Source organism: Stegastes partitus, unplaced genomic scaffold, assembly GCF_000690725.1.
Source record: "Stegastes partitus isolate 25-593 unplaced genomic scaffold, Stegastes_partitus-1.0.2 Scaffold1194, whole genome shotgun sequence".
Taxonomy (NCBI): domain Eukaryota; kingdom Metazoa; phylum Chordata; class Actinopteri; family Pomacentridae; genus Stegastes; species Stegastes partitus.
Genome location: NW_007578925.1, coordinates 135,644 through 197,752, shown reverse-complemented (window position 1 = coordinate 197,752; position 62,109 = coordinate 135,644). Strand labels below are relative to the sequence as shown.

Sequence of the window (62,109 nt, the reverse complement as noted above, 5' to 3'; positions counted from 1 at the left end):
GTGGAATTGATCAAAAATAGATTCTCTTGCTTCATGTTTCATTGGCAACAAACCAAAGTCACAAGCTGGATTCTGCACAAAGTGTGAATGCATGTATATTTATAGAAACTGCTTAAGAGTAACTTCAAGCTTCTCGTTCAGTACCCACGAGCGCCTCTGGAAAAATTAGAACATCCAGTGTGCTCGACGACTGTTGGACTCTCCGTCATCTCTTCTCGGTCTTTTGCAGGTTCCTGGTGTCCCGCTGTGACACGCAGAGTGGCTCTGGTGACCGGAGCCTCGGTCGGGATCTGTTCTGTTGTGGTGTGAAAGTGGTGGGCTGCGCCAGGAAGGTGGACAAAATCCAGGTGTGAACTAAAGTGAAAGCTTTATTTCAGCAGTTTTCAGATAGATAGACGTGTAATAAATGTGCAAATTGTGCTGGTTGAAGAAATAAGGTGCCAAAATGTTTGATATTTACAACAAATTTACACCAAAGGCACAAAATCACTGGTACAGCACTCTCTGTGACCTGTTTGTCAGGAAGTCTATGATCACGGTATTAGCTGGTTCTGCAGGTGGAAGCTGGTGGAGAGTTTTGAATGCAGAGGAGAAGTCTGCACACAGGAGTCTGTCTGTGGTGTTGGGTTGTTCCAGATGCTTGCGTACAGGGTCAGTGATGCATATTTTGACATCATCAACCCCTCTGCTCGCACTGGAGAGGGTCCATCAATGGGTTAATGACCTTGGTGATGTGTGTCTCTGTGACTCTCTAAATAGCTTTCATAACAGGAGAGGTGAGAGCTATAGGCCTGAGGTCGTTCAAAGCCTGATCAGAGTTCTTCTTTGGGATGGGGACCACTGTGGAGTGTTTCCATAGCTGGGAAACTATCCTGCTGTCAGTAAATCTTTGAATCTTATCTATGAAACAGGAGCTGAAACCCGCCTCCAAGCTGCTCTGCACAGCACGGCATGACACAACCACTGATGTTCTGAACTGGGTGCTGTGCCCTCCTTCGTCCTCTTGAGGGCTCTCACCACCTCCTTCATGTTGAAGTTGAGTTCTGCCCCTCCAGGCATGAGGGAGGAGATGATTACATCTTTTTGAGTGGCGTTGTCTGTCTCAAATCTGGAGAAGTAGGAGTTGAGGTTGTTGGGGAGGGATGCTGGGCTGCTGCCTGCCAGCTGGACGGTCCTGTGCGTTGTGGGAGTGGGTGTTCACAGCACCCATGTTTTTAATGCCCTGCCAAGGTGAGCCAACCGAGTCTCCCTTGAGTGAATTTTTCCTCAAGCATGCAAAAAGAAATTAGGGGCTGAAATTGTTGATATTTACAAAAAAGAGGGCAAACTCACTGGTATTTACAGGAGAAAAGAGTAGTTAAAAAGTCTAAGTACAGTGTAAAAACAGAGCTAACTCGAGGGCCCTCAGTAGAGGGATATAGTTGCCCTGCCGGCCATGATATGACATTTTTGAAAAAGCGACCGTTAACCTCTAGTGGAGCTATTTTTGTCACGATTGACCCCAAAATCTAATCATTCCAAGGAGAAGCCATTCCTAGCTCACTGTAAAATATCAACTTGTTCAACCTCAGCACTCGAGGTAGAGACTGTTCACAGACACACGGACACATAGATGGGACCGATTAGTCAATACTTGACCCCTGGTCAGGGCCAACTATAAGAATAAGCATGAAGAGACTTGCTTGGTCATGGACGACCAGAATTTTTGGTTTTATTACACAGTTGAGTAACTGGAGTGTGGCAGCCAACAGTCCAGGGCATGAGCCACTGCTCTTGACCAAAGTGTTATCGTGCCTGATAGCTGTGGGGACAAAGAGACCGTTCAGTCCTGCAGCGTAGTGAGATGAGCCGCTCACTGTAGCTGCTCCAGCCAGGATGCTGTGAAGAAGGTTAGTGGCATTGTTAAGGATGGACTGTACTGGACTGTGTGTGTCTCAAGCACAGTCCTCAGTGAGTATTTAGAGGGTTGCACCACTTCAGCGTCCTCCCCTTTGACATTGACAGGCTGTAGCAGGGACTTAGACCTGCAAAAGTCCATCACCTTCTCCTTGGTCTTGGAGAGAAGAAGTGCAGAAGGCTGTTTTTAGTGATTCAGTCAGTGAAGGCCTTCATCAGGTTCTTGTATTCACCTTCCTGCATATTCTTCATACACACCACAACAGCTGTATCACCAGAGTATTCCTGAATGTGGCAGGACTCCAATCTGTATTTGCTCACCACTGTTCTGGATCCCACAGTTTCCCAGCCTGATGAACTGTGTTCGACCTGTAAGATAGATGGTGAGGCAGAAATCAACCCCCTTTGCTTAGAGCTTGTTTTAAAGAATTAAGGGTTGAAAAGTGCTAAATGTGCTTGAGGAGTCAAAGAACATGATCCTCACATATTCCCCCAGTTCATTCAAGTGAGAATAAACCCGGTGGAGCATGTAGAGAACTGCTTCATCCACTCCGACATTCTCCTGGTACGCGAGCTGCAGGGGGTCAGGTGAATGTGCAATGTGAGGTGGCGAAGAACCAGCTTCTCCAGTGGCTTCACGACAAGTGAAGTGAGGGTCCACCAGCCTGTAGTCATTGTTCTCGACCGGACACCCTGTTTTGAACACAGTACTTTCCACTGTACGAGAACCTAAGTGTGGAACCTCTTTTTAGGAGTTTTTTGGAAATATCTTACACACAAAATCTTTAGTTGCACCCAAACACTTGAAGTTTTGACACATATTGCTGAGTTGTAAGTGAACAAAACTATTTAAAAACTAGTTATTAAAAAATGTCACTCTACAGACATTATTAAGTTTTGCCCACTAGAGGTCACAACACTACAGTTTCCAGAAAATAATACAGGACAACTTGGAATTGTTGCTTAAATGTGGACATAAATTCTGTTTATTCACATGGCATTGATCAAGGTACGTACATGAGTAAAAGCAGTGTTAAATACTGTGAGAAAGAAAGGAGCACATCTGAGTCATAACAGCTTTATTTTATTCAGTTATTGTCAGATAATGGGGCTTTGATCGTGTTATTGTCATGTCCTTTGTTTGCACTCACAACATTTAACATTGTTCATGTTGACAATTTTCTTTTGAAATCCCGGGGTTTCTTCATTTGGCTTTTCATATTAATTTTGCTCTTGTTACCTGGTTTGATGCTGCATAGACATGAGACTAAAGTTTATCACTTGACCTTCAGAAAGTCAGAAGTCTTTTAACGAGAAGGAAGTTTTATAACTTTGTCTGTAAGACGGAGGTGGAGAGACGCCACAGAAACATGACAGACAGCTTAATTTGCATTGTAATGATTAGAAATGTTTATTGCCTAAAAAAATTCTGCACTGAGGAAACAGGAAGCCGTTTACATGTATGTGAACATTTACATGAATCATGTTTTCTTCTAAGTCTGCTAAAAAGTCGAGACAGAAATGAGCTGTTAAATGTGTTTATGCTTGAGAGGTTGTAGCAAACAGGACAACAAATCACAACAATGAGAAATAAGCCAGGTTTAAATAAACCAGAATTATCCTTAAACTTTCTAAAAGGTTGCACCATCATACTTTGATTTATAACTAAATACCTGACAAACTAATTACACAATTCCCATCAGCCCCATTTTGATTTTGTATTTAGTGCTAATTAGCAAATGCTAGCATGCTAACACACCAAATGAACATGGTATAAACTGTGCATGTCTGCAGACTCACCTCAGTCAGCAGGAAGCGAATAATATACATATACTGACAATATGGAGATTTTGTAGGGTTGTTAAAAAAGCTAATTCATAGATGATATGTCAAATATTGTGCACTGCCTGTCATGGTGAGTGTAAAGGCTGCAGAGATCTTGTGTTTAACCCAAACATACTGTCCCTGTAAAACCATCAGAGTCTGTTTTAGTGAACAAACGAACTTCAGAGGTTCTAATGAAAGAGAAATCTACTTTCGAGCTGCCAGGAAAATTTCCAGTCCAAAGGACAGCCGGGGTTAGCTGGGGACTGCCAATCGCAATCTAACGTCTCTCCCATGGTAATGAGCATCCGTTCACGCACAACCTACATTTGTAAGATGCACAAATGTTGGCAAAGCCCCTGACTCAGCGTTTTTCAGCGATACGCACCGGACACAAAGAATCTCCTCCAGCACCAAGCTGCAGCTCCTCACACCCAAACACAGAATGTGAGTCAGAGAAATGGGGGCAGTCTTGGCCATGTTCTTCTGCTTCCTCAGTGAGTATTTGTGAAGTACATAGAGAGAGACACAAAACCACCACAAAGGGACACAAAATGACCACAAAGAGATGCAAAATAACTACAAGGACATCCAAAATTACCAAAAAATCAACACAAAATGATCACATGTATAGACCCAGAACGACAACAAAGACACTAAATGACCATAAATGGACACAAACCCTCACAAAGAGACCCAAAATAACCACAAAAAGATGCAAAATGATAACAAAACAACACAAATGATCACAATGAGATGAAAACTGCAAAGAGATGCAAACTGAACAAAAGAAACAATATAGAATGTCCACACATGTACACAACGGACCGCAGAGATGCAAAATAACCACAGCAATACATGAAATGACCACAAATTAATGTGAAATTTATCACAAAACAATACAAAATTAGCATAAATAGATGCAAAATGACCTCAGAACAACACAACTGGCTACGTATGGATGGAAAATTACCAGAAAGAGGTGGCGAATTACCACAAAACACAATATGATTGCAAAGAAATGCGAAAGGATCCCGAAGAGACCAGAAAATGACTGCAAAACAAAACATTTTAGTAAGAAATTGACTGCAGAATGTCTACAAATGAGCACAAATGATCACAGAGAGACCCTACATTAACATAAACAGATTCATAATAGCTACAAAACAATGCAATATGGCCGCAAATGGATGCAAAATGATCACAAAGATATGCAACACGAACACAAAGAGACAAGAAAATGGCCGCAAAACAAAATAGATGTCCTCAAAACAGCACAAGAAGACCATGAAGAGAAGCAAAGTGACCATAGAGACACTGACAATGACCACAAACGGATGCAAAATAACCACAAAACAATGCAGAAGGTCCACAAAGAAACACAAGCAGTGTGTTTTTCAGAGCCATCTGGTCTCTTATTTCAGTAGCGGGTTGCTTTAAGCAGAGCATGCACTTCCTCTACCATCAGTCAATTTAACCACTACAGGTCACAGTTTCTTCCAATCAATAAATCCTCCACTGTGTTGGTGAACATAATGGATTATTGGATTCTTCACCTAATAGGACGTCACAGAGCGTGATGTCCGCTCATTACTACATTCTGCCCTGTACACAGATTGTGTATTCCTTTGTGTGTTTCTGCCTGAGCAGAGCAGGCCTCGTCCTCTCAGATGTTCAAAGCCGCCACCGCAGTAGCAGGCCGAGGTCAGAACCCTAACGCGACCCCTGCACAGTGGGCATCCAGCCAGTGCACTGGGGACGAGGCGCCAGCTGCACATATAGGTTCAGGAAATGCCGTTGAGCTCAATGAATTCATTTTTGAAATTTTTAGTTTTTTTTTTTTTTATGACTTTACGAGGAACAACAGGAGCTTTATAGTGAGTTTCAGCTCATTGTTTAGCTGTTGGAAATTTCACTCTCGCCACTCTGCTCAGCTGTTTTGTGGGAAAAACTTTGGCGCACAGATGGACACCGTTTGCAACTAGCCAGTGGAACAGTGTAGCATTTAGCAGCTGAACAGACAGATACTTTGTCATGAAAGTGTGCGTCCACACACCTTTGGATATATAACATGCGATCCCAAGTTATAGGCTGCTTTTATGTGTCTATTCCTTCCCAGACTGTCTTATCTGAGTTACATTTAGAGGTCTATTATCCAGTAATGCACGAGAGAGGAAGAACATCTGCAAACAAAGATAGTTTGTGCAGCGAAAACGGTTCCTTTCTTCTTTCTGATCCTGTTTAATTGTCTCACGACCCTTTAAAGTTATCTCACGACCCCACATGAGTTCAATCAAAGTGAATACAAAGCATCGGCTTACCGAAAAAGCTCTTAGACATCAGCAAAAGAACAACTTTGTAAAAAATAAATTGTGGGTAGAATTGTTTTTATCCTCGTATAGTTTATATTAGACTTGTAATGTCTTATTTAAAATTGTTTATTTGTAAAAATTGTGGTTTAAATGAGAGTATTTTCTGCATCACAACCAACAGTTTTCTATGTTTGCAGATGTTGTGTACAAGAATGTAAAGCCAAAATGCATTTCCAACAGTCATAAACGTGAAATGGAAAATTCCCGCCACTCTTTCTTCTCTCGCTGTGAGAAATGGCTTTATCACACATCCGACTGCGTTAGCCGCTCTGCCATTTCGGTTAATGATCACGCATGAATGCCAAGCTCCTTTGAATATTTGGGAGTCTTCCAAAAAAATATCTGGGAACTTGAGCTGTGGCACGAAAGTCTGCATTCTGACGTCGCTCCCGCTGTTTGCAAGATTTACTGACGCGGTGTCGCGTTTCTGAAAATCTTCCCAAAGTGCATTTTATATGTGTCACATGCGACGGAGGTCTAAATTAGACACACTGCACTTTCAGACCCATCTAGATAAATTCCTCTAATGCAAGCTTGTGAGAGTCAGCTGACCCGGAGGATTTCAGCCTCTGCGCTGGGTGTTACAAACCTCGTCGGTAAGAGGTGAAAGTAATGAGCACCTAATCGGTGTGGGGAATGTGACCCTGCCTTAAACCACACACACAGGGGAGGCGGCCGTAAACCAAAGTCCTCGGTCCCATCGAACAAAAGAGCACAGTGCATAAACTCAGCGTTTTCCTGGCACGCTTCCTGTGCCTGCAGTATGGAAAGAACGGTCACAAAAACGCAAAATCCGGTTAAGCAGGTTAGCACGAAGCTGCTGCGTTTTCTAATTCTAGCTTCCGACTTTTGATTAAATATTTCCAGCTGAGATCATGTGCATTATTTACACTTTTATTTGCCAGCTACAAGCTACCCAGTGAGAGACCTGCAATGTGCTTGCTGGCAAACACTCTTTCCCTTGTCATGATGCTGCGATATCTTAACTGAATTCATATTATTTCACATATATACAAACCTTTGAAGGAATAGTTTGACATTGTGAGATATGCAAATTCACTTTCTCGCCAAGAGTTACACGAGAAGATTGCTATCACTTTCCATTTACTAAAAATAAAGCTACTACTAGCAGCCAAGTAGCTTAACATAGCTTTTTAAAGACCTCCTGCTAGCAGCACCTCTAAATCTGATTAATTAACATGCTACAGTTATACTACTAGTAATCCTGAAGAGCTAGCTTCTCAGGCAGGTATTTTGCTGTGCTCATGAACACTTTACTTGTGCTAAAGATGAAGCTACCACTAACAGCTAGTTAGATAACAGCTTTCCAACAAAATCCTTCTAGCAGCACCTCTAAATCTCACTCATCAACACGTCAGATTTCAATTGCTAACTAGCAAGCTAGCCAACAGTTATCTAGTTAGCTAGAGAGCTAGCTTCTTAGTTAGCCATCTTCTAGTGATATTTATGTTTTTGAAAATGTATATTATTTTGGATTGTTTCACATATCTAAAATTTGTGAATATAGTTTGACAATATGGGACATACATATTCACTTTCTCAACAAGCGTAATTTGAGGTAATTGCTACCACACTAGATATGAAGCTAACTGTAGCAGCTAATTAGTGTAGCTTTGGTGAAGACAGGTAAACAGCTGACCTGGTGCTGTCCAAAGGTAAGAAAACTCTGCTAGCAGCACCTCTAAATGTATTTATTATTATTAGTTTATAGTAAATATATAACTGTGAATATCTACAAAGATTGAAGGAAACAAATTAAATCTCACCAATTCATAGCTAACTAACTGGCTAGCTAAATAGCTACAGGATGAGGCAATTAGTTAAAGAACAGTCTTCTTTATTAGCACTCTTTCTCCTCTCATAACATTGTCATTTTTTATCTCTATTTATCTACAAATTTTGAAGGAATAGTTTAATAATGTGGGACATACACTTTTACTTTCTCCTCAAGAATATTGTTAGCACTCTGTATGCTAAATATGATGCCACCACTAGCAACTAGTTAGCTTAGCTTAGCTTAGCATAGCTTATTGAAGACTCATTAAATTAAAGGCTGTCAATGCTAATAAAAATCTCCTAGCAGCACCACTGACTCTCAAAAATTAGCATGTCAAATTTCAGCAAATTTGCTTAATTTGGGCAAAAACCCAAAATATAAGAAACGATACTGTTTATTTCAGTTTTGAGCTAAAAGCAGCAAATTGTAGCTCCGCTTTTAGCACAAGGGTATCAATCTTCTCGTTAACTCCAAGCAGTAAAACAAATAAGCCCTTTCCCCCCCAAAAAATGTAAAGCTATTCTTTTATAGAAAATTAATGATAGTTTAATTTATCAAAACATACAAACTGAGGCACTGTGACATACATTCGGAATCATTCCCAAATTTTATTATTGACATGCACAATAAAGTAATACAAAACATGATTCTCACATGACAACCAAATAATTTCCGTAACTTAAATGCAGAACCAGAGAAGATTATGCTGTAAATATTTTAATGTAATCGTATAAAGCACTTTTATCTGATCACCACGAAGCAGTCTAGTCAACTTAGGTTGTGTTTTTTTTTTTTTGCTTTTGCTGCCACGCCTGCACCACATGGCTCATTGTTGTCTGCTGGTCAGCCGTGCTTTCCTTCTCTTCTTCCTGGAGAATTGCGCTTTTGCTTTCTCAATAGATAGCTGAAGTGGACTCATGGCGGGCGCTGCCGAGGTGGTCACGCAGGGCTTTTCAGATCTGAGCTCTTTAGTAGAGGCAGCGTTGAATGGCGTGGTTGTAAATGTCACTGATTCAGTTTGTTTAGGGATGGAAACTGCATTGCTGAGAGCAGCGGCTTCCTTTCTTGGCTTTCTGTGCCGTCTGGCCGCCTGCCGGTGGCGTTTTGTGCTGATAGTCGGGGCGGCCGTTGTGAAAAGCCTCCATTCACCGTGAGGTTCTACCGTTGCAGCAGTGCTCGCGGGGCCGTTCAGTGCGACACGAGTTTCTGGAGCCGTGAGAACAGGGAGCACATTTTCAGAGCTGGCGTAAGAAAAAAGTGGGTTTTCACTCGGAGGAGGCACAACGGTTTTCCTCCTCCTGTTTCTCAGTCCTCTGTCTTTCGACCTTTGTCTTTTCAAAGCACTTAAAGCAGAGTTCAGAGGCCTAGCTTGGATCTTCGCTCCGTAAACGTCCAGCCTGCGTGAAACCTGGCGCTCGGCGGTGGGGATCGGCGGGATGGTGGGAGCGGCGGTGCCAGGGATCACTTTCAGATTGTCCACGGAGGAATTTTGCAGGACAACAGGCATAATGGGAGAAGCCGAGCTGCCTTTCCTCCTTTTCTTCCTCCCCTCTCTGTCCTCTCTCTCCTTTGACCTGTTTCTTTTGACTTTGGAGATTACAATGGGGGCGCTGGCAACGCTGACAACAGGTCGCTTTAGAGTGTCGCTCCCGAAGCTTTGTTGCTCCGGCTGTGCCGTTGGGGTTATGGTAATGGTGGTGGAGATAGAGACGGCACTTATGTTGTCAATCGTGTTCGCTGGAAGCTCTTCAGAAGAGGGAAGAGGAGTTTTCTTGTTCTTCCTTCTCTTCCCCTTGTGTTGCCCTCTGGGTTTTGCTTCATGTGGAGTCGCTGTGCTTGTTGAGGGAGTGATTTCTTTAGACAGCACAGCAGCGTCTGACTCTGCTGGCCTCTTCTGGACGGTTGAAGGTGGTGTAATGGAAACCACCTCCTTCTCCATAGCTGGTTCATCTTTCATGACTTCGTTGGAGGGCTCATCTTTTCCTACGAGCTCAAATTCGCCATCACCGACTCTGTTGGTGTTTCTGCTTGACTGGTCGTGTCTGTGTGACTCGCTGATGAAGTTACCTAAAGCCTTGACTTCTTCTGATCTGCTGCCAGAAGGTGAAACCGCAGCTCCTTCCTCTATTTTAACACCTGCCTCTGCTTTCTGCTTTCTCTTCTTCCCCTTTCCTTTTCCTTTTCGCTTCTTGGTGATTTTCTTCTTCTTTTTCCTCTTCTTCTTCTCGGAGCTTTGCGCCTCGCCTCTTTCAGATTCGGCGGTGGAGCTTTGAGACGTGGAGACGGTGGCGAGCACCTTGATGAAGTCCTCGGCGGCGGTGACGACGTTCCTCAGCGAAGGCTCTTCGGGGCCGGATATCGTCGACTGAGTTGCACTCTCCGGTTTCTCCTCTTTGTTGCTTTTCTTGGAATCTCTGGCTCTGGGAGGAGCCAAGGTCAGCTCATCGATGACGTCAATGCCTCCAAAGTCATACGGCACTGAGTCTTTCAGCACAGCAATGGGGAGCTTCTCGTATCGTTTGCACCTGGAAGAGAGAGAACAGAGTCGAGGTGGTGAATTCAGAAACCAACACAGCTCAGCATGTTGGAAAGCTGCTTAAACGTTCACACGGATACTTACATGCCATACCAGTGGCGTTCTGCACACTGCTCCTCGTAGACGAACTCAAAGCAGGGAACGCCGATGACATTGAAAAACGCCTGACCAACAACCCTGGAGGACGTGTCATTGACTTTCCTCAGACAAGCTTTTAACCTGCAGGGAGAACAAAGGAATCAGTCAAATGCAAAATGAGACACAGCTTGATTTGCAAGAAAACAAATCAAAGGTGCAGCTGCTGAATTTGAATGACAAAAACATGGACACAAACTGTTGGCATATATAGATATTTGTAAGGTATTTACCAGAATTTATCAAGAAACACTGATTTTAGGTGACAGATCTGAAAGGCACAATTTAAAATACACTCCTGTCTTTATTTCTGAGGAGAAACTGCACATTCGAACAGTTAATATTGCAGCAAGATCTTTAATGAAGAGCTTTTGATGTGCCTGCTTCTTTATTGGGGGAAAACATAATTGTGAACTGGTCAGAACATTTTCCCAATAACCTTTCACATCTGTAAAAATGACTTCCAATTTCTGAATTTTGGCAGGATACCTTATTTACACAATTTGTAGAGAGAATGACCAAATGTCTGATTATCAACTTAAAGTCTATGAATTCAACATATTTCTATTCTGTTGCACAATCTAACATATCTTTTTATTGATTGTGTTGCCTCTTTAGAGGGCTAATCTACAGTGTCATCTTTTTTATGTAGTTTCTCATCATGTTTGTTACACTCTACACTTTATTTCTCCATTCACCTCCCATTATATTTAGTACACATCAAAACGCAGCTGCCTTTTTATCTCTCTCATACAAACTTAACAATCCTTCAGTGAATGGTAATCTGAGACATGCAAACGAAACCCATTTGTTCTTCATTTACACGAGACTTAACCTGACAATGCTTCAGCATGATGAAGTACTCACGTATTATCACAGTCACAGTGGCAGATGGAGTGCCACTTGAAGTTGGTGTGGCCGTACTTGGAGGAGAAGGCGTGGATGACATGAGGGCAGTGGTCGTGTGTGCGGCAGCAGCTGTCAGTGTCCGCAAAGTCTCCTGCAAACAGCAGCTCACTGTTATTAAACCTGGCACACACGCAGAAAACGCACAAATAACCGATTCATTTTCAACCTACCCAGCTGGTTATAGTTATCTGCCATGTTGCCGGCTCCACACCACAGAGTCCCGGGATAAGTGAAGCCCCTCTTGGATCTTTTTAAGACCTGCTCCTTCTCTGCTGCGCCGCTGCGCTCTCTGAGCTCCCGGCACATCAGCTTGGCTTCATCCATGCGCGCAAAACGCGTCTCCAGCTGCCGCCCGACTCTCTGCTCCTGCAGCCCCAACCTGCACTCCTGCACGAACGACTTCACCTGCATCTGGTTCACGATGACGGAGCAGTTGACGAGCTTCCCGGCGGGAGTGACCACGGAGCGCACCACCTCGGCTCCGTCCGACACCTGGTAGAGGAAATTCTCCCCCACGATGGACATTTTTGCGCACACGGTGCCATTCAGCATGGAGAACGTCTCTTTGCTCTCCTTCTCCGCGTCCAGAGCGCGGCTCAGGAAGTCGCCCTTTACGACGTTTCTGTCCAGATAAGACAGAAAGACAAAGAAGACCGACCACATGATGCGGCGAGTGGCACTTTCAGCACCACGCGTAACGGAGACAGCTCCTCGCGGTTTTCCGGCGCGCTCGAGCAGCCCTCCCACTTTTAAGGCGAAGCGCAAGTGGTGCGATTATTAATACGATGAATGGCAACGCTGGGAGGAGTCAGCAGGATTAACCTCTTTTGCCTGGACAGCGTATCTTTATCTTTTGTGCGCAGATATCAGCGACACTTGATTATCTCACTGAGGTGCGGAAACCTGCGGAAGGAGCGCAGAGGGTTAATCTGAGGGATGTGCAGAGCTTCAACCTGCAGCATCTTCCAATGCAAAGAGAGATGACCGCGAGTTACCTCCCCCACCATCAGCTCACCCCCCAGAAAGTGGAGATTTACTTTGGGAACACGCATGGAGGAGGATCTAGCGTGCCCCCGCTTCCCATGGTAACAAGCATGGGGTGATTGTGCCAACCCAGGAGATTGGACATCTTTCAAATGCCACAAAACAGCCACTGAATTGCTGATGACCTAAATCACAATGTAGGGACAAAACTCTTTCATTGAGGAATGTGGAGAAAGGTTGGCGCTGTCGCACGCAAACCGCACTGACTGACTGAAGGGCCTCAGACTCTGATTCAGACAAAACTCATTAAAATAATGGAGGGATCAGCTGACTGTTTGCCTTCCAGGTATCCAGAGCAGCTGGCAGGAGATACCTGTGAGATAAATGACTCCAAAATGAATGCTTCAAGTTGCTTTTAGTAGATGTAGCTGTTGGTTTTTACCTCTTTTTGTTGTGTAGTATTCAAGTACAACAGATTTCATCATGTTAAATGTGATAAAGTAGTTAATCGTGAACTGATTTTCCCCTAAAACATAGAGCAAATAGACAATAGGAAACCACACAGAGCAAATAATTTACGCTTTCTAGACACTTAACAGATTGTAAAATGACAAAGACAGCCATATTTTCTTTGTGCACTCTGTACTGATTTACCTTTTAGGTTTCCTGGTGAAACCCTGAACTATTCAGGTTTACGCACAATGAATGACTGCGATGTTTGATGAGTTTAAGTTTGAAAAAGAGAGACTATCAAGTATTTTTCTCAGAGTTCTCGCAATTTTACTTGTTTTGCTCATGAATTTTGTTGTTTACATGACGTCCATAAGCCTATTCATGTTGGGAATAGTATGTATTTAATCCTTAATACATCAGCAGCTGCTTTGTTTCAAGAAATCAGTGTAGAGCTGCGTCAAATATGTGACTCATTTTGACAGTTTCTCACTAAATACCCCTGTTTAAGATCGATGCCCACCTCAAAGACCTCTATCTGTGACTTTTCCTCGAAGAAAAAGAAAACCCTCTTGTCAGCTTGGGTTTCTAATCAGCCCAGTGTTTTGTCACATGGCTGGTCTTACTCTGAGAACCAGAGGCGGAGATCCAGCCTACTCAAGGCACTGAAATCGGATTGCTGGAAGGCGGAGAGAAATGATGTAAAATCACCAGAGGCAACATTCGACCAATTCTTGAGGAAGGAAAAAAAAAAAGAAAAAGAAGGTTCTCATGAATTGAATTGGTCACTGTAGGAGGGATTTGGGATATAAAAAAAAGAGAGAGAGAGAGAGAGAGAGAGACAGAGAGACTAATAATCCTGCTGTTCACTTTGTGTCCATGTGGAGTCAACTAACACCACACGGTGGAGCAGAAAGCTGACACTGGTGTTGTATTGATTCCTGCTGAGTAAGACTCCTTTGATTTCTTCTCACCCACAGACTGGTCAGCTGCAGAACAGCGCCCCCTGGAGGAGCTGGGGGATACCTGCAGAGAGCAACATGATTCCTGCAAAGATAAGAGCCAACATCTCTTCAGAGATCAGTCATTATTTATAGATTTTTTTTTGTTTTCAAGCATGTCTCTCAAAGAGTTTCTGACTTTTAAAAGCTGATTCTGCATTACCAGTCAGACATGCTGGTATCTGCTCACATTTGATGCTTTGTAAATATTCTAATCATGCATGAAAGCATGGGGGCATTTCAGAGCAACCAGAAAGTCATTTGGTTCAAGATGCACATAAAACTGTGGGAAAGTCGAGTTACTGTTGGCACAAAGTTGAACACTCAGTCTGGAGCTCAGCTTGAACTCTGTTGCTCAAAACTGGGATGAAATTCCAGATATCAGTTTATTTCACAACCGTTCCAGTCGGACTACTGGGAAATGTGCTGTGATGGAGAGTCGTGTTTCTCCTGCAGTGAATGTGATCCCAACCTGAGCTTATTCAGACACCGACCCTCTGGTGACAGCAGCTCCGAGCAGCATTTATGATAACAGCCTGAGGCAGGCATGAGAGATGGATTAACATTTTTATAGGATCTTTAGTCATACTTCGTTCAGCCCAGAGTCGTTACTCAATTATCATCCAGTAACTGCAGCGTTAGGTGCTCCATCTGAACTTATAACAGAAATAATACATCTTAAATCTTTGTTGAGAAATTCAGATACACTGATTTGTCAGCAGTGTGTAAAAATGACCATCAATCAGATATCAAAGGGCCCATATGGTTAAAATGGTTTTTTATTGTGTTATGTAGTTGTTGTAAACTTGGAGGCATAAAGTAAAAGCTGCTAAGATATGAAAACATTTATTGTTGCCGTTCCTCAAGACCCTTCAGCATTAGATATCCTTCCAGCTCTACAAACCAGTAAGAACTCAGCTGCTTCGTTTCAAGGGCTGCAAGGTGAGGACACCCGTGTGTGGAGTTTGCATGTTCTCCCCATGCAGCATGGGTTCTCTCTGGGTTCTCCGGCTCCCACACAGTCCAAAAACATTTTGAGGTTAATTGGTGATTCCAAAATTGTCCGTAGGTGTGAATGTGTCTGTCTCCCTGCAATAGACTGGCGACTGGTGTTCCCTGCCTTCGCCCTAAGTCAGCTGGGATAGGCTCCAGCCCAGGGATGCTGAACTCTGGTCCTCGAGGGCCGCAATCCTGCATGTTTTAGATGTTTCCCTCTTCCAACACACCTGATTCAAATGATCAGCTCATTATCAAGCTCCACAGAAACCTGATAACGATCCTGATCATTTGAATCAGGTGTGTTGGAAGAGAGAAACATCTAAAACTTGCAGGACTGCGGCCCTTGAGGACCAGGATTGGACACCCCTGTTCCAGCCCCTCTATGACCGTAGTGAGGATTAAGCATATAAGTAATGGATGGATGGATGCTTCGTTTCAACTGAGGAACCAATAGTCTCAGACTTTGTACAAGCCTGCCTCTTCACTGCCTGCTGCTTCCAGGTGAAATATTCAGAAAGTGCACAGTCCAGACCAGGTTTATGTACTTTCTAGAGCTGCTTCTCCTAGCTCTAAAACAGGGGTGTCCAATCCTGGTCCTCGAGGGCCACAATCCTGCATGTTTTAGATTCAAATGATCAGCTCATTATCAAGCTCCACAGAAACCTGATAATGATCCTGATCATTTGAATCAGGTGTGTTGGAAGAGGGAAACATCTAAAACATGCAGGATTGCGGCCCTCGAGGACCAGGATTGGACACCCCTGCTCTAAAATGTCTCAGCTACAAGCAAAGCAAATCCAATGTTCTGCTGTTGGCTGCAAGAGTGAACACAAGACTCTTCATGCACTGCCATCATCTGAAGAACTGAAGACCCAGTGGATTACTTTTGTCATTGATGGTATTGTCACCACAAAAATAGGAATATTGTATGCTGCTGCTAGTGTGGCTAATGTTACTATTAGCGTTGATCATATGGCCGCAGGTCAGAGTTCTGTGGAAATTATAAGACAGATATGAAAAAAACTACAAGTTCTTTATATTTAATGTGCAGGCAAGTGTTTTGCTCTTGTTGTCAGTAGTTTATTAGATTTAATGTAGCCACGGTATAAAAAGCAACATTAAGAAAGCTGGAACTTCAACAAGTAAAGTCGTCTTTCACATATTATGTCTGTTTTATCTTTAAAATGAAAATAACTGCATTCCTTTCAATAGATCTGCTGTTTGACCTGTACTATCATGCAGCAATAATGTCTGTGACAGTCTCCTCCTGAAGGTTCAGTCTCTGCATGCTATTTCTTTATACTTTGTTGAAGTTCATTTTAAGAGTGTTGCTGCAATACATCAAATGAGTTAAAGCACTTTGTCCTGCCTTGCAAAATATACGGAAGTGATGTTAAGTGTGCAGCATTTAAATGAGCTAAAAGTTGGGTTTTTTTGGCCCCAAACCTATAAACACAAACATAAAGCATGTAGGTGCTGGATGCAACAAAACAGCAATTTTCTTGGTACCAAATGTATTATCTAAGCAGTAGCTCGATGAGGCTGATACTTGATTTTGAATGAGGAATCCTGCAACAAGTGCAGGGAGAATGTGCAGTTAGGTTCAGGGTTATTAACAGCCCCCTCCCACCCACCATTCAACCCGCTGGAACCTGAGAGGGGCGATTCTCTCATTCACAGCCCAGCTCGCCCCTCGACAGCACAGACAAGTGTTGTTCTTCAAATGGACGTATCGACCCTTCCTGAAGACAGGCGTAAAGGATGGTACCTTTCTCTGATGGCCCCCAACATAAAAGGACCAGCTTTCGCCTGGTTGGACCCGTCCAGGCTCTACTGCAGCTCCCAGGTTTGATGAGAGGCAAAGGAATGATTTCCAGCAGGCTCTTGATACTGTTTCTGCTGTCTTCCTTCTCACTGAACAGTATAAACCTGATTGATAACTGCACACTTTTACATGTGGTGTGTTTTGTTGTCATGTACACACTTTGCGTTTTGTGCATTCACCCTGTTGGCACTCGATCCAGGCTCTTGCAGACTGCGTCAAAGACCTCCTCGGTCCGTTTCACAGTGACACCATTGACCTGGTTGCTGGGATAGATGCAATGGGATTCATTCTTGGTAAGAAAACAAACCAGTTCATCTTGAGAGGGAAAATAAACCCAGAGCTGAGAGCTTTCACACTTTTAACTCATTTATTTTCAGAGGTTGTTTCAATGCCTGTACGTGGGTCAGGAAACCTGATCCCTCAGGCAAAGATACTAAATTTAGATATTTTGACCCCCCTGATGTGCTCTCACACGTGGCATGACAATGTTTTCACGTGAATTTTTTGGATTGTGTTTTTCAGGCGCGTCCGTTGCCACCATGCTTGGAAAAGGTTTCCTGGCTATTCGCAAAGCGGGTCACCTGTGTGTCGCGACCCAAACCCAAAACTACACCGACTACACGGGCCGAGATAAGACGATGGAAGTAAGACTGGATGTACTAAAACCAGGTCAATCTTCTTCTTTTTTTTTTTTTTTTTTAATTTTAACCAAGTTATATAAGTTCTTTGCGAGGAAGAATGTTTAGACAGCTGTGGGTCGTCAGGCTCAAAAGACAAAGAAAATTGCATTTGATTTCCAGACGGACTTTACTTGTAGTTTTTGAAAATATTGAGGCTTTTAATTGGATCATTTCCATTGAAATAAAATACATCAAAACTCTGAACTCAAACTCTGTAGTCTGAGTTTAATCAGCTGAAAAAGTTTGAATCTATATAAAAATGTAAATATTGTGTTGGTATAATGTAATATAATATTATAGTATATATATTATTAATGAACTTTATGCCAAAGAGATCCAACCCTGAACAAAGTACAAATTTCCTCAACTTCATGTCCATTTCTGGTTGTAACACAGCGCCACCTGGTGTCTGTTGAAGCAAATTACATCCGAGACAAACCAAAACGGCAACAAGTGCAAGCTACCTGCGGGTTTCATAAAAACCATCCATCCATCCATTATCTATACACCGCTTAATCCTCACTAGGGTCGCGGGGGGCTGGAGTCTATCCCAGCTGACTTAGGGCGAAGGGAGGGGACACCCTGGACAGGTCACCAGTTTTATTAAAACCTGTTTTTAAAAATTAAGTGCAATGCAGTATTTATAAAGTGCCAATTTGCAACATAAGCAACTTTGCATAGTAAAGTCAAGACCTTAAAGTATTATATTATATTATATTATATTGTAACCTCCGGCAGAACCAGGCTCAGGGAGGGCAGACCAGTGTGTGTGAGGGTTAAGAAGAGAGACCAAAGGGTAGCAGGTAGAATCCAATAATGCATAAGACAACAGTAAACCAAGGACCACACATAAGGACAACAACTATTTCATCTTGTTTGCTAGTTTCTCTCCAGCAGCTACATGCACACAGATGCATGATTTTGCAGGTTGTAGTGGACCTGGATGAAGATCCCTAATGCAGCTCGCAAAGTGTCTGCTCCAGATGGCTAATTTCTGTGTTTCCTTTTAGTCAGACTTGACAACCAACATTGAAAATACTTAATGTAAAATATCATCAACACTGTTTTGTGTGACTCCTTGTAACTGTACAACAGAGACAGAGAGCACAAAGTTTAAAATTCTGTTCATTTTTTTTTCATCTGCTTTTGTGAAATAATGTGAACACAAATGAATAAAAGACTGTACTGGATGTCAGTAGTCAACACGTGTGTCCTGCTGCAGGTATGCATGTGTTGCTAGTGGACCAGTGGGTAGAAACTGGAGGCACCATGAAAGCTGCCATCCAGCTGGTGGAGCAGCTGGGAGCCACAGTCGTAGGTCAGTAAACACGGCAACACTATTAGAACGTAACTGTGACGAAGCAGAGCATTTCAGTGGGAATCTGTCGCTGTGTTCGCTGCAGGTGTGGCAGCTGTGGCCATCGAGAACACCGAAGGAGGAAGGTGGATTAAAGACAATTACAAATTCTCTCACTGCATCCCGGAAGAGCTGCAGAGCCAAGTCGATGGGAAATATCTCGACTCCTTCAAAATCTTTAACAACTGAACAAGTAACCATGGTTCCTTAAAGTTCAGTGAAGAAGAGAAATAGTGACGTTTTATAAAACTTAAGATGATGCCTTGTTTTCTAGAATTACAGTTAAATCATTGTTTAACTAACCTTTTAATCTTTAATATGGTTGTAATAATTGAAACACGTGATTTATGATGATTTATTTTCTTTTTTTTAATATCTTTGTAAAATGTACCATTAGAAAAATTTTAAACACAATAAAAGCTAAATGCACACTACTTCAGTTTTGATATGAAAATGATCAATTTCAGTCATTGATTTGATTGAAAACATCAACTAAAAAGAAACCTATAAAGCATCTATATTACAAATGGGGTTCAGGAACCCCACATGGGTCAAAAGATGAATCTGAAAGACAGAGAGATGATGAACAAGACAGAAAATCCTGAAAAAAAAACAAAAAAAAAACATCTTACAGTAATTTTTCCAAAATTCTCTCCTCATCTTTAAGTGCTCCCAAATATCTCTGCTTACAGCTTGTAGATAATTAGCGGTTAACTGTAAATACTGCTTCAAATGAAGACGACAAAAAATGTTGGACTTCTGACATACAATAGTAAGAGAAAAGCAAAGTACCAAGTAAAACAGTCATTTAACACAAACTGTATATTAATATAAGGAAAAAAATCTTGATTGTAAAACAAATTACAGCAGCAGAACTGAAGATTTAATTCAAGCCCCCAAAGTAAAGTAAGAATCTGCAGTCATTCTTTGGCTCCTCGCCAGCACCAGTCATTCAGTGTGTAATTCCTGCGTCGTTCTTTAACTCCAGACAAGTTAAACTGAGCAACGCCACAAGAATCTGTACACATCCCACGGAGGAAAAGTGTTTCTAGGCCAGGAAAAACTGAATTTAAAAGATGTGCCCTCCCTCCTCTTGCTCCTCCGACCACAGAAATCCTTCCCTCTGGGCTGGACAGCAGCCACGGCCATTTTCCGCTGAGAAAAATCCTCATTTTGAGTCCGTAAACTGCTGCTACCATCCTTACTGACAGCAGCTGGGCTGTTTCTTCTTAGACGCCGCGTACACGTTGTTTGAATTGCTGTTAATTCCTGAAAGACAACCACATCTACCCGTTAAACTCCTCAACAAATACGACTGTTCACATGTGAGAGGCAGTTCGGACACTCACTGACGACGTCTCCGATTTGCCTCGATCCACTTTTCTCCAACTCAGCGAGAACGTTGGTCTCAAACGCCAACGAAGCCACTCGAAAGAAGAACTCTTTCACGTTTTCACCTACAGGAGATACAGAACTTGTGTTTTAAGACACCAGTCACCCTTCATCTGTGATTCATAGATTGAAATGTTAATGGATCAGTCATTTTTACAAACATCAAGAGTGTACATGGTATTTCTCCAGATTACAGAAGTACATGTACACCACATTCTGCGAGTTCTAAAGTGTGACTGTCCGGCTGTGTGGAGGCTCTTTTTATTTATCACTCTGCTATTTTCATAAGAACCATTTAGTGTAATGTCTGTTTGTAATTTCACTGCATTTAAATCCAAACACTCACCTGTCAGCGATGAAACGGCCCAGTACTCTGCATGGATCTCTTTTGCTATTTTGAGGGCATCTTGTTCAATCTGGGAATACTGAGCAGGAGACTGAAAGACACGCCAGAAATTACAATCAAACATTAACGTGAAACATACTGAGGCTTAAACTCATGACTATTTTCATTACTGACTAATAGGACGAATATTTTCTTGCTTAACTGATAAACTGTTTGGTCATTAAAATCATAAAGATGGGAACTGAAGTGATCCAGAAGTCCAGCCTTGAAACTGCACATTTTATCCAACCAGCAACCCAAGACCCCAACAGAATCAATTATGTTTCACATTAGGTGAAGGAAAAACAGCAGATCTTCACTGTTTAGGAGGTGAAAGTTGGGGATTTGAGTTATTTTTGCTTGAAACATAACATCCAGCAGTATATGTTTTGTTTGTTGAGCAGCACAGAAACTAGGAAGACAAAATACTAATCCTCATCCCTGCAAGAGATCAGATGTGTACAAGAGAAATTAATTTTCTATATTAATTAATAGTTAGAAAAAAGGGCCAAAACAGATGCAGCAGAACCAGAAATCTCTTTTTTACATTCCATGTGTTTCTCTTCCTGAACTACATTACCCACAATTCAACCTGCACATTAAACACCTATAGTTTGGTTGGAGACTGATAAGCAGAACATAAATTACATCACAGTAACGAGGAATTTAAGTGGACTATAGCATCTGAAGCTGCAAAAATTAAGTCAATGATAAATTTGACTCTCAGTTTTAAGCACAAGAGTTAAACAAGTATCAGTTTAAGCTTCTCTAAACTAATTACTGGCTGCTTTTCTCTGTTTTAGATCACTGTAAACTGCAGATCCTTTACTGTCTTCGGGTCAGACTTAACAAGATGATGCAGCAAACACATTAGAACTAGAAAAAATCCATAACTATTCATTGTTGTCGCAGTAAAAATGAAAAGAGAAACATTTAAAGTAATTACTGACAACTTAAAATCAAAATGCAGCCCCAGTAACCACACTAGATTAAGTGCTGCAGCCTAAATATGGTTAGTAATGTCTGAAAAATGCCCCCATCTCCGTCACTTCCACCTCGATCATGAAAACTTTGGGGTTCAGTGAAGGAGGAGAAACATTCCTGAGGTTTGAGCCAGGACACAAGCGCTTTGTGCCGCTGGCATCGATCCAAACGGCTCACATCTGACTCCAGTAAAGACAACAGAAACGTCCGCAGGCATGTCCACTGTAAACAGTAAGAGACGTACACTCAGGTCTTTCTTTGTGCCCACCAGGAACAGCTGAACGCTGGTGGGGTCGTTCTCCTTCAAGGCGTCTTCGAGCCACTGCCTGCAGAAAGAAAAAGACGGCGTTAAATCCACCGGCTGGGACAAAAAAAACAACCATCCTATAATAAATGATCTTACCTTGTATGGCCCAAAGAGGCAACATCGTTTACATCAAACACGATAATCACGACTGGAAGAAAAGAAAATGTTGTTTTAGTGTGTGAGCAGCTGGACGCAGATTCTTGCTGCTGCTTTTCTTCCCCCTCCTGTGACATTTTGTGCCTTGTTAAACAGGTCGTAAATGGATGGAAAACACAACTCACCCTGGGCTCCTCTGTAGTACGTCGATGCAATACACTTGAACCTCTCTTGGCCTGCAGTGTCCCACCTGCAACGTGGAGAGAGATAAAGCAGTGAGCAACGCCATAGCAGGCGGACTTCATATGTATGAAAACGTCCAGATTAGACTCACAGCTGCAGGCTGAAGGGAACACCCAGCACCTCGAAGCGCTCCATCTCAAAGTCGACGCCGATTGTTGCTTTGTAGTTCTTATCGAAAGCATCCTTGCAAAATCTGAAACGACAAAAGACTGTGAGAGTTGTGTAGTAATCCCCTCGATGAAGGGCTCTGTTAGTAAAGGTTGGACTACAGGAGATCTGAATCTGATGACATGGTGTCAGATCAGAGATTATGAAGCCATTAATTCTTACCAAGACACATGACAGACCACAGGTTAGTCACCGACCAATCACAGCTTTCTGCTCTTCACAATCTGTGTGATACTGTTTGTAAATGTGGCAGCAATGCTCCGCTGATAATGCTCATGAAGGTTAACGTTTAGCTTAACAAAGTGATAGCTGGCTGCCGTTGTTAACGTTCAGCCTGTCAAAATATAAGCACTTTCTTTGCTTTCATAATTTCTTTTATACTAAAATACATTCATTTGATTGATTTCTTTGACTGAAGTGGCAAATCTGCTGTTAAGAACTGTAGGATTTCAGTGACACTGACACCAACTAGCAAAATTCTGGTGTTGTGGCACCTCTAATCCAGACGACTATTTTTGTGTCGATTATGATGCAGTTTGAACTCGATATCATGAACCTGAAAAGCTGCCTAATGTGTGGATCCAGCAGTTTTTAAAGTGTCAGACAGTATTTTAGCAAGTAGTTTATTATCACTAATTATAATTGTTATAAAGCATAACAAGTAGGGATGCACGATATATCGGCGACCACAACGGTATCGGCCGATGTTGGTGTTTTTTCCGATATATTGGTATTGGTCCAATGAACAGATTTAGCCGATGTGAACATTAACGCCTTCGTCTCTACAGCTGACATTGCTGCTATTTCACAGATGTTTTTACTTAAATGGTCCTGGACTTGAACGTTAAATATGTTAAAATATGTTTTACTTTTGTTCCGTAATAAAGAAGTCTGTGTGGTCTAATGTGGTATGGGCTTCTTTTGAATAGTTGTCACGTTCTCACAGTACTTACTCATGTTTTGGTGTGAACAAAAACTGAATATCGACATCGGCAATATCGGTTATATCAGAAATCTTAATATCAGATATCGGCATCGGCCAGAAATGTTAACATCGTGCATCACTAATAACAAGGATGTCATCTCTGGGAAAAGATGTTGCTTTTTAAAATGTTTTAAAAACTACTTTTAAAGCTTTTAGCATCATAAATGCATTCAACCAATGACCTGTATACTGTCATAGATGAGGAAATTTGAAGTCAGAACCGAAACCTTCTGCACAGTTAGATGTTTGTTTTCACTTTTTATATTTATGGACTTTATCTACAGAGAGATTGAACTGTTTATTACTGTGTTTTTTATACTATTATGTACTTTAATCCAAATCTGGATCCAGATGCAGATTCACCATGAGCAATAACATAACAGATGTAAAGGATTGAAGGAGATTCCTGCTCCCTGAGTTATTTATTTCCTCCTCGCCCTGCGTTCACACATTCACCCACTGTGTTGAGTTTACCTATTAATGAGGCAGGTTTTCCCCACCGCTAGATCCCCCACCACGATGACCTTCGAGATTTTAAACCTGCTGAGAATGAAAAGAGGAAGCAACAAGTGAGTAAGAGCGGTATGAACCCGAGCACATGCAGCCACCTCAGGTTAGTGTACTCGCCCCACAGTGCCGGTCCGCTGCTCCTGACAGGCCGTCTTCACTTTGTTGTTGAAATCGTCTTTAGTGTGAAGAGCTGCCTCTTTCCTGAAAGACTGGAGAGAGGAAGTGGGTTTTTAAAGGCTGTGAAATGTTTTTTTTTTAAAAAGACAAGCAGGTGACAGCGGTGGCCGGTGATACCTGAGGGAGCTGAGCGATGATTCGGTCCCTTCGAACAGGAGGAAGAACGCTCATGGCTGAGATTCTGACGGACATGAAGCCTCGAGGGGAAACGATCTGTGGGCAAAGATGAAGAGCAGAGAAACAAAACATTGAATTTCCCTTCTGGGATGAATAAAGTATTTTTCATTCATTCATTCATTCAGAGTCAACAATCTGCCTGTTAATGCTGTTGTTTCGTGATCTCTAGAGTTCAGAGCCTTTTTACAGGTTTTACAGTCCAACCATCAAACTTCACAAAGATAACGAATGAAACTTAAATAGAAATCCAACGTTGTGATAGAAATGAACATTTTCTGTTCGTCAGTTCATTAATTAGTGACTGTTTTGACACTTAATTATCTGTAAACTGAACATCTGAGTTTTGAATTAAACTTTCTTATCAAACGATCTGTGGGTTATTTTTTTACTAGTTATCAAAAAATTGCCATCGTGATTTTACTTCAAATGTTGTTTTATTTTACTAACAGTTCAAAACCTACAAGATATCAAGTTTATAAGCATATAAGAAGCGGCAAATCCTCCAGTTTCTCAGTTAAGGTCTAATACAATAGTGAAGTGATTGATCTCAATAAAACATTCAAAGATGTCAGCCGGGCTTTGGGAAATAGTGACCTGCATTTTCTGGTTTTCTTATTTACAAATGTACGATTGATTAATATGAAGTAAAACAGTTGTGCACTTAATTAAACATGAAAATAATGAATTAGCTGGCAATGCTTTGGTCCTTTTTGTTATGTTTACATATATAATGCATTATTATATAATTATATAATGTATAATTGTATTCAAACATAAAAAATGTTAATAGCATGATTGACTATCATATTATTTACACTCTTTTAAGTAAAATGACCAAAAAATGACCAGTTTAAATCCTCAAATGTGAATATTTGTTAACATATCTTTGAGTTTTAGCTTTTTGGAGGAAAAATAAACCAGGAAATGTGAAGATGCCACCTTGGATTGTGGGAAACAAGATCATGTTTCACTGTTTTCACAGATTGAGATGATTTTGCTGCTGCTGTCTAAACTTCTTGTGAGAGAATAACATCAAACTGACATCTATGTTTGCATAGAACCATTTTTCAGAGCTGAACTCATCCAGACATTGAGTATTTGGACTAAATGAGCTCACTTTCCCTTCCTGTTACATCACTGTTTCAGGTTTGATGGTGCCAGCCCACCAGAACATAGACGGTACCCATTAGTCTGCCTCCTGTCAGTCACAGCTTCCTACAAATAGACGGAGCCCGGCAGAGACCCAACACCGCTGTAATGAGACATAAAGTTTGTTCTCCTGTAATTAGTCGGAGCCAGACAACTGTAATCAGCTCTGACCCACTGACTGCGCGGATCTCATTTAATCCTATTGTTCATCAAAGCGCCGAAAACAAGAAAAAGAACAAGTAGCAGATTTAGTTTGGCACGACAGAAAACTGAAACCCAGAACGAGCTTAGATTCAACACCAAACCCGCATCAACAGAAGCGCTAAAGTCACTTCAGAAAGAGAAACCGCGGAGTTACACAAAGTAAAGTTAAACCGCAGCGTGTCTGATGTGTGGGGATACCTCAGCGGCTCACGGAGCTCCGGCCACGTCTCTCCTCTCTGCTGCCGTTTTATTCTTCCGACAAAAAACACGCTTCTTACTGTAAATGAAAGCGGCTCGGATCCATGTGAGAAACTGAGAGAAGCGCTGAGGTCTGTGGAGCTGGAGTCGATCCGCGGAAGTTGAGGGGAGCAGACTGCAGCTGCTGACTCAGTCCCCTGAAATGATCCTCCGTCCTCCCACAGACCGACCGGGTGTCGGTCCCTGCTGGAGGACCGGAGCAATGAGCAGGAATAACGGAGGAAAGCGGGGAAACACGAGGAACAACGGCTGTCCTGCAACTTTGTTATTAGCATCCTACCTCGTGAGTCACTTTAACCCACACAAACCTTACACTTGCATACATTAACTTTAGCTGCAACGTAACCGTTAGCTAGCAAATGCAGTTTTGAAAAAAAAAATGTTTTTGAAGCGGTTTAATTTTTGCCAATTACTTTTGAACCTATATACCTGGTACAAGTCACTGTTAGAGCGATTATAACTGTGTTATATTTAAATTTCAGACAAAAATAACACAGAAAAACCAAAAACTTAGCCTATATTATCAAGCTAGCTAGCTAGTGCTACAGCTAGCTAATATAGCATAACATTGTTAGCTTAACATAAAGTTTATATATAAAGTATATATATGGCTTTTTTACTTCCACATAATAGTCCAGGGTTTTTGTTTTATTTTGTTTTTTTGTTTTTTTTGTTCTTATGTGATTGTGTGTCATTAAATGATGATTATAATTTATCAGAAATCTTAACAGTTTAGAAAATCAGTGATGAGGGTTTCTTACTCCATATTAAGGGGGTGTTTTCCCTCAAAAGTTTTACTTACAAAGTAAAACACAAAGTTTAAACCAAAAACATATAATGTTTGTGTGATTCAAACTAACTGATAACCGTCCATAAGACTCCAGTGTCAATAGTCTGTGTGTATTTTTACTAAAACCACAAAGATTTATGTCGCACTGTCAAAATATTACATCAACGTACCACAGAACCGCTTCTGTTTTCGATTTTCTCAAACCACTAAAATGGTTTTAAATGCTATTTAAAGATTAACAAGGCCACTATCATCCAAGAAAAGACTTGAAATGTACTGTGTCCAGTTGATACAAAGGAAATATAGTGGTGGTATTTTTTTGCTTGTTTGTTTGTTTTTGTTTTTATTTTTTTTTATTATTATTTTTTTTTAGTATGGTTAACTCTAGTATTAATCTGTCAATCAATATATGAAAATGTCCAAAAAATGAATGATTATCCTGCTGAGGACTGGTTGTTTATCTTATTGTTCTTACACATTCATACTTATGTATTACACCATTTGTCTGCAATCAAAATAAAGCTTATTGATCATTCAGGGGAAAATATTGGCAAACTCATCTGCGAAACAACTTTTTTCAGCATGACTTCTCAATTTTACTGTTTCTACACAATATGAATCAGTGTTGCTTTCTTTATTTGTCCTTGTTTTTGTAGGAAAGGCAAAAAAACAAAAAAACAAAGCACCAAATCAAATACTTTTTTTGTTTTCTCTCTGTCAGTATAGTCATATGGACTGCAGATGGCGCCATAAGCCTTTTCTGATTGTCTGCCTGGTCAGCAACACAATAAATGTGTTGAGACGACTGTACTTGTCACATAAAGTACATTCAACATTTACTGTATGCCAACCTACATCAATTGGAGCACACTATATTTTCCTACAACTGTTAAAAAAGAAAAGAAAATTTAGGGTAAACCTCCTGAGCTCATTTTAAGAGTCTTTGCCAAAAATACTGAAAACTATATTTTGGTGACATAAATTCTTCAAATGCGCTGCAGGGTGGCGCAGTTGGTTAAGCACTGTTGCCTCGCAGCAAGAAGGTCGCCGGTTCGCGTCTCGGTGGGGGCACCAGAATCTTTCTGCGTGGAGTTTGCATGTTCTCCCCGTGCAGCGTGGGTTCTCTCCGGGTTCTCCAGCTTCCTCCCACGATTCCAAAAACATGTTGAGGTTAATTGGTGATTGCAAATTGTCCGTAGGTATGAATGTGAGTGTGCTTGGTTGTCTGTCTCTAAGTGTGGCCCTGTGATAGACTGGTGACCTTCACCCTTACTTGGCTGGGATAGACTCCCCGCGACCCTAGTGAGGATTAAGCGATGTATAGATAATGGATGGAATTCTTCAAAGATTTAATGTCACCCAAACATGCAGGAATATGATATTATTAGATTTTTTAAAAATGGTTTGGGACCAAATTAAAACTCAGTGTTTTTCTGCCTCTCGGCCTCCAGAAGCTCCTCCAGTCTCCTGGTTTTGATGTAGCAGTGAATAAACTGCTCCTTCAGGTGGTTGTTTTTGTCCTGAGAGGCATCCAAGACCTTTCTCAACCCAGTGTGGTTTGCTTGTCCCATTTTGTTAAGCAGCACGATGAGGACTGCTTACAAATGGTAGCGTAGTTCCTTTGGGCTGGACAACAGTCACAGAAGTAAAGCAGTAGGTTGTCGATACTGCAGTAGTCTGTGGTACGCTGTGGTTGTGTGTCGTACATCGCCTGAGGCTGCAGGTACTTGTGTGAAGCTGATACCAGTTCCTTTGATTGTCTTGAAGCTCACATGTGCCTTTAAAACGATTAATGTAAAAATCAGGTTTCATGGAACGCTGCGAGGAGTTTGCACTTCCATGTTTTTCTATACTTGATGCGATTCCTCGTTTCCTTGCAACTCAACAGCAGAGTTGGAGGGTGCAAAGTTAGCATGAAGCATCGTATTATTTTATTTATAGAGCACATTTAAAACAGCAAACATTCAGCCAATGTGAGGAATGAGGAAATAAGATTGACGTTCCAGTTTTGCCTGACAAGTTTAAATATGCAGGTTATGTCACTACAAGATTATATATAATACAAATTTAAATATGTTAGACTAAGACAACACAAGGTTATTTACTATACAAATTTACCTGACTAACTGAAAACAGGCTTAAGAACCTACAATATTAGATGTGATACCAATTTGCTCTGTTAAAAATAAGATACAAAGCTATACAACTGGGTGACCCTTATAAACTGGTGTAAATAATGAGGGACACATTCACTGACTTTTACCTTTTCCTTCGTATGTGTTTTCTTGTTGATGATGAAGCTGCTTATTTTCTTTTTGGAATATATTTTTACACAAAAAAAGAAAAAAAAAGGCAAATCTATACTTTAAACCAGTGGATTGTGAAAGTTTTTAGAGGTTCGAAGTTTTAAAAAAAAAACCCCAAATAAAGTCAAATTTCAGCTCTTTTGATTTTTCTTTCCTGTGAATATACAGATAATTCAAACTAACTCCATGTCAATCAGCTACAACTGCATTATTTTGTACTTTCACATTAGCAGCAATTAGCTTTTATCTTGTAATTGGATATAACTTTAGCAGATGGATGTGACTTCTAAAGCTGAGAAATAAACATCAACACTGTTGTTATTTTAAATACTTTCTTTATTCATCGTGTCACTCAACAATCCAAAATATGGTGCTCCTAAAAAACAGCCGTCACTTTAACACAAGATTCATTTTACATTATTGTGGTCATGGTCAAATCAATGTATTTTTTTTGGTCCCAGAACTCTTTGTATTCATATCATTCTGCAGCAAATCTATACTTTCCTATTCAGACATTATAATTCCTTTGAAAAGGCACCGTGGTAAAGGCACAGGTCAGACACACCTAAACTCTGTCCATGTCTGTTTGGACTTTCTTGGCATCGGCTGAAATACAAAATGAAATGTTCTGATCATCAGATTTTTACACGTCAGTGTCAGCACTTCTGATTCATGGCAAAGTTAGAAAATTAGCATTTAAAGTCCAATAATGGCCATCAGTTGTGTGTACTTCCTTTAAAATATATCAAAAATGAATGCACACTGGAGGACATTATGTAGAAGATGCTGTATTTCCACTCTGAGGGAAAAGGAGGAAGAGAAAACACATTTTTATTTAATTCAACCTCTTCAAAAAAATTGATCTTTTTTGAAAAAGTGTATTATTTTGCACACACTGCCTAACGAGTCATGATTGTGCTGCTACCTGTTAGATGGCAGGAAGATCCAGCTTCAGCTCAGCTTACGTCAAACGCCAACAGATTTCATAAGAACCACAAGAATGCCAAAAATGTTCCTGCATTGTTGTGTCACCACTTCAGTTGGTCCGCGACTACATATTGTTTTACCGGTTTCCTTCACAGTCCAGCATCTCGTCAGCCACAAGCGGCTTCATAGAGACAGAGGGAGAAGCGTACTGTATATACACATATTAGTAAAATCTGAATCCAAGGCCAGAAATTCAAAACTGGCGAGGAGAAAACGGATCAAGCTGTAATGGTCCCAATGGATAAAGGATGGTCCCCATGCAAATGTTAAACAATGAGGTTGTCATTCTACGAGAACAACCATGACCTGGATGACTGAGAATCTTCACAGACAATAAGGTTGTCAGCTCCAAATGTTAGCAAATGCTAAAAGAAATTTCCCATTTTAAAATTATGAGTCAAACTATTTACCAGATACTTTTTGATAAACAAAAGTGATGGTTTGTCGAACATTTGTCGGATTTTTTTTTTTGCCTTTTTGCCAACAGCTAAAGAAGACTGATAAGCTCCGTATGCTAAGTTACATTCATGTGGGACTAGCTTAGCGTTGCAACAACTCAAGATCATACAACTAACCTGACTCTGTCCAACAACAATAAAATCCACCTGCCAGCGCCTCTAAAGCTCACTCAGTAGCACACCATACAAAAAGTTAACGGTCACGTTTCTAACTTTGGGACAAAGCTAGCTAGCTCTTTCCAGCTGTTACATTTCATCTGGCTAAAATAAGGTAAACTGTTGCTTAAATATCAAAGTTCAGCGTTATGTATTAGTTTTTAGTGAGTTAAAGTAACAGATCATTAACACCACACATATTTGTGAGCTAAATATACGGCGGGCTGCAAGGTGGCGCAGTTGGTAGCACTGTTGCCTCGCAGCAAGAAGGTCGCCGGTTCGCGTCCCAGTGGGGAATCTTTCTGCGTGGAGTTTGCATGTTCTCCCCGTGCAGCTCTCCGGGTTCTCCGGCTTCCTCCCACAAGTCCAAAAACATGTTGAGGTTAATTGGTGATTCTAAATTGTCTGTGGGTGTGAATGTGAGTGTGCTTGGTTGTCTGTCTCTAAGTGTGGCCCTGCGATAGACTGGTGACCAAAGTCGGCTGGGATGGGCTCCAGCTCCCCATGACCCTAATGAGGATTAAGCGGTGTATAGATGATGGATGGATAAATATATAAATATACGGCTACAAATATTGGCTACAGTTGTCATCTACTGACACGAAGCACATTTCTTAAAATGTCGACCTATTCATTTTTAGGTAGTAACAACAAAAATTGTAAATATGCTAAATGTGGTAACATCCTGAGGCTTAATGGAATTTTGCTGTGGTTTCAATGTGTTTTTTCCCAGTAAAATTTCGAGCTGCAACAATTAATCGATCAGTCATTTTGTTGTCAGCTATTTCGCAAAACTATTTTGATAATCTATTAATAGGTTTGAGAAAAAGTCTTCCAGTCCAGCTTTTAAAATATCATATTTACATCATATTATAACAACATGTTCTGGTGTCTGTACACCTCTTTGACTGTAAACATAATATGTTTGGCTTATTGACAAAATGAAACTTTTGACAATGTCATTTTGGACTTTCAGAAACAAATTCACCATTCCCTTGCGTTTTAATAACCAAACAACTAATTGATTAATCGAAAAAAATTAAATTATTGACTAATACTACTAAATAATTGTTAGTTGCAGCCCCAGTAAAAAGTAAAATTTCTGACTTGCACCTGCAAAAGTGCGGTAGTTTCACCAAAGCTTATTATTTTGAGGATTTTTTTCTTTGGCAGTTTGACACAATAGGGGAGCCTGTTGTCATGAGGAATGATGTCAGTTACAATCTGAAACAGACAAAACGTGTAAACTCCCACCATGAATAAAGAAAACAGTATAGTCTCATGAACTCCCACCGGTCAATCAGTGAGAAACTTTTTGGAATTGTTGTTATGCGTCCCGTTCTGTCCTACGTATCTCTTCGTGTGGGAGAAGAAGTCAGTACGGAGCAGGCGGTAGAAGTAAATCAGGATCATAATATTCATCATCACCATGCTGATGAGGAAGTATGAACCGTGGTCCAGCCAGGAGTAGTTGTGGATGATGTACCAGGTGAGGTAAAACTGGGCGCTCAGGCGAAATGTGACGTAGGTAAGGAGGTTGGCGAACTTGTTGATGTAGTACGTGGAGGAGGACTGAGCGCCCGCCAGCTTCAGCATCAGCCTCAGGTGCAGGGTGACACTGTTGACCTCCACGAGCAGAGCCACTACCGCGCCGGCTACATACCGCTGAGTGAAGAGGGCGTACAGGAAAGCCATGATCACCTGAGGGGCGACACACACATACAGAAGTCACAGCTTTAATCCTGTGCTTATGTGCATTTGTTTGGATGAATTGTCATAGTTTAATAAAATTGCTTAATTTCAAAGTATGCCCCCCCAAAAAATCAAGTGTTTGCAACAACTACATTCTGAAAAAGTAAGTAATTCTGCGCTCCAGGACACTGCAGCTGAGACACCGGTAGTGGCTCAGCTTGGACTGAACTGCAGGCAGTGTTTATGCAGTGCAGCTGGGAGACAAGCATGGTAATTAATTCAAGATGTATGTACAGTGTGGAGAGCCATGATTTTAATCTAACCCTGGTATCAGAAGTGGGCACGTGGGAAAATGTTGCACATGCTGATTCCAAGTTTTTGAAAATAAAACTGGAAATTCTTTATTATTATTATTATTGTTATTATTATTATTATTATTATCCATTTATAAAACCTTGAGGCAACTTTCAAGGAACATTAAAGGGCACTAAAGGGTTAACGCTGCTCAACAAGACTCTCCTCAAGTAAGATGATTCTTAATTTAATAAGCTATATATATAGTGCACAGCTCAACTCAGGCTGTACAAACAGTCGGTGTTTCTCCTCAGGATTTGATTGTTTACTTGATACTTGATTAATATTTAAACAGTGTTCAGTTCAGTGTCATATCTAAACAGCATTTACAACTAATAGTTAAGCCTTGATTAGCAACACAGAACATTTAGCAGGATGAGAGTTTGGCAATATTTAACTGTCGCTTTGGGTAACAGTATTTATTTTCTACCGTACTGGCTGACATTTAAAAAGACACTTTGACATACATTTGAAATACACATTGGTTGAAACCGGTTACCTGAGCAGATCAACTTGATTACCTCACTTCTGTAGATTAACATAGTGACACATATATGTCACGTGAACAAGAAACGCAAAACGAAACTAGGCCACAGGCATGCCGTCTCACCAGTGCATGATGAAGTAAGAATTCCCATGATCCTCTTGCATGTCCTGTCAGGATAATGTCACCTGCATCTTGCACAAAGTAGCCTGAGGGGGGGAAAAAAAGGAGAAGTGGGAGTGCTGCAGGTTACGTCAAGCTAAATAACAATTTAAACAGTGCCAGTGTTGATAGAAAAGCGCATATCAAGTAGCTGCTGCTCAGATGTTCATATTCCGGCTGGGAAAGGTCATCTATAGTCTTCTGATTGGAGTAGATCAAAGCCAGGCTAGATTTTTTATTTGATGTCATCCTGATATCTGCTCTAAATAAAGTCATTGAGGAGGAACCTGCAGTCCTCTGTTTGGGAACTAAACGTACTAATCTTGAAGACAAGGACTGACATTGACCGTCTTGTTCCAGTGCCAATGTTCTGCTGGGAAAATTGAGCTCCTCAAGGTTTCTTTGATATATGTACCACACAGACTAAATACATTTCCCAACACCAGTGGCTTCCCCCAACATGTGCCCTGCCACATCACAAGAACAGGTCAGGAGTGGCTCGAGGAGCACGATAAAGAGTTCAAAGTGTTGATCCAAACTCCTCAAAATGAAAGATGATCGAGCATCAGCGCAATGCATCAGAACAAGCCTGATCCATAGAGGCCCCAACCCGCAACCCATAAGGATCCACTGTCCGCCACTACAGGACACCTCCAAAGGTTCCATGCCTCGATGAGCTGTTTTGGTGCTACACAATATCAGGCAGGTGGTGTTAGTGATGTAGCTGTATAGCAGATGGATGTATAAAAGACTTCATTAAACTATTTTTATTATCAATACTGAATGTTCACGTCACTCCACAACATCTAGACAGCAGGTGACTGACGATTTATGTTATTTGTCAGACTGCTGCTGTTCACCCTCCACTGCGACTGGCACGTTTGTTCATCTCACACTGTTTTTTGCACGTTGCTGCACCTACATGAACCAAACATGTTAGCAGAAGTATTTCCTGACGTGATTAAGCTCCTCCATTGTTGTGAATTAAGCTAGTGTGACTTGACAACCTGATAAATGTGTGGTTTTCCATCACAGCAAATGTGTTGTTTTAACGTGTCACCTCACTGCACCACACAAATGGATGCAAAGTCAAGCAATTAATCAGAGACTTCCAGAGAAAACACGAGGGTAATTGTTCCCAACAGGAAAAGCTTGTTTTGTCTTAAAATGAAACAGCTCTCAAATTCACAGGTACTTTGTGTTAGCTGATGTTTGCATCAGTGTAGGATTACCACAAGGCTGTGTAAACAACATGTAAGGATTAAGACTGAACTGAAGTCTTTGAATGCTGCAGGGTCCTTTCAAACTTTTTTGCATGCATTTCCACAAAAGTCCCAAATAGCCCATGAAATAAGAAATAATAATCCAGCATTATTCATTTTGCATCAGTGTTCATTAGTTTTTCTCAAACAAAGACTGTTAATCTTCGTCACGGTACTTATAGAATGTTACCAGCACATGGGACCACTAGACAGTGTCCTCAATGAAGGCTGTGATTTGGAATGACTAAAAATTTGCAAAAGAATCCCTCCAAACAAGTTGAGTGATTTTACAAATAGGCCTGGGTGATAAAGCGATACCCTATGAAAAATTGTTAGAATGTTCGATAGTTTCACTGAGATGCATCAAACCACCATGAGAAAGATCAACGCAAAGTTTGGTTGCGCAAACAAGCCCCAAGCATGCTGCCTACTTGGATACTGACAGCCTGTCATATTCCTGGATAATGAAGCCCTTTTGTGTTAGGTCGATTTTCGAGCAGCTTACATGGAGGTCTCCCGAGGCATGCTAGTCTGACTTTCCCTAGGGGGGCTACAGCCAGTGGGGAGCGGTGGTTGCCCATGTTACACAGGCTTTGCAGTCTAACAAAACCCACAACCACGCGTCTCTTCATCTGAGGGACACACTTCCACTGGCCTGCTTCGATGTTGGGGCGCTGCAGGGACCCTGTCTGGGGATACGCAGTCCAGGCCATCCACTCTGAACTTCAACCTCAGAGCGACAGCTTCCCATGTATACATGTGTGCCTTCATAAGCAGGTTGAAGTGGTTACATTCTAAGTAAACCTTTTTTCTGCTGGTCTTTGTTAAAAGATTAAACAGTTTGTTGAGATTAACTTTTCAGCTAAATCGCCCAGTCAGTCACAAATCTACTGTGAGTTTGGCTTATGATTTGAAGACTGAAAGTCACACCTTAGTTGTGCTGCAACCTGCATAAAAACAGTATATGGTTATTGGTAATCTGTTATGTTATTGTAGCACCTCCACCTCTGTTGAAGCTTTGTGGATAATTCTGACAGAAGAATTTGCTGAAAGGGGATTGTCAGGTTTGTTGGGCTTCTTTCTATATTATGTTATTGTAAGGTCTTGACCTATGTGAAGTGCCCACAATACATAAACAAAACTAAGTGTCTAAGCCTCAAAAATGATATTCATGACATCCTTGGGAATAATTTTTCTTTGTTTATGTTCTGTGTTCCTTCACCGTCTACTTCCAGCATGAACTGGAAGGTCAAATCTTTACAAGACAATGTTGAAATGTGTTAAGCCACAATGCACTATTTCTCTTTTACAACTTCAGCCAGAGACACAGAGACGTGTTTGTTGAATTCATCTGACAGCAGAGTTAAATATGCCTCAACAATTGTCAGCATGACCGGTGGTTATTAAACTGTGTCAGCCTCATTCAGCCGGAGGTATTCCACTGACTAAGAGTCCTTTTGTGCCTCGGCTGGTGAGACACACACAACCAATCCCCGTGTTAAAGAACACGACCTCCAGGATCTGGCGTGGCCTCAGTGGAGCTTATGATTGTTTTCAGTTGTTAGGGCAGATCTCCACAGATTTGTGTCTTCATAGTAACACAAAGACGCACATAAGACCAAACCAGAGCTCTAACAGACCACTGAGTCTTCAGAGACATTGTTTGGGTGCCCATGGTGATCCAGGGGAGCCGCCCATCCATCTGCTCTGAGAACCAGGTGAGAGGGGAGGATCTTTTGGTGCTTTCTCCAGCAACTGGAGCATTGGCAGTTTCACGCCCTCCGGGTAAAAGGAGGAGTAGGAGGAGATTTTGTTAAATGCAAGGATGGGAAAAAAAACTATTTGTCAATCAACACCTCCTCCAACACCTCCTCCCCCATCCACAAATAGACTGACAGACTATTCACCTGCTACTTTAGTAATATTTGACAAACTATTACACCTTGAAACAATCGACATTTACTGATTTCAGTTTCTCAAACATGAAGATTTGATGCTTTTCTTTCTATATATTTGAGTTTTGGACGGTTAGTTAGACAAACTGACACAAAGCTCTGCTGTGAGAAACTATAAACATGACTTTCTGACATTTAAAAACAAAATTCATCAGTCGGTCACAGAAACAACTGGCAGATTACATACATAAATACATCCACTGGTTTGACTGAAACATTCAAAACGTTTCCACGTGCTTTCACTTGTTACCCTCAAGCGTCATTCCTTTCCACGATGCGTTTACTGACCTGTGGAGACGCAGACCAGCAGGTAGGACGAAGGGCAGTGGTAAGAGTAGAGGTTTGTCAACGTCTCCGGCCAAACCACTGCGCTGGAGAGGGATACATGTTATGGATAGACGGCTCTGTATTCACCTGTCAGACAAACATGGGCTCACTCCTGAAGAGAAAGGCCAGACTAAGCAGACATTAACATCATGGCTTTTGTTTTTTTGTTTTTTTACCCCCCTGAACAAAAATGCTTCATGTTTTTCATTTGTCACCTGTGAGTTTCTACTTGTTTCTGCTTTTGTGTTCTTCCCTGAGAGACACACCTAAAATAAGCAAAGATTTCTTTGAGTTCCCTCCTTGTATAAACAAACCATGACAACATTCTTGATAATAAACCACCTGAAGTGCTTGTATAACATGTATAGAAACTGATGAAAACCTGATTTTGGCAGTGAGAACAAGTCAGTGAATTTCATGCTGTCTCATATCTACTACAAGCATTACCACACAGCTTTAAAGTTCGACCTTGGTCCCACTTCTTAGAAGATGACTCATGAGCACAGTCCCACCTCGAAAGACTAGTTTCTCAAAAAGCTTTCAAAGGAGTCCTTAACCCAGCAGGTTTTTCCAGTTGATATATCTGCAGTCTGTCGCCTGCCTCAGTGACCCAGACTGCTGGCTGAGGCTGCAAACTTCTGCATAAATTCAACAGCTCCAACAGCAATGAGAGCTTTGTGTTGCTCATGCTGTACAGTGGCATTTTTTCCCCCTCCCCACTTAAAAATGCCATTGTCTCCCCCGTCCCCTCGCCCTTGTCTGAACATGCCCTTCTTCTTCTCCTGACTGCCACAGGCTGTCACTGCTGCACACTACACATCATGTGAACTGAATAGACAATGGTGTCGCAGTGTGGATGGACGGGCAGGCAGATGTGTACACTTGGATAAGGTGGCGGGGGGAGGGGGACTTACCAGATCAAGGTCCAGGTCCCGGTCAGCAAGGAGTGCACCATGGAGATGGAGAGGTTCTTCCACTTCCAGAAGCGGAACTCATCCTGCCTCACCACTTTGGGGACCGGCAGCTTCTGCAGCAGCTGGTGGACCACCCTGAAGAGCAGGGAGAACACCAGCACTGAGGGGCCTGGGTGACTCTTCAGCAGGGCCTCCATCCTCTCCTCCCCACCCCCGTTTATCCTAGAGAGCTGCCCCTCTGTCCACTTCCCCTCTTGTGGCTTTTTTACGCCCCTGGCAGCGCCCGGTGTTGGACTGATGCGTGCTGTATGTGATGGAACTGTTGGCCAGGAAGATGCAGGAGATGATCCACTGTTTGTTTTTGTTGTCAGATGTCCACTGAGCTGATGTCGGACTGACCTTTTTTTTTTCTTCTTCTTCTTCTTCTTCTTCTTCTCACGTTTTCAGCGTCCTGCGCCTGGAGAAGAGGGCTCTGAGGGGATTCCCGTAACGGCTCATTCCAGTGCGACGGTGTTTGTGTTCGAGTGGTGCCGCTCTCAGCCCGCCTGTATGTACAGAATGACGGGGGAGTGTCGGAGAAGGAGCGGGGTGGGTGGTGCCGCTGTTGCTGCTGCTGCTGCCCCCCCCAAACCACAGAAACAAGGAGGGGCAGCGACTACGATCAAGTTACGCAATGAACAAAATCACAGAGCAGAGCTGCTGGAATGGGAATTTCGTGGAAGCTTGTAGAAGGACACATAAAAAGCTGTGAACAAGCTGTACAGGAACTTCTTGGTTGCGCAAGCAAGCGCTGCTCCTTCAGTGCGCAAATTACGCACCGTGCGTAAAAGTCTCCGATCTCTATTTAAATGATAAACAATAACGACAATAGCAGGTATTTCTTTATTAAACTTTTTTTTTTTGCTAGAAACCTGCGAATTAAACTAAACGTAGAAGCTGCTGACCACAAGTCGTTCAACTGAGCAAAATGCAAGACAAACTTTTTGAAAATCTTTTAAGTGGCTCATATTATATTATATTATATTATATTATATTATATTAAAATAATAATGCTAAATTTCTTGATACCAAACACTTTTTTTTAATGTCTGGAAGACTTTGGGCTTAGAAAGAATATGGCTCTTCATTTATTTTGTTCCAGACAACTTTCCCACCTGTAGATTCCTGCCTAAGTCAGTTTTAGTTTCTGTTTTATTTTCTATTTGCATGCTGGGTCCAGTTCAAAAACATGGTATAAATTCCTGCATAAAGAAACTCTGTTGCCTCCTGGAGGCAACAGGTAGCTCTGACAGCTACAGTACATCAATCTGGATCCTAAAATTTTGACCGTTTCTCGATAACATGTCTCAAACTGGGATTAAAAGGTCACCTTACTCATATTAGCATTCTTCAGTGTGCAGCTTAATGAAGTCACAGTATTGACAGAAAAGCTGGAAAAGATCATAAAGTGTGGTAACGCCATCAGATTATTAGTCATTGTCAAATTTACATTTTTGTTTGTTTTTGAGGCTTTAACTCTTTTGCTATACATGAGTCACATTGCGGTCATGTCTTATTCTGATACCCACATGCATTTACCTTTAGGAACAATACAACTGGAGCTTCATAATATGTGTGTAAAGTTCCCATTGTCAGGATTCTGTTTGTGTAAATTAGCAGCGATGTGCACAGCCAGTGCTGTGACTGTAAATGCACATATGGTTATAAACATGCACATCTCCGACATTTTTGCAGCATAACAATATAAATCCTGTAGGTTAAACAGGAACGTCCGGCCATAACTCTTTCCATAAACACAGCACAGCTCTCTCACCCCCCACATCTGGCCCCTCTGCAGTCTGGTGGGAGAAAAGGAAGTGAGCGACCTCAGCTACGACCCTTCACAGTCACACAAGGTACCACCAGTGCAACATTAACCCACACACCAGGAGATTATCTCTACTCACCAGCTCAAAGGTTGCCGCTCCATTCACAGCTGATGTGTTTGTTTAATCATCTGTAAATTCCCTTCGGATCATTCTGTAGTCATGCATTTGAAATGAAATATCTTCTGCTCATATGCTGCTGTCTCATTGCAACAAAAGACATTTTCTAAATAAATACGTCGTTATATACAGCTAAAAGTAGAATGTTGTTGCTAAAGTAATGCTCATAAGGTTGTTGTTGGCTCATATTCAATGTACTTCCACTGCAGCTTTAATTTTAAGTGGTAATGTGTCTTTTCTTAATTAATCCCATCATGAGTCATTGAGCAGAAGTTACAGACATGTTGTTGTGTGTCACCAAACCTCCTCATTCCTATTTTTTGCTCTTGCTTCTCATCTCTCTGCTTAATCTCCTTTATCAAATTAAGGCAAATATGCCCAAAGAAATGCTTGAAAAAAAAAAAAAGCCACAGTGTTGATACAGCATGACTCTGCCCCCTGCCTTCAGAAAAACAACCCCATAAACAGCAGATGTAGGCCACGGTATGAAAACACACCATGAGATGGCAGCAAAACTTCATGTGTAGAACAAACTTGAACTGTTCTTCAGCTCCCAGTTCTTCATCAGACCACCTGGGGGCTCCGCTTTCCAAAAAAAAAAGAAATCTCCAGGAAGACGACCTCTCCGGGGAGGAGGTTGTTGAGACATGCCAGAGAATTCCTTGTCATTAATAAAGCTGCTTAAATGATTCCATTAAAAAGGACAAATTCACTGGTTTGCAGTGAATGTGAGTAATGTGCGACGTCTTCCAGGATCAATCAAACGCTCCGTTCGTCTTTTGCAGATGTATGAGACTTGCATGAAAGATGAACCCTATAATTAATCTACTTATATCCACAGAGTGCAGGGCTCTCTGTAACAAAACACCCTGCAGTTAGAGCCAGAGATGCAACTTAATACTGCGGTTTCTGTTTCCTGGTCGCCTCACTGTGGAGCAGACTGAAAGCCTTTTGAGCTCATATTTTTTAAAATCACTAAAACATGTAATTTCTCACAGATTTCCAGCAGCAGATGCAAATGGTTTTATCAAGAAGTGGCTGCTGAGGTTTTGAGAAGATCTGCCAGTATCATGCAATCTGTTTGATTGTTGGGATCTTTGTATGTGGCTTAGAGCTGAAGCATATCGATCTCGGGTTGATTCTTTTCCCCCCCTTTCCCCTAAGGCCGGTAGAGGAACTGCTACTGAGGAGTCAGGGATAGAGAGAAAATCTGGAGGTTAATTGATTTCCAGTGAGTGCATCGTAAATAGCCAAACAAAAATAGGTTTGTCTTGATCGGGGAGAGATTCGGTTTCAGTGCCGGGCAGGAGAACAGCATTGAAGGTTTGAGAGAAGTTAATGTTCATAGTAGTTGTTCTTGGTGCTACAGTGAGAACTCTAACCATCCAGCAGTGAGGTCTAAAAGTCTGAGACATGATAATTCTATGTTGCTTTCTAAATTACAAACATTACAAATGACAGTAAAATGCACATACATTTAGAATACTGAAGGATCAGACGCTCCACAAGTCTGTGTAACCCCTTCATATTGCAGCATGAGCTGCCAATGATCCAAAGAGCTTCTTGTCACGTCAGGAATATTTGGTTTTCTAAGTCTCGTGACCGAAGAGATAAGTCCTTAATAATCAGCGCTCCTTTGGCCTTCGAGGCATGTTTGGGCTCATTGTTCTGCTGAAGTTTGAATCCTTCTGCACAAAGTTGCAAACCAGAGGGAGGAGCTCAACTCTGAAGACTGGAGTTGTTCTTCTCCCCGGTCAGGGTGAAGTCGATTCTCTGCAGGTGTCCGACTCCAGAGTAGCAAAACAGCATCAGACGGGAATATTCCCAACACCTTGTTTCACGGTGACTATAATACACTGCAGCATCATTCTCTCTCCAGTTCGTCTCCTTTCATACACCCTTCTGTGACTGCCACAAATCTCACACCTTGAATAATCCATAAATAAGACTCTTTTTCCGTCATCCAATGTGAAATGTTGGTATGTCTCAACCCACCCGGAGTGCTCGGCCTTATTTCCCCTCCTGAGAAGCTGCTTAGAGCCTCGACATCACTTCTAGACAGACTTTGTTTGACGGAACGTTTGCTGACGGGAGTCTTACCTTCTTTACTTAGCAAATTCTGTATCTGTGATGAAGCTGCTTTTCTATCTCCAACAACAAAAGAACAAAGTTTGGTGTATTGATCTTCTGACACTGCGTTCAGTCTTTGTCTACCTGATCGTGCTTTGGATGATCCAAAGTGTTTCGGAGTGGCCCCTTTAGACATTTACAGTCCAGCTGTGATTTGATGCTGAGAAAGCCCCTCTTTGCTCAGAATGCCAATTTAACTTCTGACACTTTCACTTACTTCTCATTCCCACTATGGCAGCGCTACTTAGTGAGTAATGTTCTGCTGAAAACTTGAAGCACAGTCGTATTTATAACGGAACAATGACTGCAAGTTGTTTTACATGAATAAGCATTTGATGAGTCAATTAAAACCACTTGAGTAAACACAGTCATGACTGTTGATCCAGAAATAGAGCAGAAATCATCAATGGTTTTTCTTCACTTCATAGGACAGAACAAATCTTAAGATTTTCTGATTATTTCCAAGTTTAGTTGAAAAAATCGCAATGTGGACTCAATTTTAGGCCATACTTTATCCACGTTTTTAGCATTATAATGATATTTTATAGTAAAATATATCTAGATACCTAGCTAACTGGTGAGGCAAGAAATAATATTTGTAAGGTGTTTTACATAAAACATCCATCCATCCATTATCTATACACCACTTAATCCTCACTAGGGTCATGGGAGGCTGGAGTCTATCCCAGCTGAGTCAGGGTAAAGGCAGGGGACACCCTGGACAGGTCGCCAGTCTATCACAGGGCTACACTTAGAGACAGACAACCAAGCACACTCACATTCACACCTACGGACAATTTAGAATCACCAATTAACCTCAACATGTTTTTGGACTGTGGGAGGAAGCCGGACAACCTGGAGAGAACCCACGCTGCACGAGGAGAACATGCAAAACCACGCAGAAAGATCCCAGTGCCCCCACCGGGACGCAAACCAGCGACCTTCTAGCTGCGAGGCAACAGTGCTAACCAACTGCGCCACCTTGCAGCCCCACATAAAACATATGCGAGCTATATACGTATAGTTAGACATCTTTTGTTACAATTATTTTTTAAAAAGCCATTAAAATGGGGGTTTCAACACTATTCCCCTTCTTTATCATCGTCATATTGCTTTTGACATAATAAATATTTTTTGCTTAAGTTCAGTTTTAGATGTTTGTTATAAATCAGCGCAAAGACAAAATACATTCTTCACAGCACACATGCTGACTTGTCAGCGTAGAAAAGGCTAATTTATACTTCCGCCTTCGCTCATTTCATTATGAACACCTGTGCCTTTCCTCCTGTGAAAGGTTGCGTCATGTGTGAACAGGGCAATCCGTGAAAGATAAAGATAAAGACATATGGCTCTGATAAAACAACCTCCCACAGCTTCCTGTCATGTGTCGTGAGAAATCTCCAGATTAGGTGCAGATAAAGCTCCGGAGCTGCAGGTTCATACCTGAGGCTCAGCAGCAGTTTCACTGTGCTGCTAGCTGCATTCCTGGACACTGACTGTCAGATCTGCTGCTGACAGAAGGCCAAATATGTCACTAAGCTGGTCTGAGGAGTGGTGTATACATTTCCAGACTCCTTTAGGTGCTCCTTTGGTGAGATATTATACCCCTGAGAAAGAGAAAACTATTGTTTGAGGAACCAGCTACTCACCCATCTCCCCTCCACCAAGCTTCATTTAAAAAAACTGCTAATTGTAGGGAAAGGTTCAATTACATGCAGATGACTGTTTGTGGTGATACATCATTATTTCCGATTGATGATGATAGTGGAGGTATGCGCTTCAGCACAACACAGAGCAGGCTTTGTCACAGCACAAAGCATTTATTATCCCCATCGTGGCAGAGAGGGGAAACAGCGCTCCTGCAGCCCCCATCCTGCTTATCTCAGACAAGGGGAAGGCGCTTCATAATCACCAGGTGTCTGGATGTAAGACTGCAGTATCTGAAGTCCAGGCTCAAGACGCTGCTCTAATCGCATCTGTCTCATGTCAGCGTTTCACTTTTCACTTCAGTTCACTTGTTTCCTGGCGCTGCCGTACAGCCAGATATCTCACAGAAGATATTTCTGACATGTCAGCACATAGAAAAGCTCAGAAAATTGACTGACATAAACTCAGTAATTTGGTTTGTAAACTAGAAATACAGAGTAGCTTGTCTGGAAACAGGCCACTACAAAAAGTAGGAGGACAGATCTAAAACTAGACTACTGAAACAATATTAGTATGACAACAACAAAACAAAACAAAACAAAACAACAAAACAAGATGCTCAGTATTGTTCAGCTTTCCTGGCTGCACAGCTCGACTCTACTTGAAATAACTGACATAAGAAATACAACATCTGCAGGTGCACATAAGCTGCCATTGATGAGTCAGATCATGAAAACAGATTAAAGAAAAGACAAGCACATGAAGAAAGCATTTGGTTTACTTCCTATCAGTGTAGCTGAACCTGTTGTTTGACTTTATTTGAATACTTTTAAAAGCTGAATGTATAAGGCTATAAGAAAATGTAAAGCTGTAGAGCAATTAAGGGACCTTCCGTCAAACTGGACCTTGCATGCTCATTTCCCACACTCTTGACTTGTGTAAATCTAGTTTAAGTAAAAACACTCTCTTCCAAACAATATGTTCATGTTTCTAACATGTGACCCATTTGCAAACACTGACGGCTTTTTATAGTTACTCAAATATGTTCCAAGTACATTTGTTTGTACCTAAACACACAGGCATTCAGACACATTAAATAGACATCTGGATTGTCTGCCCCTAAAAACTTTTACACATCAGACACTTCATTTATTACATTCTGGGGTACTTTTTGCACCTGTTTGTGCATTTTCTACATCTGTTCATCTTTAAAATCGCTTCAAACGCAAAATTCAGGCACAATGAGTATCCTGTCATATCTAAACATTATAGCAGTCTTTCTATAATTCAAGTAATTTGCTTTTTTTAATTTATTGTTAGGGAGGGACAGATAGTATTGTAAAATTTAGCATTGCAACAGCCTTGCTTGTCTTCTCTTGGCGAAACACACAGGGAAAATGAATGACAAAAATGCAGTATTTTAAATGTGACTTTTTTGTGTGCTTAATTTCCCCCTGAGACTGAAAATGTTTGTTAAACAGTGTCTGAAGAAAAGCTGTGTCTCCTTTTGCGTCTTTCTGGCTGCAGAGTTTCTGCTTCGCCTCTTTTGTCCCTCGGTGGCCGCCGTAGTTCTGGCCTTGGGTTGCCTGGAGACGGCGGAAGCGTTTGGGAGCAGCAGCGATGGAGAAGTATGAGAAAATCAAAGTTGTTGGAAGAGGAGCTTTCGGGTAAAGTCTGGGTTTAATAATACATTTTCCAGATGTTTTGAGCCACAAACATCGTTCTGTTTATGAAACGTCGCTTTCAGGGGTAAACTGAAAAAGTCAGAACTCCGTAAAAAGTATGTTTTTATCTCTAAAAGTAACGGGACGCGACGAAGCTCCGCCTAAAGAAGAAAAAGAGGACAGAGTGTCAGAAATAACGGAACATTGGACGTAGTTCGCAAAAAAAGTTATCTAAAAACATTTTCAGGTGAAATACGTGACAAAATACTGGTTTGTAAGCTGTAAACTAACCGCGCAGTTCACACTTTGTTTGGTGTTTGACTTTTCTAAAGTTTGTCTTTAGCTCGGCTAATTGTAAGATAACGTTAGTTTATCCGGTGACATTTTCCAATACAGTGAATTTCGTTGTTTGAATTTGATACAAATAAATAACTTGCTGGTATTGTGCTAAAAAGTGACTGTCTACTGAAAACTATTATCGCCCAGTTCATGTGCATTTACAGCTGCTTTAGTCTGAGTCAGACAGTCATGAGTAATGATCTTGAAGTTATCCTTATGTCTTTTTATTGTCTTATCTGTTCTGTGCCCCACTTATAACCAATCCAGTTCTTTTTTATAGGCTTAAATATCTTCAAGGAACTAATTCAACTTACAAAATTCAGTTTTCCACTTATCAAACCAGTGACTGCAGCCCCTACACTGTAACTGAAATGTTATTAATGCTTCAAAATGACTTGATTTGATTCACTGGTGTACTTTAAAGATGACAGTCATATGATTAAGAAAATAGAAATACTTTTAGTGCAAAGAACTACCTGCAAATTATGTTACTGAATATAAACAAGGATATGAGTTGCACCAAACATATATATACATTTTAAACTTTGGAACATTATTGTAGCATTGCCTTTAATCTGTTTTATTACACAATAAAGTACAAACATTTCTATGGACACAATTATAAAGATATGAAAAGCATATGTCTTTTTTGCTTTTACCTTTTGTGCTCTTACCACTGACAAAAAGTATATTTGCATATTAGGAGAGTTTTTTCCCCAATTAAAGCATCTGCAGACATTTAGGAAGTGGGCAGTCAGGTTTTGGGAACAATCGTATTTGGAACAAACTGGTTCCAACTGGTGAGAAGAAGTAGTAGTAGAAGAAGAAATCCTCAGATATTTTACTTAAATAAAAGTACCAGTACTTCAGTTGAAAAATACTCCACATAAGTAAGGATATTAGCAGAAAAATATATGTAAAAACACAGAGACAACAGAAAGGCACGGCTTCATAGTGTTATATATTTGTTTTAAAGGTGCATTTTAATTTTTTACCCAAATTTTATGACATACAGTATGTTTTTGTAAACCTTAGGAACAAGTGGTGACTACAAAAGGAGACAGAAGACATTTTAACTCACTTGTTTCAGAACACGGGAGTCTTTAATAACATTAATGGTGGCTCAGTTGTATTACATGTGTCCGCAAGATGTTTCAGTTAATGAGCATTCACAGTGTGACAGCCTCGGTTTTCCTGTTACAAAATGAAATGTGATGTAAGACTACAGAGAACAACAGACAATACTATGTAAATGATACTCTTAAGTAGTTTTGCAAATACTGGAGAGGTACAATAGGTGCACTATTATGTAACACAATATTGAGGAAAAACAGTGCAGACAACCTTGTTTCTATTGTGTATTGAAAGAGACACTTTTTAAACTTAATAATCCAACATAAAGTACAACGGAAATGTGCACAGTGCAGTCGTCCAGGAGCTGAACTGGACTTCGACTAGACCATAAGGTTATTCTCACGGCATGTCACATGGTTACTTTGAAGTTCTCTCTGTGTTTGTTGTTCATTACCATTACTTTACATGCTGAACATACAAGAGTATCATAAAATATTATGTTTCTCAGACATGTGCTTTAAAACAAATTTAAAACAGATTGTTTTTGTCTAAAAACAGTACTAAAAAGCAGTAACTCTGTCTTCCTCTACTTTATTATTGTTATGTCCTTGTGCTCTGTTTTCTACTGACTGATTAATTTTCACTTGACTCATAATGTTTTGGACTTCCACAGGAAAACACACACTACATTTCTCACACCTAATAAGCGAAGGCCCGTACATGTGTCGGCATGTTTTTTCTCATTTTATTCTGCACTAGAAAACTAGCAGTGTATGTAACAAAAACCATTAGTTCATAAATGTTCATGCAGCAGTAGTGCATCACTGTGAGAGCTGCATCTTTTCTACAATGTGTACCTTTTCTTTTTACACTTCATTTGCCTCAAAATGTACATACTGCCTGACTGTCAGTTACAACGCTGGTGCCAAAGCTCTTTAAGGTTCACATCACTGAATCTAAACTGCCACAAATCATCCTCCTATTCTTTATTCAAGGAAATATGTTCCTCATTTTTCTCCACTTTCCTCGCCTGTCAGGATCGTTCACCTTTGCCGCAGGCGCAGCGACGGGGCCTTTGTCATCCTGAAGGAGATCCCAGTGGAGCAGATGTCACGAGACGAACGTCTGGCGGCTCAAAACGAGTGTCAGGTGCTCAAACTGCTCAACCACCCAAATATCATAGAGTACTATGAGAACTTCCTGGAAGACAAGGCCCTCATGATAGCGATGGAATATGCACCAGGTAAGAGCCCTGCAAGATCTTATTACATAACCTCCTTTTGTTCATTGTACAGCAGATCACTTTTCTCATGGTTGAGTGCTGCAGGGCTCCATCATACCTTCCCACATTCCCATGTCAGGCCAGGAAGGACCACATGAAAACATCTAATATCTCAGTTTGTCAGAGGCAATGTAATTAAGTAACTATAATGAAAAAAATACAGATGCAAGCCTGAAATTGTGAGACTTGGCACTGTTGGCTGTTTATGCTGTTAGATTAAAGACAAAACATTTGCTGTTAAAGTTCTAGACTGTCTCTTCATTACATTTTCTCATCCTTTTGCTCGATTTATATTGATATTGGTTTCAATTCATTTCAATTCAATTCAAACAACTTTATTAATCCCACTTGCAAAAATGTATTTGAAGCATCTTGTAGGTTACACAATACACAACAAAGTATACACACCCACACATATGCATACAACTATACATACATATACATACACACTTACATACCCGTACACATCATAATAAATAAAATCCAGTCTTGCATGGCTGCCTATGAAGGTTGGATTTATGCACCAGTGTTGTGGTTTTAAAAACTTTTGAAGATTTATTTCCTCATTGCTTTGTTTTATTATCTTGTCATTGTCATGTTGTGTTTGCATCCTCCTCCTATTGTTACAGTAATTTGGCATTGTAATGTCTTATACTTTATCTTTGTCTTATGTGACTGCGAAATCACAGGTTGAAATACCTTCCCTTACCTGAAGTCACCACACCTCACGCAACATTGCGTCGACTGTCACCCTGCCAAACACACCCAGGATGTTATATAACCTCGTTTTTTTGGCCTGCAAACCACTTTTTGACTCCAAACCGCTGTGCCTAGAATGTGCCCATCATCCTAACCATGATCGATTGTGACAGATAAAGTGTTGGAACTGCTTTCCAGATCCTGTGTTTGATAGTACACACCACATCAGAGGCTCTGTGCACCACCTTCACTGTGTTTGTAGCTGTCTTTTGATTTAATGTTCTTTTTATTCCTGTGCGCACTAAAGTGAATTAAAGTTAAGCAGGAAACAGACTCTAATGTTAAAAAAGGACATTTAATGCAACATAACTGGCTTTGTAAAGATGGTTTTACAGTGTGCTGTTTCCTGACATTAAGGCAAGTCACTGATGGAGAGTGTAGAGCTTGTAGACTGGCTTTGGACTTGTTTTGGATATTTTTTGGCTAGTTTTGGATGTAGGTTTTGGACTTGGCTTTAGGGTGGTTATGGCTTGTTGTAGACTGGTGACTTTGGGCTGGCTTTGAGGTCATTTTGGACTGATTTTGGTCTGGCTTGAGTCTAGCTTTGGACTGGTTAATGGCTCATTTTCTGCTGGGGCTGTCCTGGTTTTTGGCCTCGGTTTGGACTTTTTTTCAGACTTAGTTTTAAACGTAGCTTTTGGGATTTCTTTGGACTTATTTTGGGATCGGTATTGGATGTGCTGAAAGGTGGCGCAGTTGGTTAGCACTGTTGCCTCACAGCAAGAAGGTCGCCGGTTTGCGTCCCGGTTGGGGCACTGGGATCTTTCACCGGGATCTTTCTGCGTGGAGTTTGCATGTTCTTTCCGTGCAGCGTGGGTTCTCTCCGGGTTCTCCGGCTTCTTCCCACAAGAAATTGGTGATTCTAAATTGTCCATAGGTGTGGATGTGAGTGTGCTTGGTTGTCTGTCTCTAAGTGTAGCCCTGTGATAGACTGGTCCAGGGTGTCCCCTGCCTTCACCCTAAGTCAGCTGGGATAGGCTCCAGCCCCCCGCCACCCAAGTGAGCATTAAGTGTTGTATAAATAATGGATGGATAGTATTGGATGTGTTTTTTGGTTGGTTGTAGACTTTGTTTTGAACTGGTTTAGACTGGGGGCTTTGAGGTGGTTTTGGACTGATTTTGGTCTGGCTTGAGTCTAGCTTTGGACTGGCTAATGGCTCATTTTTTGCTGGGGCTGTCCTGGTTTTTGGCCTCGGGTTGGGCTTTTTTTCAGACTTAGTTTTAAATGTAGCTTTTGGGATTTCTTTGGACTTATTTTGGGATCGGTATTGGATGTGCTGAAAGGTGGCGCAGTTGGTAGCCCTGTTGCCTCGCAGCAAGAAGGTCGCCAGTTCGCGTCCCGGTTGGGACTGGGATCTTTTACCGGGATCTTTCTGCGTGGAGTCTGCATGTTCTCCCCGTGCAGCGTGGGTTCTCTCCGGGTTCTCCGGCTTCCTCCCACAAGAAATTGGTGATTCTAAATTGTCTGTAGGTGTGAATGTGAGTGTGCTTGATTGTCTGTCTCTAAGTGTAGCCCTGTGATAGACTGGTCCAGGATGTCCCCTGCCTTCACCCTAAGTCAGCTGGGATAGGCTCCAGCCCCCCGCCACCCAAGTGAGCATTAAGTGGTGTATAAATAATGGATGGATGGTATTGGATGTGGTTTTTGGTTGGTTGTAGACTTTGTTTTGAACTGGTTTAGACTGGGGGCTTTGAGGTGGTTTTGGACTGATTTTTAGACTGGTTTTGTCCTTGATTTTGGATTGTTTGTTTTGGACTTGGTTATGGGTTGGTTTTGGATTTGTTTTAGACTTGATTTGTGTTCGGTTTTGGGCTGGTTTTGGACAGATTTTTTTTGTAGACCTTGAAACTGAAATGAATCTTATTAATAGCTTGAGATCCAAAAAGCCTGGGGCTTTGTGTTTCATGAAAGAAGATAAAATGATGAATAAAAAAATATTTTTTTTTACATGGCTAGATGGTTATTTTTTTGATCCCTATTTCCTCTCATGCTTACATTAAGATTTAATTTGTGCACTGAAAAGATAGCCTGTAAAAATCTAATGCTTATTAGAGTTGTTATCATCAACACACTGCAACCCACTAACTTTTGTTGTATTATAGTTTTGATGAACAGAAATGATTTGTTTTCTTTGTACAGGTGGAACCTTGGCTGACTACATACAGAAGCGATGTAACTCCCTGCTGGACGAGGACACCATCCTTCACTTCTTCGTACAGATCTTACTCGCTCTGTACCACGTTCACAACAAGCTCATCCTGCACCGAGACCTCAAGACACAGAACATCCTACTCGACAAGCACCAGATGATCGTCAAAATCGGTGACTTTGGCATCTCCAAAATCCTTGTTAGCAAGAGCAAAGCTTACACGGTGAGCTGATTGGCATTTATTTGGGAAGTATAAACAGCATGAAAACATCGTGTGTGCTAACATGAATCAATAGCTCTTTTTGTCACTCCACAGGTGGTTGGGACTCCTTGCTACATCTCGCCAGAGCTGTGTGAAGGAAAGCCGTACAACCAGAAGAGCGACATCTGGGCTTTGGGCTGCGTGCTGTATGAGCTGGCGAGCCTCAAGAGAGCCTTCGAGGCTGCTGTACTAAAAGCATTTTCTTTGTAGTAATCCTTTTTTTTTCTGGGATATAATGATAATACTACATTTCTGTTAGCTTTTACAGCTTTATTATTCTTATTGAATTCATAATGCATCAACTCTTGCTGTGTGCAAAGGCAGTGAAACCATCCTAACAACCATCAGTGCTACATTATGTACACCGAGGGAGACGCTCAGAACCGTTTCTCAGAACATTTCATATGAAGACCTCAGGTTGTCCCATATTAAAGCGTGAAGCAGATTGGATAGGGCTTTTGATTTTCACACAAATCAATAATTCATCCAAATCTTTTTTTTTTTTTTGGGCTTTTGCTCAAATCTCTCTTCACTACCAATTCCACAGTGGTTTACTAATCTGAAAACCTTATTTCTTTGGCAGGGATTTGGGGAATTTTCCCATGCATATATAATGCATCTCGTAATTTTACTCTTTAATTTTGCTTTCAGAATCTACCCGCCCTCGTTCTGAAGATCATGAGCGGTACCTTTGCTCCGATATCAGACCGGTACAGCCCAGAACTTCGGCAGCTCATCCTCAACATGCTCAATCTGGATCCATCCAAGCGGCCTCAACTCAATGAAATAATGGCTCTCCCCATATGCATCAGGCCCCTGCTTAACCTCTACACAGATATAGGCAACGTAAAAATGCGAAGGTGGGGCCTTAATGCAACAGCAATGAGAAGATAGGCCTAATTTGAGATTCAGATTTACTAATGTTGTGTATAAATTCTCTCCATCACTGACTTTTTTCTCTCAGGATTGAGAAACCACTGTCTACTGTGCAAACTGGTCCTCAGGGTAGAGCAGGAGGGAGAGTTCCTACCAGCAGGTCCAGAGGTGAAGCACATATTATGATTATTTGATATTCAGGCTGACCACAGTACAAGAATTACAAATGAAGTTGTGTCTTCTTGGGCTGGAACAGATGGATCAGTGGGTTTAGGGTCAGGAAAGGTGCACACACTCCCACTGTCTTTGGTGTATACGTGGGGAAGTGGCATCTCAGCGCCTCTCCGCCTGCCCATGCTCAACACCGAAGTGCTTCAGGTGTCTCTCGGCCGCACGCAGAAGATGGGAGTCACTAAGTCCGGCCGTCTGATTACATGGGAGGTCTGTATACACCCCTACAGTTTTTATATATTTAGACTTTGGCTGTTTTAGAGGTTCCCGAAATAGTGAATTAGAATGTACTGTCCTTTGCTGATGTTTCCACATACAGCTGCAAGAATTTCATTTCACTGTGCTTTATTTCTAAAGAACTCACAAGGCAGTACATTTTGTAGCATTTTGTAGAAAGTATCACCGGTAACCGTCTCTGGTTTGGTCTTGTAGACTCAAAGAGAAGAAAATTTAGTGCAGAAGAGTCAGAAATAACAGCATTTGCTTCAGTAGTTTACGGCGCAAACAGCCAACATCAATTTGTTGAAAACAACATGTTTTTGCCCATTTTCTGAATTCTAGGAAACGCTAGCAAATGTAGAAAATCACTAAATGACTGGGTGACTTGGTTACTTAATAAAATAACACCTCGGAAGGACTGAACATCACAGCCTGATGGTGTCTAATTGCATTAGAGGGTGGATTCTTCCTTTAACATGATGTTTTCCAGGAAAGAGGTGCATTCTCACTCTGCTGCTGCCATAAAGAGACTCTCTGCCCACACAGACTTACAATCGTTTATCGTCACAGGCTCCGTCAGTGGGGTCTGGTGAGGCCAGTCTTCCCGGTGTGGTGGAGCAGATGCAGCCTCAGTTCATTTCTCGCTTCCTCGAGGGTCAGTCTGGAGTCACCATCAAGTCTGTGTCCTGCGGCGATCTCTTTACCACCTGCATGACAGGTTGGTGGCCCGTTCGTCTTTGGATAGCCATCAGAGAGATCACAGCCGTGCTCAGTCAGTGCAGCTCGGAGCTCTGCTGTAGGAAATCAATGTTTATTCTCTGCTTTCTGCACCCCCCCACCCCCCAACACTCTGCAAGAAACGGCTGAAAAACACTGAGGCAGCACTTGAGCGTACGTATGAAAGTGTGGATACAGCCAGTTCTTTTTCTCGATAGTGTGAAGCCACTTGTAAAATAAACCTCTTCATGCTTGCCAAGCAGTTTGGAGGTGCCGTTTTTCTCGAGCGCAAACCGTGGCGCGCCGTTAGTCGGAGCGCTTTAGGAGGCTGTCGTCAGTCCGTCCAGCATTGGAAAGCAGATAACACGGGATTAAAGACCCTTCCTCTCAGCTCAGTTGCCTCTCTTTCATCACTTTTCACTGACACAGATTAGCGTTTCCTAGATAGGGATTAGAAGCATTCTGTTGGTCTACATAAGAATACACCTACACTCATCAACTAATAGTACCATTAATCCCTTCTTTTTTATTTTTCAATTTGCAGACAGGGGCATTATCATGACGTTTGGGAGCGGGAGCAACGGCTGTCTGGGGCACGGTAACTTCAATGATGTAACGCAGGTATGTGTTCACAAGAAAACCTTTGAATGTCATATTATGAGTTTATTAAACACCAAACTGAAACCAAGACAGTGTAATGTAACAGTTCTGCTGGTGTTTCAGATATTTTTTCTGCATGTTTATATAAGGCGAGACTAGACTAAATATTTAAAACATCTCTCAAATAAAAATGGAACACTATCACCTTTATAAAGGGCAAGTGAGTCTATGTTTGTATTTTTTCTTCACTATGTAAACAGAATTACAATCTAAGCTATTACCTACTGTATATTATCCTGAGTCATACATCTAGCTGGTTCCTGCTCAGTTTAAAACATCAGCGTAATTATTAATCCAGTACAGTGTGCATTAATACAATACTGACAGTGACCTCCATAAGTATGCAAACAGTAGCTTGTTAAAAAAAAGTTGATGTTTCTGTTTACATACTTTTCACAATATATAAATATATATTTCAAAAATCTAAAGACATTCGCTATTTTTTTTCTCACTGCTTTGCTTTGATCTGAAATCCAAATCCTCAAAGCAGTAAAAGCAGACATTTTGCTTTACTTTTAACATGTTTTTGGAAGGCACTGAAGCTGCTTTTGCTCAGCTGGGATTTTTACTTATACTGAATGTATTTTTGACGCAGTTCATGATATTTTTTATTCTTTTTGCATTTCCTGTATGAATATGTGAGGGGATGCGTCACATTATGGCAAACATGCCTTAAAATGAATAATACTGTATGATTATGAATTTGCAGAAGGACATGATTACCTTTAACTTTTATTGGACAGGAAACAGGAGGAGAGTAACAATTTTGACACAAATGGACCCTGGTTTGATTTAAACTAGAGATGCTGCAGTTGAATTTATATATTTACCCAGAAGGCTACCAAAATGCTGCACTTATATGGCTTTTTGATAAAAACCTGTAATTTTACATTCCTTTCCTTCCTCTCTTTCTGCTCTCAGCCCAAGATAGTGGAGGCACTCCTTGGCTACGAGCTGGTTCAGGTGTCCTGCGGTGCTTCTCACGTTCTCGCTGTGACCAATGAGAGAGAAGTATTTGCCTGGGGAAGAGGAGACAATGGTAAAGTACATCGGCCAGTTGTGTTCAAACTCACTCGTGCTATTTTCCTCTTTTGGGTGTTTCTTTTTACGTCACTGATTTATGGCTGCTGTGTCTCACTCTGATTGCTGGGTCTCTGTCTGGAAGGTCGCCTCGGGCTTGGCACTCAAGACACCCACAACTGTCCACAGCAGGTGTGTCTACCTGTGGAATTCGAAGCCCAGAGGATAGTATGTGGAGTCGACTGCTCCATGATAATCAGCACCCAATACAGTATAGTAGCGTGTGGAAGCAACAGGTAATTATTCTGTTTCTCAAAGCAACATACTGACTGGAAAGAGTTGAAGATAAGCAGAGAAACACATCTTTTTCACATTTCATGAGGCGACACTTTCACTGTATGTTTTCCTTAAAGGATAATAAATTGCACCTCCCATAGGCTTATGTTACAAATCCGGCCATGTGCGTGGGGTGGTGGTAGATTAAAGGTTCAGAGAGATAGTTTCTTGGTGCACAACCTGTGAGACAACATTCTCCTAAAATGACACTTTGTTTGCACTCATTGTTAATGTCTTTCTCTGAGAGGATGTAGATCTCTGTGTCAGTAGGTGTAACTGCAGTAAACATAGCAGTTTAGGCCAAAGAAGGACCGTTCAGACACCCATGCATCTTACAGACATAGAAACAGACATAGAAAATATATGAGTCCTGTGAGAAACCTAAATTTAGGTTTAAGTACAGGTTTAAAAAGGTTTTGGTGAATGCTACAATACTGTTTCTGTTTAAAATGTCTGTGGTCAGGTTCAACAAGCTCGGCCTGGACAGGATTACATCTGGAGAGGAACCAAATCCCTCGAATCAAGTGGAAGAAGTTCATTCTTACACTCCGGTCCAATCAGCGCCCCTCAACAGCGAGAAGACTGTTTACATTGACATCGGGACGGCCCATTCAGTTGCTGTTACAGGTTGAAATATTCACAATATTACTCATTTTGAAGCAGATTTGTTTGCAGCGCACTGGGAAGGAAGAATCCTACACCACATTTTGATCATCAGACGTTCATCAGGCCAATACAAACAGTAATATTTCAGTCAAGAGATTTCGACTCAGCTTCTCTTTCGTGTTCTAGAGCTTTTCCTATTAGCTCCAAGTTACGCAAAAAACCTCCAGGAAAGATCACATTTAACATGTTACATTTTTAGAGTCAAGCTAAAGGGCTAAAGCTAAATAAAAAAAAACACAGAAGTGTAGAAGACATGAAACACTTAGCACCACCTCTAGTGTGATTTTCATACATTTTCTTGGTCTGTGTCTTTTCAATGTCCAGAAAGAGGTCAGTGTTTTACCTTCGGCAGCAACCAGCACGGCCAGATGGGCTGCAGTTCCCGTCGTAGCAGCCGTGTTCCCTACCTGGTGCCCGGCCTGCAGGGTATCACCATGGCTGCCTGTGGCGACGCCTTCACCTTAGCTATCGGATCAGGTGAGGAGAAGAGAATAAGTGACATATCTTGATCCTCTCTGTTTTTAAAGGCCCGACACACCTGCACAGGTGAGTTCAGCTGTTTTATCTGCTCTGTTTAGTTTGGGGTATACTTCACTTGAGTTCACTGGAATATTATAATAATAACAAGAAGGAGAAAATGTGCATGTAGGTTAGTGTCTGTTCATTGAAATACACTTGCTTGATTTGGAAAAAAAAAAAACCTATTGGAGCTAGCATGGATTACAACAGCAGTCTGCAAAGCTCTACATTATGCTTTATATTATTATTTTATCAAACGTGATATTTGGGGGGATTATGGTGCAGTTAAGAAAAGTTACAGCTGAAAGATAAACAAACCATTGTTCCTGAACAAAAGGTAAGTCTCACCCCGTCTTTCAAGGCAGCTGAACATTGGAGCATGTCGCCATTTCACGTATCAGAGTTATCAGATCAGAATCTGTGATGAGAAGGAAGCACAATAAAGGCGTCTTGCCCTGTTCCATTTAGAAAGACAAGATGTCTAATCAGCCAAATTAGGTGAGATCATCTGTGTAGCTGATTTATGTACTTGGTTAAAGAAACCCTGAAACGAAGCAGACAGATAATGCAAAACATTTCATACATGACCACTGTTGTATTGTGTTTATACTTGGATGACAAATAAGAAGCACACATGAATGTTCTGCATTACAATATATGAGAAATATTCCACAGTAAAGTTGTAAAGCAGCAGGGTTCATCTGAGCTCTGAGCACAGGCAACATTTTGTACATATCTGTGGTTTTTAGAAAAACTGAGTTCTGGGACACTGAGGGCATTTTAATGAGAGTCACTCAGTTTCAAACTGTCCCTGTGAGTAGCTGTGTGACCACACTGCAGTAATGTAACTTTAACTCCAAAACAAAGCCAAATGAATGTGGTGGATTTCACGTCACACTAAAGTGAACTCAAAGTTTGTCACCAATGGCTTCATGGAGCACACGGTAGAAAATGGTTAGCAATAATGTAAACTATACATAGTTTTTAACTAATGTGATAAACACAGAAAACTGTTGGCTTAGTTCTTTAAACACTTGGGTTAACAGATAGGTAACAGATGTATGTGTGTTTGTACTCGACTGTCTGTACGTGTGTGTGTTGTTCTTACAGCTGAGGGTAAAATGGTAAAATGTCACATTGTGCCAGCGATTGGCCCCCTGGGGAGAAGCCAGCAGTGCCAGCTCTGCCTGTAGGTTTTCTTTGTTGAAGAAAGGCTTTGTTCGGCTCTGACTTCTTACAGATTGAGCCATTATGCTGCCACTGCAGGAGCGACAGAGCTGTCAGTTAAAGATTTGTGTGGATTAATGCGTCCTGGGGGTCTCGCTCTGAATTCGGTCACAGCTCCCTCTTCTCCTGTTTTCCTGCAGAAGGGGAGGTGTACACGTGGGGAAAGGGGGCCCGCGGCCGACTCGGAAGAAAAGAGGAGGACTCTGGGATACCGAAGGCGGTGCAGCTCGACGAGAGTCACCCGTTCGCGGTGACATCGGTGGCCTGTTGTCATGGCAACACTCTGCTGGCAGTGAAACGTAATATTTCGCTTATTACCCTCTGTTAACAAACACTGTGAGATGTTGGGATGTGCTGAAATCTAACTAATCCCCAGATGAAAGACGGGCTGAACTCGAAACAAGCTTCTGCTGATAACGTCGGCAGAGCTGCATGTTTTTCATTGCGAAAGGACTCATTTGTAAGTTTGAAAGCTTAGCTAGGACATGAAGTGTTTACATGTTTAAGCACATCCAGTCACAGGTGGTGTGTCGACACGTTTGCTTATGTTAACAAACTTGTTCCTTATAGCTACACTCGACTGTTTCTGTCTGCGAGGAATCAGTCCAGTTTTACAGACATCTAATACTTTTGGACCAACCTGAACGATGACCATAGAACTTTTCCTGAGAGGAACAGAAAACAGTGATGGTGCACAATCCACCAGATTCTAATGAACGCTTAAAAACAGTGAAGGTGGGATTACACTCCGAATTCAAAATAGCTACAGAATTAGAGAAGATTAAACTGCATCCCAATTTAATAAGTAACAGAGATGGTAGTAATCCTTGATGCGGACTGCAGGGCTGCTGCTGAAATGTTTCCTTTGACCTGAACCATGTGACAAATACATGGAGACCAACCGCTGTGAGTGGGTTAGACCATTATTACAGAACATTTCCCACAACAAGCAGCGACATGAGCACGCAGGTGACAAAGATTTTGCCTCCATGACCGGACTAGAAGCTGAATATTACACTTCAATGAAAACATTTCTAATAATATAATAGTATTTATATGTACTTTAACTTATGAAGCAGTGTACTTAACACAAACACTGTCATTTTATATGCATAGTAAAATCATGTCAGGTAATCATGTACAGAAAGTAAACGTCACATAATTGGAGAAAAGTGAACTAAAATCAGTTTTTAGTCTCCCTCTGCACAATTCTTTGAAGACCTCAGATAACAAGCCACCAAAATCCTAATTAGGTGATGATCTGAGTTCAGTGCATAAGGTTTATTTTCCAGACTATTGTTGTTCTAACTATGTTACGTAACACAAACATCCAGAATGCAAAGTGTAGCTAGAATCATCACAGAGCAAAGTTTCACTACGTGGATCCCAGCTTTGTTTACCCCGAACAGATGCATGTGTGTGATACTAAAGACACTTTGTTCATTGTTCCACTGATCAGCATGTTGTGATAGCAAACAGGAAACACACTCATGAAGCCAGTAAACATGGATATGAAAATACAGGTTTTGCACGTTCAAGAAAAATCGTTTTTTCAAATGTTTTATGAGGGAGGAAATGCATTCAGTTCGACTTGAGGGCAGCACATCATTTGTTTTGGTAAACAGAAACTTTGTTCACAAAAAGCCCCACAGGGCAAATTTAAAGTCTGAGCAGTGAGCAAAAAACAGCATTTAGGCTGTCCCTGGAAAGTGAAGAACTTTACTGACTAATTTACTGACACTCAGAAGAAAATAGATTTTTTTTAAAATGATAATTTAAATGTTTTACAGGATTAACTGTTGGATCAGTGTGAAAATAGAGTCCAGAAAAATATTATTGTGACATCAGGTTGCCAAACATGCACAAAACTTTTCAACAATGCTTTAAATTTTAGTTTGATCCCAGTCGAAGAAGTCTAATGTTGATGTTCAAATCGAAAAAAAGCTTCTTTTTTAAACCTGTATTACGTGACAAAAGTAGAACTACAGACAGGAATAGAGGATGATAACGTGTCAGAGGTCTGGACGGAAGCCAAACTGTGGTCAGTTGTGTGGTGTCCATGAGACGACCAAACTTCCAACAGGGTGTTTGCTTGGCATGCAGGTGTAACTGTGCAGCCAAGTGACGTGAAGGATCCTGTTTCATATCGACAGAACAACATCACAAGCTTGTAGTGATATTTTATCGACAAATTGATTTATTGACCTTCAACAGTTTGTACAATGGAGAGTCATGTGCTGACGCTTAGATAAAGTGATAGATTTATTGACGGAAGAATTGTTTTGTGCAGAAAATATCAGGATACGGAGACAGTTTCAAGTCAAGATGGCATTGTCAGATTCAGTTTACTGCCGTATATAAAGAAGAAAAATGGAACCAGTGAAATAGACATACTTCAGCTGTACTAACTTCTCATCTCTCTTGTTTCAGCTCTGCTCGAGGAGCCTGTCCCGAGATGATTTTACCCAGAAAACTAACCCAATCAGTGGCCGCCATGAAAGCTGGCCGTGGCCTGAGGAGGAGGAGGAGGAGGAGGAGGAAGACAGCTTCCTCGGTTTCATTCTACAGCTGCAGCCTCAGATTTTCTCTTGCGCTTCGTCTCTGTCTAGTCCATCTATTTTTCTTTCAGGAATGTTTGCTTGTTTCACTCAGCAGCTTGATAACACGGAGCAAAGCTCAGAAAAGGTCGTGGCCTGTCTGTGGCAGCAGGTGTATCACAACAGGTAGGTCAAAGGAATGTTGCAACACTGATACTGAAGCTGGATTAGAGGAAGTCATTAGGCAGCTGTCATGTGGAGAGCTATTGTCCTCTCTCACGTGCGGCATTTGCACGATAAACTCGTGAAAGGCCAGCGAAAGTCAAACTGGTTTGAGCTCTCTTAAGCAACTGGTGAATGAGACGAAAAGAATGAAACCACTTGAGCGATCATCAGTCAAACGGAGCGAACACATTCATCTTGGTCACATCGTCAGTGGTCACTTTGTGCTTTATTGGATTAGTCCTCCAATACAGCAGTGTTCGAACCAGATAACGACGGGCTGAGTCAGAAATCACTCCCTTGTTCACCCTTTCACTGCTCTGCATAATAAGCACTCAGCAGTTCACTCATGGACGATTTATGAACCAGAGGGCCCCTGTGCACAGACGCATAAAAGCCCCCCAGTCGTCCCCCAGAAGAACATAAACCCAGACTGAAAGCCACACAGATGTGATTTGTGGCGGCTTTGTGTCTCCAGCTGTGCAACTTTCTGATGTTTTGAATCATTTTATGCCCCATTGTGGTCCATTTGTATGTCATTTTGCATCGCTCTGTGGTCCTTTGCATTTAATTTGTGTTGTTTTTTTGTCTTATTTTGCTTGTTGTGTCTCTTTTGGGTCATTTTTTGTCACATTTGGGTTATTTTGTGTCTCGTTTTGTATCCCTTTGTTGCCATTTTGTATGTTTGTTGTTATTTTACTTCAAGTCTCATTTTGGTTGTTTTGTGTCACTTTCTGGGACAAACAGCAACTCGTCACGCCATTAAACAGGTGTACAACATCAATCATTTCATTACAGTGCGATGTTCTGATGAGAAACGTTGGCTCCTCGTATTTAAGTGGATGTTACTTTGACACATACCACCCGACCAAGCACACTCTCATACAATTGCGGCCTCCGTCAACCAGGTAAAGCCCCCTGCAGTTCTGCAAAAACAGCTCAGAAATGACTCGAGAAACAAAACCAAGAGCTCAAGTCTTGACCCGACTTCCAAACTCCCAGATCCCAGTCCAATTGTGCATCCACAAGATATGCAGGAACAATTTCAATCCATGGAGGTCCCACCCTACAACCCATAAGACCCAAATGATCTGCTGGCAATGTCCCAGTTTCAGACATTTCAGGACACTCCAGGGGGTCACGCCTCAACAAGGAGGACCTGCCCAATAGTAGGCAGGTGGTTTTAATGTTGTTGACAATCTTCCTGTATTACAATTATGGCAAAAGACCACAGCCCGATGTCTCCTTGAGCCCCTCAACTCGTGTCCAGGAGGCCCAGTCAGTGATCTGTCCATGAGTTCACTCTGTAACGAGCAGTAAAGTTTGTTTCATCACTGTCATCAGTAGGAAGTAGCGGCCATGCAGTCAACAGAGCTGTTTCTACACCTCACTTGTAACTCAGATAAAGGTAAACCACAACTAAAGGGCTCTATACAGTAAACAGGGAGTGATTTCTGACACAGACTTTTAATGTGAATGTGTAGCAGATTTTAAACATGATGGTGATGTATGTCGTGTAAACTGTTCTTAAGATGACCAAAGACAAAAACTACCAAAGCATCTAGACAGCCCAGCAGAAACAAGTACTCAGGTCTTTTACTTAACCCCTTAAACCATTGACTACTTTATTTTTTTCTGCCTAAAAAACTTTTTTATGTTCAGTCAGTAGCAGCTGCACAGCTGTGAAGTCCAAATGAACAAGCATCCATCTGAGACACTTGTTTAAATACACTGAGCCTCTGTGTCCCTACCAGCAGGCCAGAAAGAAAACTCGCCTGATCAAAATTGTAAATAACAGACAAATAGAAATGAATCACAACAGTGACACATTCATTTTAGTCATAGTAGTAACAGGAGACCTCTTCAGAGAATGAGCAACACTCTGGAAACTCCCGGTACAGACGCCAGCAGTGGAAAGGGTTAAGCAAAGTGAACTAGA

General features: G+C 41.4%; 5 protein-coding genes across 6 annotated transcripts in view; 3 read left to right on the top strand and 2 right to left on the bottom strand.

The window, feature by feature from the left end:
• The window catches only part of LOC103368709 (dehydrogenase/reductase SDR family member 11-like), a 19,091-nt gene extending 18,782 nt beyond the window's left edge, over positions 1-309 (top strand). Inside the window, exon 9 of the mRNA XM_008297161.1 lies at positions 152-309. Within this exon, the coding sequence (XP_008295383.1) occupies positions 152-309 (158 nt within the window). The remainder of the gene's footprint in view (positions 1-151) is intronic.
• A 16,250-nt stretch (positions 310-16,559) lies between these two features.
• LOC103368701 (adenine phosphoribosyltransferase 1) lies at positions 16,560-19,200 on the top strand. The gene is made up of 5 exons (XM_008297148.1): positions 16,560-16,750; positions 16,929-17,022; positions 17,252-17,398; positions 18,632-18,727; positions 18,813-19,200. The coding sequence occupies exons 1-5, from the start codon at positions 16,628-16,630 to the stop codon at positions 18,953-18,955; spliced, it is 603 nt and encodes a 200-aa protein (XP_008295370.1). The 5' UTR covers positions 16,560-16,627; the 3' UTR covers positions 18,956-19,200.
• rab34a (RAB34, member RAS oncogene family a) lies at positions 19,111-25,944 on the bottom strand. Of its 2 annotated transcripts, none has more exons than XM_008297149.1 (11): positions 25,742-25,944; positions 24,131-24,226; positions 23,954-24,045; positions 23,801-23,869; positions 22,265-22,366; positions 22,116-22,180; positions 21,931-21,982; positions 21,772-21,853; positions 20,505-20,595; positions 20,116-20,223; positions 19,111-20,035 (listed from the first exon to the last, which is right to left on the bottom strand). In XM_008297149.1, exons 2-11 carry the CDS (start codon positions 24,203-24,205, stop codon positions 19,968-19,970), a joined length of 804 nt encoding a protein of 267 aa, XP_008295371.1. In that variant the 5' UTR covers positions 24,206-24,226; positions 25,742-25,944; the 3' UTR covers positions 19,111-19,967. The 2 variants fall into 2 exon arrangements, with proteins under 2 accessions (XP_008295371.1, XP_008295372.1); XM_008297150.1 differs by having other exon boundaries at positions 23,801-23,866.
• Positions 25,945-31,338: 5,394 nt separating this feature from the next.
• Positions 31,339-38,643, bottom strand: tlcd1 (TLC domain containing 1). Its single transcript, XM_008297146.1, has 4 exons — positions 37,649-38,643; positions 36,696-36,778; positions 33,155-33,237; positions 31,339-32,199 (listed from the first exon to the last, which is right to left on the bottom strand). The coding sequence occupies exons 1-4, from the start codon at positions 37,843-37,845 to the stop codon at positions 31,795-31,797; spliced, it is 768 nt and encodes a 255-aa protein (XP_008295368.1). The 5' UTR covers positions 37,846-38,643; the 3' UTR covers positions 31,339-31,794.
• Positions 38,644-45,023: 6,380 nt separating this feature from the next.
• On the top strand, positions 45,024-60,805 carry nek8 (NIMA-related kinase 8). The gene is made up of 15 exons (XM_008297145.1): positions 45,024-45,077; positions 47,525-47,730; positions 50,669-50,901; positions 50,995-51,126; positions 51,592-51,800; positions 51,905-51,984; positions 52,073-52,257; positions 52,837-52,984; positions 53,528-53,604; positions 54,565-54,682; positions 54,809-54,959; positions 55,463-55,626; positions 55,990-56,142; positions 57,552-57,710; positions 59,842-60,805. The coding sequence occupies exons 1-15, from the start codon at positions 45,031-45,033 to the stop codon at positions 59,868-59,870; spliced, it is 2,091 nt and encodes a 696-aa protein (XP_008295367.1). The 5' UTR covers positions 45,024-45,030; the 3' UTR covers positions 59,871-60,805.
• The last annotated feature ends 1,304 nt before the right edge of the window (positions 60,806-62,109 follow it).

Excerpts from the sequence above, each read along its gene's own strand:
- LOC103368701 (XM_008297148.1), top strand. The coding sequence starts at position 16,628 with ATGGACGTATCGACCCTTCCTGAAGACAGGCGTAAAGGATGGTACCTT. Across the intron at positions 16,751-16,928 it reads GGCTCTACTGCAGCTCCCAG|GCTCTTGCAGACTGCGTCAA; the intron begins GTTTGATGAGAG and ends CACTCGATCCAG. Across the intron at positions 17,399-18,631 it reads ACTGGATGTACTAAAACCAG|GTATGCATGTGTTGCTAGTG; the intron begins GTCAATCTTCTT and ends GTCCTGCTGCAG.
- rab34a (XM_008297149.1), bottom strand. The coding sequence starts at position 24,205 with ATGTCCGTCAGAATCTCAGCCATGAGCGTTCTTCCTCCTGTTCGAAGG. Across the intron at positions 23,870-23,953 it reads CAGCGGACCGGCACTGTGGG|CAGGTTTAAAATCTCGAAGG; the intron begins GCGAGTACACTA and ends TTTCATTCTCAG. Across the intron at positions 20,036-20,115 it reads GCAAATCGGAGACGTCGTCA|GAATTAACAGCAATTCAAAC; the intron begins GTGAGTGTCCGA and ends GTTGTCTTTCAG.
- tlcd1 (XM_008297146.1), bottom strand. The coding sequence starts at position 37,845 with ATGGAGGCCCTGCTGAAGAGTCACCCAGGCCCCTCAGTGCTGGTGTTC. Across the intron at positions 33,238-36,695 it reads GCTGGTCTGCGTCTCCACAG|GCTACTTTGTGCAAGATGCA; the intron begins GTCAGTAAACGC and ends TCCCCCCCTCAG. Across the intron at positions 32,200-33,154 it reads TCTTACTTCATCATGCACTG|GTGATCATGGCTTTCCTGTA; the intron begins GTGAGACGGCAT and ends GTCGCCCCTCAG.
- nek8 (XM_008297145.1), top strand. The coding sequence starts at position 45,031 with ATGGAGAAGTATGAGAAAATCAAAGTTGTTGGAAGAGGAGCTTTCGG. Across the intron at positions 51,801-51,904 it reads GGCAACGTAAAAATGCGAAG|GATTGAGAAACCACTGTCTA; the intron begins GTGGGGCCTTAA and ends TTTTTCTCTCAG. Across the intron at positions 54,683-54,808 it reads CTGGGGAAGAGGAGACAATG|GTCGCCTCGGGCTTGGCACT; the intron begins GTAAAGTACATC and ends TCTGTCTGGAAG.